General features: G+C 39.4%; 1 protein-coding gene and 1 pseudogene across 1 annotated transcript; both read right to left on the bottom strand.

Annotated features, from left to right (window-relative positions):
* Positions 1-19,276: 19,276 nt before the first annotated feature.
* LOC110543343 (vomeronasal type-1 receptor 4-like) lies at positions 19,277-20,203 on the bottom strand. The gene has a single exon (XM_021629698.1). The coding sequence runs from the start codon at positions 20,192-20,194 to the stop codon at positions 19,277-19,279; it is 918 nt and encodes a 305-aa protein (XP_021485373.1). The 5' UTR covers positions 20,195-20,203.
* A 40,920-nt stretch (positions 20,204-61,123) lies between these two features.
* LOC110541360 (vomeronasal type-1 receptor 4-like) lies at positions 61,124-62,058 on the bottom strand (annotated as a pseudogene).
* Positions 62,059-72,089: the final 10,031 nt, after the last annotated feature.

Genomic DNA, 72,089 nt, shown 5'->3' with positions numbered 1-72,089 from the left:
TTATAGCCACATATTTTTGTCCCTGATTATAGTGCCAGGCATGGGCACCATCTTCGCCTTCGACCTTCAGTTCAATAATGATCCCACATATTATCCCATGATGTTCATGACACTATTACAACAGGCTCATTGCTATTATAGCCCTCAGGGCTCACACCAGGGTAAAATTTATGATTAAGTCTGGGAAAATAAAACGGATTCAAAAGAGATGAAGCTCCTGCGTAATTTCTCCATGCTCTTTTACTTAAGTGTTATGTCATCATCAGCAATAGGAACTTACCATATAGAGACTCCTAACATTACAGGCTATTCATATTTTTCTTGGTTGTCCTATTCATTTGACCCTGCAGGCCCAAATCTGAGAGCAGAGAACAGGTGGAACCCCTGTGCTTTCTGATTAGACCTGCTATTGAGTGAGTGCACCTTCAAGTGAGTGCATGAAGAGCCCCAGATCCTGTGTCCATCTAGGCTAGCAGCCAGACATTAGCTCCCTCACACCCACACAGGCACTGTGCGCAACATAGGGATTCTTGGGACAGCATTCTCAACAATGAAGCCCCTGCTCTGTGGGTCTACCAGGGGAGTCCAGGAAAACAATTCCTGAAGCTCAGGCAGATCTGAATACCAGGAGGACAGTATGACAGGCCTGTAGGCCACTGAGGTATTCAGGGCACCTGTGTATGCACATTGTGCCTGTGAACAGTGGCAGCACCCGCACCCCCTCCTGCACTTAAGCCCCACATGCCAGGCAGCTATACACTCTAGCACCCTGTCCTTCAGGGTGCACTTCCATGCACATGCCCACGCTTGCTCGCCTGCACTTGGTACACATTAAATCGGCTCGAAATAAAAGTGGGGAATACCCTAGAACTCATTGGTACAGGGGAAAACTTCCTGAACAGAACTCCAACAGCACAGGCTCTAAGAGCAACAATCAATAAATGGGACCTCATGAAACTGAAAACCTTCTGTAAAGCAAAGGACACCGTCATCAAAACAAAGCGACCTCCTACAGATTGGGAAAGAATCTTCACCAACCCTTTATCTGACAGAGGACTCATATCAAGTTTATATAAAGAACTAAAGAAGCTGAAAAGCAGCAAACCAAGTAACCCACTTAAAAAATGGGGAACAGAGCTAAACAGAGAATTCTCTGTAGAGGAATACCGAATGGTAGAGAAGCACTTAAAGAAATGCTCAACCTCACTAGCCATTAGGGAAATGCAAATAAAAACAACCCTGAGATTTCACCTTACACCCATGAGAATGGCCAAGATCAAAAACTCAAGTGACAACACATGCTGGAGAGGTTGTGGAGAAAGGGGAACCCTTCTCCACTGCTGGTGGGAATGTAAACTGGTACAACCACTCTGGAAATCAATCTGGCGTTTTCTCAGACAACTAGGAATAGTGCTTCCCCAAGATCCAGCCATACCACTCCTAGGCATATATCCAAAAGAGGCTCAAGCACACAAAAAGGAAATTTGCTCAACCATGTTTGTAGCAGCTTTATTTGTAATAGCCAGAAGCTGGAAACAGCCCTGATGCCCCTCAACTGAAGAATGGATGCAGAAATTGTGGTACATCTATACAATGGAGTATTACTCAGCAATGAAAAATAAGGAAATCATGAAATTTGCAGGTAAATGGTGGGACATGGAAAGGATCATCCTGAGTGAGTTATCCCAGAAGCAAAAAGACACACACGGTATATACTCACTCATATAGACATACAACATAGGACAAACCCACTAAAATCTGTGCATCTAAAGAAACTAAGCAAGAGAGAGGACCCTAACTAAAATGTCCAATCCCCATCCAGAAAGGCAAAGTGGATGGACATCAGAAGAAGAAGAAAACAGGAAACAACCTAGTAACCTACCACAGAGGGCCTCTGAAAGCCTCTGCCCTACAGACTATCAAAGCAGATGCTGAGCCTGATGACCAACTGACAGGAAGAGTGAATGGAATTTTATGTAAGAACTGGGAAATAGTAAGAGCTGGAGAGGACAGGGTTTCCACAAGGAGAGCAACAGAACAAGAAAATTTGAACACAGGGAACTTCCCAGAGACTCATACTCCAACCAAGGACTATTCATAGAGATAACCCAGAACCCCTGAACAGATGTAGCCCAGGGCAGTTCAGAGTCCAATTGGGTTACATAGTAATGTGAAGAGGGACTGCCTCTGACATGAACTGACTGGCCTGCTCTTTAGTCACCTCCTCCTGAGGGGGAGCAGCCTTACCAGGCCATAGTAGAGGACAATGCAGCCACTTTTGATGTGAACTGATGGACTAAGATCAGAAAGGAGAGGAGAACCTCCCCTATCAGTGGACTTGGGGAGTGGCATGCATGCAGAGGGAGGAGGGAGGGTGGGACTGGAAGGGGAGGGAGGGGCTTATGGGGGGATGCAGAATGAATAAAGTGTAATTGATGAAAAATTTAAGAAAAAAGGGGGGGGGAAATAATTTAAGAACCTTAAATGCCTTTCAAAAGTGGAGGAAAACATGGAGTTAGTCAATTTACATGGAGCACGTCTCGCCCCTGGGGGCAATGGTCTCCTGAACCTACTCAGACCTCGGACACCACCACTGCTAGTTCTAGAACTGACGCAGGATGTTCCAACGAGGGGGTTAAGGCTTCTCATAATATTTCCTATAAGCCCACACCTGTTTGTTTATATCCCCCATTTTTATTCATTATTAGCCAGATAGAGTCAAGTAATTGTGGTAATGATACTTGCTTTTTTGCCCAATGCTGTAATGCTAGTAAATTTACTAGCTGGTTACTTGCATGCCTCGCTGGGTGCCTGTGCCCGTTGATGCCCTCACACTATGACTCTCTTCAGACAGAAAAGGGATCTTGGAATTACAGCTGCCATTGTTACTGCCATCTCATTGGCGGCTGTTGGAGCTACCACCACGGCATTAGCCATGAGTCATCCTGGGCAGAATGCTCAGACCCTGAATAACCTTTTAGCCAATGTAGCTCATGCCTTAGATGTACAAAAATGAATTAATGCTCAACTAAAAGGAGGTTTGATGGTGTTCAATCAGAGGATTGACCTCGTGCAGGAGCAAATTGATACCCTATGGCAAATCGCTCAACTTGGCTGTCAATGAAAGTATGCTGGACTTTGAGTCACTAGCATACAACATGAGAATTTTCCCTGTGCTGCAAATCTGTCTAAACAATCGTCGAGGTATATTTTAGGTAATTGGACTGGAGAATTCGATACTACGATGGAGCAGCTGAGAGTGGCCATTGTCACAGTAAATTCTACCAGAGTGGACGCAGGACTAGCCACAGGATTATCATCATGGATAGTTGCAGCCATGAATCATCTGAAGGAATGGGCGGGCATGGGAGCGTTAGCAGGCCTTCTGGTGTTGGTCTCCTTGGTTTGCCTGTGGTATATATGCAAGATTAGAGTCTCACAACAGCGTAATGCAGCCATGACCATTCAGGCCTTTACAGCCATTGAAGCAGGACAGTCTCCCCAAGCATGGTTGGATACCATAAAAAGCTAAAATGATACGCTCAGGATGCGAGGCTAAGCACTGCACTCAGGGTCAGCCGATTTCGACCCAGAGAAGAGCAATTCTGATTGCATGAGGGTTCATGCCCCAGGTCCCGCCTCTGAGAAAAAGGTATTGGACTGGTCTGATGCTCTTTGGGTGGATGACACCTAAATAAACATCAGTACAAATCCCAATTTATTTCTAATATCAGAGATCAGACCTCTACTCTTGCCTGATGCATCCAAAACAAAAAGGGGGAACTGTAGAGAGCTGTGTAATGCCGCGCCTGAAAGATGGAGCTGGTTTCCGCCTTCCACCTTCCCGATGGTGAGTGCTCTCTGTCACAAACAACTCCACATTTGGCTAAGGCTGAGGATCTGGCTTGCTTCCATGTATGTGGACCTATCTGCATTGCCCACGTGGCATGCTGAGGTTGGCTACCCAGAGGCTATTTAAGCTGTGGGCTGGCTTTACCCAGGGTCAGATGATTGTTCAAGGTTCCTGAATAAACTGCATTGAAAAAAAAAAGAAATTAGGGAAACAACACCCTTCACAATAGGCACAAAGGACATAAAGTACCTTGGTGTAACCCTAAGCAAGCAAGTAAAAGACTTGTATGAAAAAAATTTCTAGTCTCTGAAGAAAGAATTAGAAGAAGATATCAGAAGATGGAAAGATCTCCCATGCTCATGGCTTAGCAAGATTAACATAGTAAAAATGGCCATCTTACCAAAAGCAATTTACAGATTCAATGCAATTCCCATCAAATTACCAACACAATTCATTACAGACCTTGAAAGAAAAAATCTCAACTTCATATGGATAACAAGAAACGCAGAATTGCTAAAACAATCCTCTACAATAAAAGATCTTCTGGAGGGTATCTCAATCTCTGATCTTAAGTTGTACTATAGAGCAACAATACTAAAAACTGCATGGTACTGGCATAGAAACAGAATGGTGGCTCAATATAACCAAACAGAAGACCCAGAAATAAACCCACATACTTATGGACACCTGATCTTTGACAAACATGTGAAAACCACACAATGGAAAAAAAGATAGCATCTTCAACAAATGGTGCTGGTCTAACTGGATGTCTACATGTGGAAAAATGCAAATAGATCCATACTTATCACTCTGCACAAAACTAAAGTCCAAGTGGATCAAAGACCTCAACATAAAACCAATTACATTAAGTTGGTTAGAAGAAAAAGTGGGGAAAACCCTAGAACTCATCGGTACAAGAGACAACTTCCCGAACAGAACACCATTAGCACAAACTCTAAGAGCAACAATCAATAAATTGTACCTCAGTAAACTCAAAAGCTTCTATAAAGCAAAGGACACCATCATCAAAACAAAACGAATGCCTACAGATTGGGAAAGAATCTTCACTAACCCTTTATCTGACAGAGGGCTAATATCCAGTATATATAAAGAACTAAAGAAGCTGAAAAGCAACAAATCAAGGAATCTAATTAAACATTGGGGATCAGAGCTAAACAGAGAATTCTGAATAGAGGAATATTGAATGGCAGAGAAACACTTAAAGAAATGCTCAACCTCATTAGCCATCAGGGAAATGCAAATCAAAATGACCCTGAGATTTCACCTTACACCCATCAGAATGGCCAAGATGAAAAACTCAAGTGACAACACATGCTGGAGAGGTTGTGGAGAGAGGGGAACCCTCCTCCACTGCTGGTGGGAATGTAAACTTGTATAACCACTCTGGAAATCAATCTGGCACTTTCTCAGACAACTAGGAAGAGCACTTCCTCAAGATCCAGCCACACCACTCCTAGGCATATATCCAAAAGAGGCTCAAATACACAAGAAGGACATTAGCTCAACCATGTTTGTAGCAGCTTTATTTGTAACAGTCAGAAGCTGGGAAACAACCCAGATGCCCCTCAACTGAAGAATGGATGCAGAAATTGTGGTACATCTACACAATGGAGCATTACTCAGCAATGAAAAATAAGGAAATCATGAAATTTGCAGGTAAATGGTGGGAACTGGAAAGAATCATCTTGAGTGAGCTATCCTAGAAGTAGTAAGACACACACAGTAAGTACTCACTCATATAGACATATAATATAGGATAAACCTACTAAAATCTGTACATCTAAAGAAACTAATCAAGAGGGAGGACCCTCACTAAAATGCTCAATCCCAATCCTGAAAGGAAAAGAGTATGGACATCAGAAGAAGAAGAAAACAGGAAACAACCTAGGAACCTGCCACAGAGGGCCTCTGAAAGGTTCTGCCCTGCTGACTATTAAATCAGATGCTGAGACTTATGGCCAACTGTTGGGCAGAGTGCATGGAATCTTATGAAAGAAGAAGGTAATAGTAAGATCTGGAGAGGACAGGAACTTCACAAAGAGAGCAACAGAACCAGAAATATTGAACAGGAATCTTTCCACAAACTCATACTCCAACCAAGTACCATGCATGGGGAGTACCTAGAACCCCTGCACAGATCTAGCCCATGGCAGTTCAGTGTCCAAATAGGTTCCATAGTAATGGGAATAGGGACTGCCTCAGACATAAACTGATTGGCCTGCTCTTTGATCACCTCCCCCTGAGGGGGGAGCAGCCTTTCGGGCCACAGAAGATGATAATGCAGCCACTCCTGATGAGATCTGATAGACTAGGATCACAAGGAAGGATAGGAGGATGTCCCCTATGGACTTAGGGAAGGACATGCATGTAGAAGGGGGAGGGAAGGTGGGATTACAATCAGAGGAGGGAGGGGTTTATGGGAGGATACCATGTGAACAAAGTGTAATTAATAAAAGTTAAAAAAAGAAAACCATAGAAGAAAATTTTCTAACTTAAAAAAAAAATAAATCTGGACACAGGGGTCTTTTCTGAGACTGATACTCCAAACAAGGATCATTCATGGAGATAACCTAGGACCTCTGCACAGATGTAGTCTGTGGCAGCTGAATCTTCAAATGGGCATCTGTAAGGGCAGCAGAGGGTGTCTCTGACATGAACTCAGTGGATGGTTCTTTGATTTCCTCACCCTGAGGGCATAGCTACTTGACCAGGACACTGAGGAAGACTATGAGAGACAGACCTGATGAGACCTGATAGGCTAGGGTCAGCTATTAGGGGAGGAAGTCCTCCACTATCAGTGGACTGGGGAAGCAGTATGGAAGGAGATGAGGGAGGGAGGGAAGGAGGGATGGGAAGGGAAGCAAGGTGGGGCTACTGCTGTGATATAAAGTGAATAAATTGTAATAAATAAAAAGTTATATTTAAAAAAAGAATAGACATGGGAAGAGGTTGAAGAGAGAGAACAGCATGACTCTACCCAGCAGGGGATCAAAATAGATGCTAGTACTGGCAGCCAAACTTTGGGCAGAATGCAGGGATACTTAGGAAAATGTAGGAGAATAGTAGGACTCAGAGCAGACAGGGGCTCCATAAGAAGACCAACAGAGCCAACAAATCTGGGTCCATGAGGGCCTACAGAGCCTGATGCTTCAACCAAGGACCAGGCATGAGGAGGACCTAGACCCCTACTCAGATAGCAAATAGGCAGCTCAGTTCTCTATGTGAGTCCTTCCCTACTAAGGGGAGCAGGAGCTTCCTCTGACATGGACTCTGCTGCTAGCTCTTTGATCACTTCCCCCTGGTGGGGGGCTATCGCCAGGCCACAGAGGAAGAAGATACAGGCAGTCCTAATGAGACTTGATAGGCTGGTGTCAGATGGTAGGGAAGGAGTTCTCCTTCTTTCTGAGAAATAGGGGAGGTGAATAGAGGGGAAGAGGGAGAAAGGGTAGGACAAGGAGGAGATGTGGGTGGAGGCTACAACCAGCATGTTAAGCAAATAAATTATAAGAAATAAACTTAAATAAATATAAATAAATAAAATTAAAAGGTGATCATAGAAGAAAATTTTCCCAACTAAAAGAAAGAGGTGTCCATAAATATAAAAGAGGCCTACTCAACACCAAATAATAGACTAGACCAGAAAAGATACTCCTCATATTACATATAGTCAAAACACTATATCTGCAGAACGAAGAAAAAAAATATTAAAAGCACCAAGGGGAAAAGGCCAAGTAACATGTAAAAGTAAACATATCAGAAGCACACCAGACTTCTCAACAGAAACTATCAAAGCCAGAAGGACCTGGGCAGATGTCATACAGACTCTAAGAGACCACAGATACCAACCCAGACTACAAAATCCAACAAAGCTTTCAATCAACATAGATGGAGAAAACATTCCATGACAAAACTAAATTTAAACAATACCTACACGGCAACCCAGTCCTACGGAAACTATAAGAAGAAAACATTATTAAAGCTGAAATCACACATCAATCCCAACACCTTAATAGTGGGAGTTTTCAACACTCCATTCTCACCAAGGGACAGATAATCTAGACAGAAGCTAAATAGGGAAATAATGACACTTTCAGAGGTCCTAAATCAAGTAGACATAATAGATACCTACAAAACTTTTCACCCAAAATCAAAAGAGCATAGCTTTTTTTCAGCACCTCATGGAACCTTCTCAAAAATTGACCATATATTTGGGCAAAGAGCAGGCCTCAACAGATACAAGAAGATAGAAATTATCCCATGTATTCTATCAAATCATCATGGCCTAAATAAATGAATTAGAAACTAAAAAAAAAATAAATAAATAAAGAATCAATGAAACCAAGAGCTGGTTCTTTGAGAAAATCAAGAAGATAGACAAACCCCTAGCCAAACTAACTAAAAAGAAGAGAGATACTACCCAAATCATCAAAATCAGAAAAGAAAATGGGTACATAAAACAGACACAGAAAAAATCTGAATAATCATTAGGACTTACTAAAAAAGACTAATTGCCACAAAATTTGAAAATCTAAATCAAATGCATAAATTTCTTGATAGATTACATTTACCAAAATTAAATCAAGATCAGGTAAACGGATTGAATAGTCCTATTCAAAGAAATAGAAGCAGTCATCAAAGTCTCCCATCCATAAAAAGTCCAGGGCCAGACTGTTTCAGTGCAGAATTTTACCATAACTTCAAAGAAGAGCTAACTCCAATTCTCTTCAAACTATTCCACAAAATAGAAAAAGAAGGAACATTACCAAACTCATTCTATGAAGCCACAGTCACCTTGGTACCTAAACCTCACAAAGACCTAACAAAAAAAGAGAATATCAGAACTATCTCTTTCATGGACACTGAGGCAAAAATACTCAATAAAATATTTGCAAACCAAATCTAAAAATACATAAAAGATATCATCCACCATGACCAAATAGGCTTCATCCCAGGCATGCAGGAGTGGTTCAACGTATGAAATCCATCAATGTAATCCACAATATAAACAAACAGAAGGATAAAAACCACATGATCATCTCTTTAGATGCTGAAAAGGCATTTGACAAAATCCAACACCCATTCATGTTTAAAGTCTTGGAGAGATCAGGGAAACAAGGCACACACCTAACCATAGTAAAGACAATATACAGCAAGCCTATAGCCAACATCAAGATAAATGGAGAAAAAACTTAAATCAATCCCACTGAAATCAGGGACAAGGCAATGCTGCCCACTAGCAATGTTTCTCTTTAACATAGTACTTGAAGTCCTAGCTAGAGCAATAAGACAACTAAAGGAGATCAAGGGGATACAAACAGAAAGGAAGTCAAAGTATCACTATTTGCAGATGATATGGTAGTTTACAAGAGCAACCCCAAAAATTCTACCAGGGAAAATCTTTAGCTGATAAACACCTTCAGCAAAGTTATTGGATACAAAAATAACTCCAAAAAGTCCAGTGGATTTATGGAGGGGCATAAGTGGAGAAGGAAGAAGAAGGGAGAGATTGGGAGAGTAGGAGGGAGGGAACTACAGGGGGGATACAAAGTAAATAAAGTGTAATTAATAACAAAATAAAATAAAATAAAATACCATCTGTGGCTATCTCCTTCTCTTATCTCAAGCTGTGCTACAAAGCAATAGTAATAAAAAAATGAATGGTACTGGCATAGAAACAGAATGGTGGATCAATGGAATTGGATAGAAGACCCAGAAATAAACCTACACACCTACAGATACCTGATTTTTGACAAAGAAGAAAAAAAAAACCTCATACAATGGAAAAAAGATAGCATTTTCAACAAATGGTGTTGGACTAACTGGATGTCTACATGTAGAAAAATGCCAATAGACCCATATTTATTACCCTGCACAAAATTAATGTCTAAGTGGATCAAAGACCTCAACATAAAATCAGATATACTAAATCTGTTAGAATAATAATTGGGCAAGAGCCTTGATCTCATTGGCACAAGAGACAACTTCCTGAAGAGACTACCAACAGCACAGGCTCTTAGATCATCAATCAATACATAGGACATATATAAAGAACTCAACAGACCAAGTAATGCAATTTATAAACAGAATACAGAGGTAAACTGAAAATTCTCAACAGAGGAATATTGAATGGCAGAGAAACACTTAAAGAAATGTTCAACATCTGTAGTCATCATGGAAATCCAAATCAAAACAACCTTGAGATTCTACCTCACACCAATTAAAATAGCTAAAATCAAAATCAAGGGATGACACATGCTAGAGAGTTTGTACAGAAGGGGGAACACTCATCTTTTGCTGGTAGGAATGTATGTTAGTACAACCACTTTTGAAATCAATCTGGCAATTAGGAATAGTACTTCCTCAAGATGTAGCTCCTAGGCATATATGCAAAAGATGCTCAAGTATACAACAAGGACATTTGCTCATCCATGTTCATAGCAGATTTATTCATAATAGCCACCATCTAGAAACAACCCAGATGTCCCTCAATTGATGAATGGATACAAAAATTGTGGTATACTTACACAATGGAATACTACTCAACAATTAAAAACAAGGAAATCATGGAATTTGCAGGCAAGTTGTAGGACCTAGAAAAGATCATCCTGAGTGAGGAATCCCATAAGCAGAAAGACACATATGGTATATACTCACTTACAAGTGAACATTAGACATATAATAGGGGATAAACATAGTAATATCTCTACACCTGAAGAAACTAAACAAGAAGGAGGACCCTGTGTAAGATGATAAATCATCCTCACTCAGAAAGGCAAATGGGATGGACATCAGAAGAGGGAGAAAACAAGGGGCAGGCCAGTAGCCTACCACAGAGGGCCTCTTTAAGACCTACTCAGCAAGGTATCAAAGCAGATGCTGAGACTCAGCCAAACTTTGTACATAGTGCAGGGAATCTTATGAAAATAGGGGAAGATAGTAAGTCTGAGAGAAGAGAGGAGCTCCACAAAGAGAGCAACAAAACAAAACAAAACAAAAAATCTGGCAATAGGCATCTTTTCTGAAACTGATACCCAACAAAGGACCATGAATGGAGATAACCCACACACACTGCACAGAAGTAGCCCATGGCATCTCAGTGTTCACGAGGGATCCCTAGTAAGAGGGAACAGCCTTACATGGCCACAGAGGAAGACAATACAGCCAGTACTGATGAGACCTGATAGTCTAGGGTAGGAGGGAAGGGGAGGAGGAACTCCCCTATCAGTGGACTTGGGGAGGGTCATGGGAAGATACGAAGGAGAGAGGGTTTGATTCGGAGGGTAACAGGGAGGGGCTACAGGTGGGATACAAAGTGGATAAACCTTAATTAATAAAAAATAATTTAAAAATAAAATTTAAAAAGAATGGTGGGAAGGATAGAAGGTCAGAGAAGACAGGAGCTCCATAAGAAGACCAACAGAGCCAACTAACCAGGGCTCCGGGATTCTGTGGAGACTAAATCACCAACCAAGAACCATGAACAGACTGGATCTAGGCCCCTATACAGATGTATCTGATGGCCAGCTGAGTTCTCATATGAGTTCCCACGTAAGAGGAGCAGAGGCTGTCTCTGAAGTGGACTCTATTGCCTGTTTTATGATCACTTCTCTCTTGTGGGGTTGCCTGGCCAGCCACAGGGGAAGAGAATATGCTCTGTCCTGATGCAACTTGATATGCTGGTATGGGTGGGCACCGGGAGCTCCTCTTCTCTGAGGAGTAGGGGAGAGAGGATAGGAGGAACAGGGATGGAGGGTGGGGTCAGGAGGAGAGTAGGGAGAGGCTACAATCAGGATATAAAGTGGACAAATAAATAAAAATTAAACATTAAAAAAAACAAGAAAAACATGAAATTTGCAGGCACATGAATGGAACTAGAAAAGATCATCCTGAATGAGGTAACCCAGAAGCAGACAGACATGTAGGGTATATACTCATTTGTGAGTGGATTTTAGCCATAAAATATAGGATAAATCTACTAAAATCTATATTCATAAGAAGCTAAATAACAAGGAGTATCCTAGAGAAGAAGCTTATCCCTCATTCAGAAGGGCAAACAAGATAGACATTAGAAGTAGGAGAAAATGTTGGGTGGGGTCTTTTATGTATAGAAAAGAATTAATCATACTATCTGTAAATAGATAGTTTTACTTCCTATTTGCATCCCTTTCTTTCATTCTCTTGTTTAATTTCCTTAGCTTAATACTTTCACTCAAAACACTTTATTGAGTAGCAGTGGAGTGAGTACAAACTCTTGTCTTTTTCCTCATTGTAGTGAAATACTTTGATTTCTTCTCATAGTCGGTATTATGTGTGCTCTAAGTTTGACACATGTATCCTTTAATATGTAAGAGAATAACTCTTCATCATTTTCTCCATGACTTTTATGATGAATTTATGATAGCAAGTATCAAAGGCTTTTTCTGCATCTAATGAGATAATGATAAGCTTTAGTCTTTGAGTCCATCAATGCAATGAAGTAAATTTGTTTGTATATATATATGAAGTATATTTGTTTCAGTATATCACTGAAACATTATTCTGTCTCTGAGATGAGGCAGATTTATTATGGTGAATACTTTTTTAAAAATAAAATCATTTGTTTGTGAAGAACTGACCAAAAAATCACATGATGAGGTTAAAGTAGTCATTCAGACAAAATTGGCTAATCCCAAATTCTATACACCTCAGTGAAGGTCTATTGTAATTCAACTACTCAGTGAGTTTCAAGTCCCACCTTGAGACATCCTTGGTACTTCTCAGGGTCTGTGAAATGCAGCACAGCTATCCTTTACTTTATTACTGATATCCATTGATAAGTGAGTACATACCATGTTTGTCAATTTAGGTCTGTGTTACATGACTCAGAATGATAATTTCCACTTCTGTCCATTCGTCTGCAAATTTTATGTCATTGTTTTTAATAGCTGAGTAAGATTCCACACACACATCTGTCTTTAAGCCAGGAAATTTTACTTCTGTGATTGTGTTGAAAACATTTTCTGGGCCTTTGAGCTGGGATATCTTCTTCCTCTAATCTTATTATTATGCTTAGTCTTTTTATAGTGTGCCATATTTTCTGGATGTTTTGTGTCAAAAATTTTAATTAGGTTTCACATTTTGGGGGGATGATTCCATTTTCTTCTATAGTATCTTCAAAACCTGAAATTCTTTCTTCCATCTCTTCTATTCTGTTGGTGAAACTTCCCCTTGTAGTTTCTTCTCAAATTGCCAAATTTTTCATTTCTAAAATTCCCTCAGTTTCAGTTTTCTTTACTGATTGTACTTCAATTTTCAGATCTTGAACAAGTTGTTTGCTTGCATTTTCTTGGCTTTTTGAATGGTATTTCTTCGTTTCCACTTTAAGAACATATGTCATCTTTTCCAGTTGTTTTAAGGTTTTCTTTTTTCCTTATATTTCGGCTATGGTGGTATATTTGGGTCCGGATGAGGCAGGAAATTTGGGTTACGGTGGAGGCACACTACCATGTCTGAAACTGACTGTACTTATTCACTACAATCTAGATATCTAGTTTGGCAATAATTTGAGGTCTCTTTGCTAATTTAGAGATTTGTCTTTGTTGTGTGAGTGTTTTGTTACCAGGTTTCTGTTTCCTCTCCAGATTATTGGAGAGTGTGATAGCTTAATGTTGACTGTTTTCCTACTCTGCTGAGCTGTGCTTTTCACAGTGAATATATGCTGGTGTTGGGGGTTGGCATGAGGTAGGGAAGAAAGGTTAAAAGAGAATGTATTTGTGATCTGTTGCTGATGCTGTCAGAAAAGAAAGGAAACCTGCAGCATATTTCCTGCAATGGATGTCTAGATAGATGAGACTGGGGTATTTCAGTGTCTGAAGGAATAGGAGAGCCATTGTTCTGCCTTCAGAATCCTGTCCCTATGGAAAAAGTGGTCTGTGTGTTTAACAGTGGTAACCTCTTTGGGTTATGGATTAAGATAATGCAACAGGTTTGGGGGGAGGTTAAGAAAAAGAAGGCCCATGGTATCCATATGAGCTGTGAGCAGGAAAGCCAAAAAGACTGCTGCAGGAGGTTTGCTGCAGTGCTTAGGATAAGTTTGGGATGGTGGATCTTGGGGAACAGACAGTAGAAAATATTTGTATGCAAAATACCTAGTTTGTGGTAGAAATGGCCTGTGGATTACTTGGTGTGCCTACATCGGTTGGGGGATCTGATAAAGTGGGGAAAATCTAAATGAAATGGACAATTTTCTTGATGGATTCCACATACCAAAGCTGAATCAAGACCATGTAAATCAATTAAATAATCCTATATCCCCTAAGGAAATAGAAGCGGTAATCAAAAGTCTCCCATCCAAAAAAAAACCCAGAGCCAAATGGTTTCTACCAGTCCTTCAAAGAAGAGCTAACTCCAATTCTCTTCAAACTTCCACAAAATAAAAATAGAAAGAACATAACAAAACTCATTGTATGAAGTCACAGTCACCTTGGTACCTAAACCTCACAAAGATCCAACAAAGAAAGAGAATTTCAAACCAACCTCCTTATGAACTTTGATGCAAATATATTCAACAAAATATTTTTAAACCAAAGCCAAGAACACATCAAAGATATCATCCACCATGACCAAATAGGCTACATCACAAGCATGCAAGGGTGTTTCAATATACGGAAATCCATCAATGTGATCCATCATATAAACAAAGTGAAAGAAAAAAAAACCCACATGATAATCACCTTAGATGCTGAAAAGGCACTTGAAAAATCCAACACCCATTCATGTTTAAAGTATTGGAGAGATCAGGGATACAAGGCACATATCTAAACATAGTAAAGGTAATATACAGCAAGCCTAAGCCAACATCAAACTAAATGGAGAAATATTTTAATCAATACCACTTAAATCAGGGACAAGGCAAGGCTGTTCATTCTCTCCATATCTCTTCAACATAGTTTTTGAAGTCCTTGCTGGAACAATAATACAATTAAAAGAGATCAAGGGGATACAAATTGGAAAGGAAGAAGTCAAAGTAACACCTATTTGCAGATGGTATGATATTATACCTGAGTGACCTCAAAAATTCTACCTGGGAACTCCTACAGCTTATAAACACCTTCAGCAAAGTGGCTGGATACAAAAATAACTCAAAAAAAATCAGTAACTCTCCTGTATACAAAAGACAAAAGGGCTGAGAAAGAAATTACGGAAACAACACCCTTCACAAGAGCCACAAAGGACATAAAGTACCTTGGTATGAACCTAACCAAGCAAGTCAAAGACTTGTATGAAAAAAATTTCTAGTCTCTGAAGAAAGAATTAGAAGATATCAGAAGATGGAAAGATCTCCCATGCTCATGGCTTGGTAGGATTAACATAGTAAAAATGGCCATCTTACCAAACGCAATCTACACATTCAATGAAATTCCCATCAAATTACCAACACAATTCTTTATAGACCTTGAAAGAAAAATTCTCAACTTCATATAGAATAACAAGGAACCCAGAATTGCTAAAACAATCCTCTACAATAAAAGATCTTCTGGAGGGTATCTCCATCCCTGATCTCAAGCTGTACTATCGAGCAACAGTAATAAAAACTGCATGGTACTGGCATAGAAACAGAATGGTGGCTCAATGGAACCAAACAGAAGACCCAGAAATAAACCCACACACTTATGGACACCTGATTTTTGACAAACATGCCAAAACCATACAATGGAAAAAAGATAATATCTTCAACAAATGGTGCTGGTCTAACTGGATGTCTACATGTGGAAAAATGGAAATATATTCATATTTATCACCTGCACAAAACTAAAGTCCAAGAGGATCAAAGACCTCAATACAAAACCAGACACACTAAACCTGTTAGAAGAAAAAGTGGAAAAGAGCCTGCAATTCATTGGCACAGGAGACAACTTCCTGAACAGAACACCAACAGCACAGGCTCTAAGAGAAACAGTCAATAAATAAGACCTAATGAAACTGAAAATCTTCTGTAAAGCAAATGACACTGTCATCAAAACAGAATGAATGCCTACAGATTGGGAAAGAATCTTTACCAACCTTATATCTGGCAGAGGGTTAATATCCAGTATATATAAAGAACTCAAAAAATTAAACAGCAACAAATCAAATAATCCAATTAAAAATGGGGTACAGAGCTAAACAGAGAATTCCTAATAGAGTAATATCGAATGGCAGAGAAACACTTACTGAAATGCTCAATGTATTTAGCCATCAGGGAAATGCATATCCCACCAACACTGTGATTTCACCTTACACCCATCTGAATGGCCAAGATAAAAAAAAACTCAAGTGACAATACATGCTGGAGATGATGTGGAGAAAGGGGAACTCTACCCTTTTCTGGCACTTTCTCAGACAATTAGGAATACCTCTTCCTCAAAATCCAGCTATACCACTCCTAGGCACATATCCAAAAGATGCTCAAGTATACAACAAGGACATCTGCTCAACCATGTTTTTAGCAGCTTTATTTGTAATAGCCAGAAGCTGGAAATAGCCCAGATGCCCCTCACTTGAGGAATAGATACAGAAATTGTGGTATATCTACACAATGGAATGTTACTCAGTGATAAAAAAGGGGGGGGGAATCTTGAAATTTGCAGGTAAATGGTGGAACTGGAAAAGATCATCCTGAGTGAGAGGTATTCCAGAGGTAGAAAGACACAAAGGGTATATACTCACTCATAAGTGGATATTAGATACATGATATAGGCTAATCATACTAAAATCTGTACACCTAAGGAAGCTAATCAAGAAGGAAGACTATGGCTAAGATGCTCAATCTCCATTCAAAAAGGCAAAGAGGATGGATATTGGAAGAGAGAGAAAATGGGGAACAGGAAAGGAGACTATCACAGAGGGCCCTTTGAAGGCTCTACCCTTCAGAGTATCGAGGCAGATGCTGAGACTCATAGCCAAAGAGGGCTGAGTGCAGGGAAACTTATATAAGAAGTGGGAGATAGTAAGACCTGGAGAGGTCAGGTACTCCACAAGGACAGAAACAGATCATCCACAAATCCTGGGCACAAGGTGTCTTTTCTGAGACTGATACTCTAGCCAAGAACCACTCATGGAGATGGCCTGGAACCCATGCACAGAGTTAGCCCATGGCAATTCAGTGTCCAAGTGGATTCATAGGAACGGGGACAGGGACTGTCTCTGACTGTTTGGCCTGCTCTTTGATCACCTTCCCCTGAATGGGGAGCAGCCTTAGCAGGCCACAGAGGAAGACAATGCAGCCACTCCTGCTGAGACCTGATAGACTATGATCAGATGGAAGGGGAGGAGGACCTCCATTATCAGTGGACTGAGAGAGGGGCGCAGGTGGGGAAGAAGGAGAGAGGGTGGGGCATGGAGGGGATGATGGAAGGAGCTACAAGGGGGATACAAATTGAATTAAATGTAATTGATAAAAATAAAAATAATTAAATATATTAAAATAGAAAAGATTTGTATGCAAAATACCTAGTGTGGTAGAAATGGCTTGTAATTACCAGGTGTGCCTGCTTCAGTTGGGGGATTGGATAAAGTGGTGAATAATGGGAGGGAGGGTAGGAGTAGAGGGTTTGTAAAATTCAAACAACATGTAGGAAGTTCAGCAAAATGGCTGCATCTGGTGTTCTATTGCAGCACTGAGGTGAGACTGAGCAATGGGATTTAGAGGAAACTGGGAATGGTGAAGATACTCAGTAATCTCAAATTTTCCTCTGAATTCTGTTCAGCTGATATGTTGCCAAAGAATGTCTGCTGCTTTTGGAGGCAGGAATATTGGCATGAATTGAGGGAAGGAAAGTTGGGGAAGAAGATCTTTGAGAACAATTGGGGATGGAGATAGAAAATGGAGGCCACAGCTGCTTTCTTCAAAGAGAGCTCAGTATGAGACTGGGTGTACTGGTTCTATGAAGTTATAGGAGCAGGTGTCTGATTCTTATGCCTTCTGTGGAACTACTTTCTTTCTTTTCTTCAACTCTGATATGTTACTCTTTATATAACTTACTGTTTGTCATTATTATCCCTTAGAAACTTGTATTATTCTGATGAGAGACAGAAAGATAGCATATCCAGTAGGAAGGAGAGGTGGCAAGGAACTCTAGGGATTGGGAAGATGGAAAACAATATTCAAGAGACATTAAGAGAGAAAGAAAATCTCTTTTTAATGAAAGAAAAAATTCAAAATACCTACATATTTAATGCAATGCCTTTCAAAATTCTGTTGCCATAATTCACAAATAAAAAGAAAAAAACTAGAATTAGTATGACATCACAAAACACTACAGATAGCTATGGCAATCCTAGGGAATAAGAACAAACCTGGAAGAGGAGAAAGCTTGACTTCAATGTACACTACAGAATCATGATGATAACAACAACTCTGCATTGGCACAAAAAAGTCAAACCCATCTAGGAAAACAGAGTACCATTACATAAATAGACAAAATTATGACAACCTAATTTATTATACAACCTGAAGCAGTAACTTAAAAAAAATTCACCTAAAAAGCAATTGTGTCGAGATGAATTCAAAGCAGAATGCTGCTGAACATTCTACAAACTAATTCCAATAATACTCAAATCCGTGAGAAAAAAAGAAATACATCTTACATTATTTTTGATGAAACCAAGACAACCCAGATGTTTAAAAACAAGAAAATACACAACAAAAAGAGAAAACTATAGAGCAATCTTCCTGTCGTATGTAGATATAAAATTCTCTATAAAATATTAGCACAGAAAATTTAAGATGACATCAAAACAATTATTGATTTGAAATTGATTTTTTGTGCAAGGTTCAAAACCTAAGAATGGTGTTGTTTTGGTTTTGGTTTTGTTTTTTCTTGGTGGATAGGGAATGTTCTTGGTTTTATTGGTAAAAGTTGAAAGAACTATTCCTAAATATTCAGAGCAAACCAACAGGAATTTCTATGAAATAACTCCAAGCATTCTACCGGAGAGGCTATGGGCAAAGGAGATTTCTGGAATGCATGTAGGATTAGGCGGTGGTCATTAGACCAGTAACTCATGAAGCACAAGTTCATGGCCAGCTCTGGTTTCAGTCTTCCTTGTACTTAAAGTTCAGGACTTTCAGTGTCTCAGTGAAATAACCAAGCAGTCAAGATGCCCTGATAGGATGAAAGCCAAGTAGGCAGCAAATCTAATTATTAGCTCCTTTACACATTAGACAAGTAAGAGGAAAACTCTAGGAGAAAGAATTTTCTGTACAATGAACCATCTACACTATGAGCAGCTCAGGTACGCTGCTAATTCAACCAGTTGACGAAAGTCCAATAGTCTTATTTTTTTAATCTTAGAAAGACAAGGTGCTACCTTTTTAAATTTCTGTATTCACCTTTTAAGGTTCTGGATACCATAGAAAACATATCATTTCAATAAATAAGATTAAATATATTTAATTTCTGATCTAGACCTTATAAGCCTGGGCAAAATTGAACAAGGATTCATAAGTACAAAGTGTCCAAAAGATGGAAAACACAGAGAAATGATGGGATTGATTTTCTCCAGCCACCAGTGATTATGAAAAAGAGCAATGCAACCTCGTAAGATGGAAGAGAGAGTATAAAAAGCCAGAAAGGTGGAAACTAGGAGCAGGATGTTCTGGGTGGCCCTGGAGTCAGGGGAGGTTCTGCTGGAACCATGAGTGCTGCGGATGTGTTGAACCCTCTGCTTGTGTCTGTACAGGATGATAATCATAGACATGCTGGACCAGGCAATAAGCAGAGAAAGAAAGACTTCAGGGCACATCACTAATATTGCATACAGCAAGTCACTGATTTCATTACGGACAACAATAGTGCAGTATCCATAATCTCGTTTTCTTGTCACATTTTTACTATTCGTACTGACAAATGAGTGCATATTGGAAATAAAATTTATCAACATAAAGAAGACCCAGAGGATGGAAATGGAGGAGCCAATATACTTGGCAGCTCTGTGTTTATAATCCTTCCAACAGGATTCCCTGGGACTAATAGTCATGGCCTGGAAGACACTCAAAAGGCAGGTGGAGCCAATGGACACACTCCTGCTAAATCCTTGAATGTACAACAGGAATCTGCATGCAAAATCATTCAAGAACTGCTTCAACCCAAAAGCTGCCATTGTCTGAGGCACTGCAACAGAGAGATTGATCAAGGCATTGGCTACCATTATGTGCAGGAGAATCAAATCTGTGGGCTTTAATGTGCATTGTGTATAGTAAAGGAAAAGGTAGTAGAAAATAAGAGAGAAATTTCCCAGAATTCCAATTGTAGTTTGTAATAGAAAAATGATTCTGAGGGCCAGATTCCAGAAGTCCATTCTGTGATTCTACACGATTTCCTTGAGGTAATGGCTATGGGTATTTCTCTGGTCAAAATAAGTAAAAAATAGTATAGTTTGTGGAAGAAGAGTATACTTTGTATCCATGAAGCTGCTGACAGGGTAAAACAGAGTCAGTTCTTAAAGGCCAGCCTACACCTCATAAAAAATGTCATCCCACACATTTTGACAACAGTAGTCAATTTCCATGTATGTTACTATGATATTGCTGAATAACTCAGTATGGATATATTGATGAAAGTAGTTCCACCAAGTTTCATAGAAAATGCAACACTTAGGATCATGTAATGTTGGCCTGTGAAAAACAATGAAAAGGTGACATCACATACAAACAGAATTCTAGAACATACTAATATTTGCTAGATATAATATAAAAGTGGATATTTTCATAATGACAAAATTTTAATTATATTGATTATTACGGTGTATCTTATCCATAACTACAATGTAAATAGTAAGAAAGTTATAATACTATTCAAAGTATGTCTGTGGTCTCCGAGAGCGTGGGGGTTCCTCCATGTTACTTCAGCTGGAGGCATCTTTTGTTTTACCTGAAACTGAGACCACCCGCACGTTTTTATCCCCGTTTGTGAAAAGTCCCATGGGAAAGTACACAGCCCTGTTCTTCAAACTCAGCTGCAAACTATATTCTGTTTAGCTGCTGGCTGACTTTACTCCTCCCTGCAACTGTCACCCAGCAGGTATGTTTCTGGGATCTCTGACTTTTATTTAACATAATATATTTATTGAAATCACACTCACTTCCTATCACACTCACTTTCCAGCCCTTCCAGTGATCACAGCTCCCTGCCCTGTGCTCTCCTTCTCCCAGTTGGAGAAACAGTTACAGCATCAGAGGCAGTGACTCCATGCTGAGGACTGCAGTGTGGGGCCTAGGGACAGTTCTGTTCAGTATTTGATCTGTTTCTGTGAAAGCCCCATGCATTTTCTTGTCTCCTTCTGTGAGTGTACACAGCCCCATTTTTCATCAGATTAGACCTTTGTAGTGGAGGCCTGATGGCGGCAAAGGAGCAAGACAGCTACAAATTGCTCATTGTCAGCTGCACTGAGCTCTATTTGGCCACCTTATTTCCTAATCTCATGAGTTCATTTTAAAAATCATATTCTCATAAGACTTACCATTTTGTTTTCTTAGTTGTTCCAGAGATACTGTGTCCTCAGCAGATTTCTTTTCTTCTAATGAGTTATCTTTAATAATTCATAGGTCTTTGAGATTCCACAAAGTCTGCTGCAATCCAGGTGGCTAACAGGATCTGTTTTTTCTGTTTGTTTTTCATTAAAGTTTCCTGTAATATGCATTCTATGCATCTCTTCTCAGTCTGTGTAATGTCTTTTGTATAAACATGATTTAAGGTTTCAAAATATGAAATTGTATAACCAGTTTTAGCCTCTTCCCTAAGAAATAATATTTTTCTCCTTCTCCCAGCAAGCTTTACTGTAGTGCTCAACACTCAGGAAAAAAATTCTCTTTGCAAAATAAAGTCATTAGAAAAAATCCCACCTGACAAAAATTCAGAAACAAGTGCTTGTGTGGTGCAAAGCCCCAGCTGCTCCATCCACTATTCAACTCCTGCACATGAGGCTCAGAGAACATTGTGATAGAAGAGGCAGATCGTAAGAGCCAGAGGAACAGATATCTGCTGTAAGATCTCATCTCCTAAAAATGTCAGGGAAGCTATGTTCATAAAGTATGGCTGTCTAAACAAACCTGAAAAAAGGATACCAACACACAGCTAACATGGAAGGAAAAATTGCTCTGGGCCCCAGTAATCCTAATTTTAAGAATACCACACAAATAAGTTGATCTTTTACATCATCTAGTAACAATCTTGGGAGTTTGACCTGCAGATCACCTACACATGCCCAGTGGCAGCCCATGATCAATTAATTGTCACACACAAGACACAAATATACCTACCAGGTCCAGCCTCCTAAGAGCACATGGCCTCATGCTGGAGGTACATGGGTGGTTGCTGCTGGCCACCTGGGTGGGCATGTGCTGAGGTTAGTATTCACCAGAAGCTAAGCAGCCACAAAGCTAACAGTTGTGTTTATGGTTACACAGCATGAACTAAGTGTTGGGAGATTTTCCTCTGCTGGAGGACTGCACAGATGCTCACAGCATGTAAAATTGGGAGGGTGAACAGTATTTGGCATCAAACATTCAGCAAAAGTGGTTGGATCAGCTTCATCGTCAGGTAGCTAAGCAACTCTAAGAGGAAGATCTAAAATCCAAACTCACAGCCAGAAGTTCTATAAGATCTTGAACCAAAACACAGAAAAACTGCTCAGAAAATCAGATGTGTGTTCACCCAAATGTATTAACCAGTATTCTCCCTGTTTAATACATCATCTCATTTTCTGAAGAGGTCATTCTATAACAGAAAATATACTTTTTAAAAAGATCATTTTATTTTTATTGTATGTATAGCAAAGTGTACCATTCAAATCCTTTGACATTTCTACATATAGTGTCTCATACTATGGATCAGTATTGCACCAAGAGACCAATACCAGTGCTGAGATCCCACTAATTTTTTGCTTTTCTTAATGCTACAATGAACACAGTCTCATCCCACTCAATGAACTAGAGAACAAAAGCTGCATCTCATGTGTCTAGGTTCTTCAATCATGCCTGACTGTCTCCTATGATCTTTCAGACCCTTATACTGACTGAAACATCAGCCAGAGACAACATGTCTGTAGTAATTGAAAGACCCAGAGAGTCAGGAACTTTTTCATCTGCTATTGAGAGATATGTGCACTCTTTGTTTCAAGAAGCGGTAAGTAGTATTGTTCATTAAATCACATCAGATCAATTTTTATTGACCTCATGAGCCAGGTAATGAGAGATGGCTTCCTTACTTGTTCTGAAGACTCTTCAATGTAGTCAGTTCCAATACGGAGTGCCCCTTAATTTTCATAGAATCCTGTACTGAGCCATGATAAAGACCCCATCTCCATACTCCATTTTAAATCTTTCCTTTCCTGTGGATTATAGGTTGAATTTTAGAGTAGCTTTCTACTGTTTCTTTTGCACTCACTCCTCTTGTGTCCAGAATGTTATAAGGAAAGCAGGTACAATTTTTATAATTACAAATCTAAATGGCAGACTGCAAGAATAATTTATGAGTCACTAGTATCCACTGAATTTGACACTTATTTCTTTTAATTACTCTCTGATTTGGACCGTAGATTTTTTTCTGATGTCAAGACTGGAAATTTAAACCCAAAATCTCTTGGTGTCAGAATGGATACAGGAAAATCTTCAACACAGGTAGTTTGGAACAAACTAAGTCTCTGATCACAAAGCCATGACATCCCTTCTCAAGCACACTCTAGTCTCAAGGGCAGTTTGTAATCCCCACTTGACAGTATGTTCACTTTGTTGATATTTATTTCATGACTTTAGTTGCAAAAGTTTTCATATTGGAGAAATAGAAAGAAATCTCAGTGGAAGGAACACTTGATGTTGTTGGAGAGAAGCTAGTTTGATTATCAGAACCTACATGGAAACTAATAACTGCCTGTGACTCTATGTATAGAGGTTGTGACACCCTAGTCTAACATCTTGAGTCACTGCATTCTCATAGTGCATGTATGTATATATTTACATATGTATGTGCATGTAAATAAATATTCATATACATATATATGTATATGTAAATATATATTCAGGCAAACATAAGGCACACAAAATAAAATAGATAAATATTTGTAAAAATATTTTCTGGTATTGAAAGAAAGGTTTATTTCATAGGCAAATGTGTAGTGCCAATAAGGCTTCTGAGGTTTTACTGAAATGAAGTATTTTAAATATGATCGGTTGTGACAGAAAACTGTCCTACCTCCCTGTTTCATCTCACAAGCACAAGATGGAACTGATGCTTAGAATGCCACCAGAAATATGCATTTCCTCATTGCATGGATAAAGCCTGAATGGATAACTACAAATTAATTACTAATGGCATTAATCTGGAAAATATGCAACATGAACCCTAAATGTATGGTGAAAAAAGCACAAAAAGAATGTTAACTTAGTAAAACATCTCCTTTAACATTCTGAATATACTTAGTACTTATTATATTGATGAACATATTATAAATAAAACTTATAACACATTCAAATTGCAGTGATGAATATGAGATATGAAAAAAAGGAATCAGGAAATTGGATACACATTAACACTGTCCAAATTGAGGTGTGAGGCAAATATACCTGAGTGGTAGACCCCTGCCCTGCACAAAGCCTTGTTTTCAATCAACTGCAATAAACTGTGTCTCAAAGGCATTGCATCAGTTTGCTTTTAACGGTAGAACATGGTGGAGCCAGGAGAGATAACTCAAGATACGTTTGGTCTTGGCTGTCATTGCTGATACCTTTCCAAGTATAAGAGGAACTTTTCAAGTCACTCCTTTTACCACTTGTCATTCATACAAACCTGGTTACAGTATCTATAACTAGTAAGTGTAGGGATACATAAAAATATCTTTTACTCCAGAAACATTCATGTCCTATCACCTCCAATTTTTTGGTGCTTATCTCTTTCCATTGAAATGTTTCCTATGATGGTGAAACTATGGTATGATCAACTATAATAATCATACTGCAATGTTAGACTGCACATCAGGTTAGGTAAGGTGAATTACCATGTTGACATACTACTACAGTCCTTCAGCACCTTCACAGATGGAATGTATCCCCTGGTGATAGGCACCATTACCTTCAGTCAGGAACTTACATTACCCGAGTAATGTAAGGGACTGGCACAAGGTTAGGTGTGCTTATCTTCTATCACTAACATCTTAGCTATGGAATTATTCTGTGCATTCTCTCTCTGTTCCACAGATCTGTCTATTCCTCAGATTTCTAATACTAGAAATAAACAACTATGCAGGCCTAATCTTTGCTGCCTCTGCAGCTCAGACTGAAATTGAACATACTCACCTGGCTTCTTGCCTCTGCAGGATGGTGGTTTCACTGGGCACATCCCAGACTCACTAATAAGCAGTGCTGTAGGTGTCAACTGAAGCCTGAGGTCTGTGACTCTGTGACCTCACCTCCCTCCAGAGCTGTAATTTTCATTTTACCGTCAGTGGCAATGACAGTGCTGGCTCTGGGATTCACAATATTTCATGGATCTTTTTAAGTTAGTAAATAACAAACATCATTGTGAGTTGCTTTTGGACATCTCCAAAGAGAAAAAGTGTTTTGAGAAGACGTTGAATTTTCATTTTCATGACCACTGAAGTTTGAGAAGGCTCCTCTAAAAGATGCTAGCAACTTTGGCGCACTTTGAGGAGAATGTTAGAGAAGTCTCCATGTTTTACTTTTACCATGTTTTACTCTTTTACTTCAATGACTTTTATGAATAAATTAAGCTAAATTCCTATTTTAAAAAACAAGTTAGAATACTTAGTACCTAAATATTTCTTTGAGTACTGTATGCTTTTATGTGTATTTTATTCAAGTTCATCCACCATTATCTCCTTTCCAATCTCTTTCCTAAACGGCCCACCACAATTCTCTCCAAACTGCATGTGTTCCAAAGAGACAAACAAACACCCCACTTATGTCCACTTAGTGAACTGGTATGTGCCTGGTGTTGAGGCATAAACAAAAGCATGGATAACCTCTAAAATTCAAAACCCTTAAAGAAATATATGTCCTTTACCTTGAAGCCCTCTGTGGCCAATATCTCTTCAGCTATATGTGGGGTTCTCTGATCTCCTCCTCCTCTCTGCTCGTATTCTGTCCACTTGGTCTTCTGGAATTTTCATGCATACTGTCATAACAAGGGAATTCACATGTGAAAGTGTCATGTTCTGTCTGAACAAAACCTGTTTCCTTGGAATTATCTACTATCTCTGGTTGTAAACACTTTCTGCCTCTTCTGCCATGATGAATTAAGCCTCTTTCCTAGAGTCCATCTTGTTGTTTAGCTTCTTTAAGTCTGTAGATTTTAGTAACTTTTCCCAATATTAGATGGCTAATATCCACTTACATGTGAGTATATACAGTATGTTTCTTTCTGTTTCTGCCTACAAAAGTTATGATTTCCTTGTTTGTAATAGCTGAGTAGTATTTCACTGTGTAAATATACCACAATTTCTTTATCTATTCTTTGGGTTAGGGATATCTAGATTGTTTCCAGATTCTGGCTACTATAAATAAAGCTGCTATGAACATAGTTAAGCAAATGTCTTTAATGTATGATTTAGTTACTTTCTGATATATGCCCAGGAATGGCATATCTGGATCTTGAGTTCCTACTTTTCTGAGAAAGCAACAGTTTGAGTTCCAAAGTGGTTGTAAAAACTTAAGTTCCCTCCACCTTGGAGGAGGATTCCCTTTCTCCACATCCTCTGCAGCATGTGTTATCACTGGAGTTTTTAATATTAGCTATTCTGAAGGGTGTAAGAGGGAATCTCAGAGTCAGGTTTTTTGCATTTCCATGAAATAAGGATGTTGATCATTTCTTTAAGTCTTTTTCCAACATTCAGTGTTCCTCTTTTGAGAATTCTTTGTTTAGCACTTTGCATCATTTTAAAATGGATTATTTAGTTTGTTGGTGTTTAATTTGTGTTCCTTATATAATCTGGGTATTGACCCTCTGTAGGATATAGGATTGGTGAAAATACTGTCCCATTTGGTAGGCTGTCATTTGTTCTGTTGATAGTGTCCGTTGCTTTACTGAAGTTTTCAGTTTCATGAGGTCCCATTCTTTAATTGGAAATCTTAGATCCTGAGCTATTGGTGTTCTGTTTGGGAAGTTGTTTCCTGTACCAATACATTCAAGTCTCTGCTCCACTTGTTCTTCTAACATCTTTGGTGTGTCTGGTTTTACATTGAGGTCTTTGTTCCACTTGGACTTTACTTTTCTTCTGGGTGATAAGAATGGATCTATCTGCATTTCTCAAATACAAGCATCCCGTTATACCACCAACTTTTATTGAAGATGCTGTCTTTTATTGACTATATGTTTTTAGCTTTTTGTCAAAAATCAGGTGCTAAGTGTGTGGGTTTATTTTTGGAACTTTGTTTTAATTCCATTGGTCCACCAGTTTGTTTCTATTCCTGTACCATGCCATTTTTATTACTATTGTTCTATAGTACAGCATGAGATCAGGTATGGAGATACCTCCAGAATATCTGTTAATGTACAGGATGGTTTAACCTATTCTCAGTTTTTGTTTGTCTGTATGAATTTGAGAATTGTTCCTTCAAGATCTATAAAGAATTGTGTTGGTATTTTGATGAGAATTTCATTGAATATGTAGATTGCTTTTGGTAGGTCGGCCACTTTTGCTATGTTAATCCAACAAATTCATGTAAATGGGGATCTTTCCATCTTCTGATATCTTAGTCAATTTCTTTCTTCAGAGAACTGAAGATTTTTGTTTGTTTGTTTGTTTGTTTGTTTGTTTTAGGTTTTTGTCACATAATGCTTTGTCTTGGTATTTAATTTTTGATCATAATATTTTTTTATTTTTATAAATTTGAGTTTATTCAATTTGATTCCTCCTTTAAGTCCCCTCCATCATCCCATCCCAATCCCACCCTCCCTCCCTCATCTCCTCAATGCCCTTCCCCAAGTCCACTGATAGGGGGTTCCTTCTCCCATTTCCTCTGACCTAGGGTCTTATCAGGACTGGCTGCACTGTTTTCCTCTGTGGCCTGGTAAGGCTGCTTCCCCATCAGGGGGAGGTGATGAAAGAGCCAGACACTGAGTTCATGTCAGAAGTAGTTTCTGTTCCCATTAGTAGGGAACCCCATTTGAACACTGAGCTGCCATAGGCTCTATCTGTGTAGTGGTTCTAGGGGTTCTAGGTTATCTCCATGCATGGCCCTTGGCTGGCGTATCAGTCTCAGAAAAGAGCCCTGGGCCCAGAATTTTTTGATCAATTGCTTTCCTTGTAGAGCTCCTGTCCCCTCCAGATCTTCCTATTTCCCCATTCTTCTTTTTTTTATTGACAGTTTCTCATTTATATTATTATTTTTATTTTTATAAATTATAGTTTATTCACTTTGTATCCTGCCTGTAGTTCCTTCACTCCTCCCCTCCCAATCTTATCCTCCCTCTTTTCTGTCCCTTTCCCAGTCCAATGATAAGGGAGGTCCTCCTTCCCTTCCCTCTGATCCTAGTCTATCAGGTCTCATCAGAAGTGGCTGCATTGTCTTCTTCTGTGGTCTTCTTCTGGGGCTGCTCCCCCCTCAAGGGGAGGTGATCAAAGAGCAGGCCAATCAGTTTCTGTCAGAGACAGACTCTGTCCCCATTACTATGGAGGCCACTTGGACACTGAACTATCATAGGCTACCTCCGTGCAAGGGTTCAGGGCATCCCCATGAATATTCCTTAGCTGGAGTATCAGTCTCAGAAAAGACCCTTGTGTCCAGACTTTTTGGATCTGTTGCTGTCCTGTGGAGCATCTGTCTTCTCCAGGTCTTTCTATCTCCCACTTCTTTGGTAAGATTCCCTGCACTCTGCCCAAAGTTTGGCTATGAGTCTCAGCATCTGCCTCGATACCCTGCAGGGTAAAGCCTTTCAGAGGCCCTCTATGGTAAGCTCCTATCCCTTTCCCTGTTTTCTCCCTCCTCCAATGTCCATCCTCTTTGCCTTTCTGAATGGGGATTGAGCATCTTAGCCAGAGTCCTCCTTCTTGATTAGCTTCCTTGGGTGTACAGATTTTGGTATGTTTATTCTATTTGACAGAAGGATAATATCCAGTATATATAAAGAACTCAAGAAGTAAAACAGCAACAAATCAAGTAATCCAATTAAAAAATGGGGTACAGAGCTAAATAGAGAATTCTCAATAGAGGAATATCAAATGGCAGAGAAACACTTAAGGAAATGTTCAGTGTCTTTAGTCATCAGGGAAATGCAAATCAAAACGACCCTGAGATTTCATCTTACACCCATCAGAATGGCTAAGATGAATAACCCAAGTAACAACACATGCTGGGGAGGATGTTGAGAAAGGATTCCTCTACTTCTGGTGGGAATGTAAACTTGTACAACCACTTTGGAAATCAATAAGGCTCTATCTCAGACAATTAGGAATAATGCTTCCTCAAGATCCAGCTATACCACTCCTAGGCATATATCCCAAAGATGCTCAAGTATACAACAAGGACATCTGCTTAACCATTTTTGTAGCAGCTTTTTTTTTTTTTTTGTAATAGCCAGAGGCTGAAAACAGCCCAGTTGCCCCTCAGTTGAGGTATGGATACAGAAATTATGGTACATCTATACAATGGAATATTACTCAACGATAAAAAAACAAAAACAAAAAAACCAAGAAAATTGTGAAATTTTCAGGTAAATGGTGGGAACTGGAAAAGATCATCCTGAGTGAGGTATCTCAGAAGCAGAAAGACACACAGGGTATACACTCACTCCCCATTCTTTCATAAGTGTTGGTATAATGTTCTTTTGGAATGTATACACCTTACCCTTGTTCATTCAAATACTGATTTCTCTCCCCTACTCTCTGGTTTCAACCTGGACATCGCACTGTGATACTTATTCTAAGCATCACCTGTCTCAACTTTGTGTAAACATGCCAAAATAAAACAACCCACAATGTTGAGCAATGAAAAGAAAGGAGTATGAGGGAAAGGGGAAGAGCCAGAGGACAGGAAGGAGTAGGAGGCAGAAGAGGAGTAGGCTGAGAGAAAGAAGCTGGAGGAGAGGTCTTGGAACACCTTGGAGAAATGAACCAGACCTAAGCTATCACTAACAGCAAGTATAATGTGGGGAATCTGAATGGAAGGAAACTATGAGGGCTTGGAGGCGTAAGGATGGAGTAACTATTGCCCAGCATTGTGTCTAGGTTAACAAAATAAATCATAGTCTCTGGGTGATTTGGTTATACAACTGTTTAGGAGTAACAGCAGCATTGCTAAAAGATAGATCAATAGTAAATATTAATCAAAAATACAACACATATGATTCTCTGCACTGTGCTCAACGTTTGGCTATGAGTCTCAGCATCTCCTTTGATAACTTGCTGGGTAAACTATTACAAATGCCCTCTGTGGTAGGCTCCTATCCTGTTCCCTGTTTTCTCCCTCTTTTAATATCTATCCCATTTGCCTTTCTGTGTGAGGAATGATCATCTTACCCAGGGTCCTCCTTCTTGCATAGTTTCTTTAGGTGTACAGATTTTAGTATGTTTATCCTATATTATATGTCTAAAATCCACTTATAAGTGCATATATACAATGTGTGTCATTCTACTTCTAGGATACTTCACTCAGGATGATCTTTTCTAGTTCCCACCATTTGCCTGCAAATTTCATGATTTCTTTGTTTTTAACTGCCAAGTAGTATTCCATTGTGTAAATTTTTGTATCCATTCCTCAGTTGAGGGGCATCTGGGTTGTTTCCAGATATAACAAATAAAGCTGCTACAAATATGGATGAGCAAATGTCCTTGTTGCATACTTGATCATATTTTGGCTATATGCCTAGGAGTGCTATACTTGGATCTTGAGCTAGCACTGTTCCTAATTGTCTGAGAAAGTGCCAGATTGATTTCCAATCAATTGTACAAATTTACATTCCCAGCAGCAATGGAGGAGGGTCCCCTTTCTCCCCATCCTTTCCATCATGTTCTTGTCACTTGAGTTTTTTATCTTAGCTATTGTGATATATGTAAAGTGAAATCTTAGGGGCATTTTGATTTGCATTTCCCTGATGACAAAGGATGCTGAGCATTTAAGTGTTTCTCTGATATTTGATAGTCTTCTATTGAGAATTCTCTGTTTAGCTCTGTACCCCATTTTTTAATTGGGTTACTGTATTTTTTTGCTGTAAAAATTCTTGAGTTCTTTATATGACCTGGATATTAGCCCTCTGTCAGATATAGGATTGGTGAAGATCCTTTCCCAATCTGTAGGCTATCTTTTGCTCTGACGACAGTGTCCTTTGCTTTACAGAAGCCTTTCAGTTTCATTAGGTCCCATTTATTGACTGTTGATCTTAGAGCCTCTGCTGTTGTTGTTGTGTTCAGGAAGTTGTCTTCTGTGCCAATGAGATCAAGGCTTTTCCTCATTTTTTCTTCTAAGAGACTTAGTCTGTCTGGACTTATGTTGAGGTTTTTGATCCACTTGGACTTTAGTTTTGTGCAGGGTGTTGAATATCTGTTTGCATTTTTCTACATGTAGACATCCAGTTAGACCGGCATTTAACTTTCTCTCCATTTAGTTTGATGTTGGCTATAGGCTTGCTGTATATTGTCTTTATTTTTAAGTATGTGCCTTGTATCTCTGATCTCTCCAAGACTTTAAATATGAATGGGTGTTGGATTTTGTCAAATGCTTTTTCGGCATCTAAGGAGATAATCAAGTGGTTTTTCTTCAGTTTGTTTATATGGTGAATTAAGATTCTCATGTAGGAAGAACTATGGTTTTTTACTTGTAACCATACTTTGTTAATGTTTTGATATTTTTGTTGCACTATTCAATATCTTCTTTAAAGAAATAAAAATGTCCAATCAATAGACTTTTCAGATGAGCAATTTCACATTCTCCTGCAGCGCAGGACATTGACTGTTATCTCCATGGACCTGAGAGTCTCTGGACACCTAAGTCTTCCATGTGCAGAGTGACATGAATGATGAAAACCCATAACCTAACAGTTTTCAGACCTATCTTAAGGAGCTCTGTTAATGGTTTAACTTCACACTCCTCTTTCCCATGCTGACCCAACTTTTGTGCTAATTCACTCCAAATTTGCCTTTCACATGATTCTCATTCTTTTTCTTTATCTCTTCTGGGTTTACTTCTCAGTGTGGTCCTGATCCCACCACATCTTAAAATGGCCATGTTCACTATGTTAACCCTGCCGATCCATGAGCATGGGAGTTCTTTCCATCTTTTGATAGCTTCTTCAATATCTTTTTTCAGTGACTTAAAGTTTTTTTCAAACAGGTCGTTTACATGCTACTTTAGCTTGACACATAGTGTGATTCTTGCTCTAAAAGTTTGGCCAGTATGTGATGAATCACTTTGACCTTCAGGCATCTTGTTTTTCAGCATTCAGCCTCTATGAGCTCATACTCAGCGCTACCTCTGTCTTTGAGGTCACTGTTTCCTTCAGGCCAAAGTATAATATTTTTTTCTATTTATTTTGGTGTTCTGATAGTATTTTCTCATCATTTCTTTGACTTTAATATTACTGTGAAGATGTGTTATTATTTTATAATTCAAAAACACAAGATGTCATGATAACAAAAACAACTGTTCGTATTGTATCACTTGTCTCAAAAACAATGTAAAGAACTGTGTAACAGAAAAATCAAGCTGTTATGCTTATGTATAGGTGCTTTTCCTGGGGAAAATACTGGTTATTTAATATTGCATTATAGGATGTTTCTGTGTATGAAGTCTAGATGTACATTTCCTTTTAACCTTCTGGAAATTCTCGGATTATTTTCCTCATTTGCTTCTCTTTTAACATTAATGTTTCTTTACTTGTTAAATTTTTAATTTTGAGCACCTCTCTAAAAGGCCTGAACATGGCAAACACATGGCCAAGCATGGGAAACTTGGCAGTGATAGATTATCCATTTTACCCTTTTCTCACCCTTTCTGAAAACATTCTTAAAGCTAGCCCCCATGGACCATTCCCTTATTTGGCCACTGAATCATTCCTAGGGAAAAACAGCATGTTCCATTAATAAAAAAAAATTATTATTTAGCTAATATGTCAAATTAGGACTTACCAACTCACTCTTGATCAACTACTTTGTTATTTTTAAAAATCTCACTCCTTGGGGGAAACAGCTGTCACCATTGCTGCTGGCTGTATCACGTTGCCTGATCTAGAAGTAGGCACTGCCATTCCTACTTGCCTCTCCAGTGTAATAAATCTCCTTTCTGCTTAGAAGTTTGTGTCTGGGTATGTCCTGTACCACCTCTGAGAGACTAGACCCTTTACAAAATTATTTGAAGTATCTCTGCAGTCTCCTGTTTGCCCTTTCATCTCCATGCAGGAACCATGGATCCCTATCAAAAAAGACACACAACATTGTAACCTACCTCAAAATATTTTATCCCATAGCCTTCTTTTCAAATAAAGACATCAGCCTTTTGCTTCCAAGTCCAGCTATCCATAAAGTGTGACCTCCCGCTGTGTTTCTCCAGTTAAGACTATAGGCTGGCACACCAGTTCTCTAACTTTCTGTGGCCCACCAGATAGTCATTGCTCTTAAGAAACCTATATACCCAACATCAACACTTCTGACCTAGTGAAAAAGGAAAAACCCTGAGAACATAATCCAGCCTCCTGGGTACAAGGTGTGAAATTTTTTTAGTTCTATATAAAGTTTGCTCCGGAACTTAGGAACATAAGTCGGCCTCATATTGGCCCAAACTACTTCAAATACCACTTGCAAACATCAAAAATGAGTTAGCTGTCCTAATTATGGACCATAAGCCCCATTCAGCTTACAATCTGTCAAGTCAGATGTCAGAGTAACAAGGACCCAATCAACAAAGGGGCTTAAGATTTCCATACCAGGAAGAGCTACTCACAACCTAACTCCAGATGCCTAGATCCCATAGCAAACCCAGAAGGATTACCAATAACCACGCCAAAACTTCTATGCCTAAAACTATTACTTCCATATTAGCATTCTAATATTCCATATTAGAAAATCCATTTGGATATGTAAAGGAAAATAACTTCAAAATAACAATAATAAATATGACCAAGAAAATTCAGAGGATATGAATTAATTGCCAAATGAGGAATATGAAACACAAACACTTGAAGGAATAATGGGAAAACACAGGATGTGAAAACAGAATTTAATAAAGGCAAAGAATTTTTGAAAAAAAAGTAAAATGAAATAAAACTTGAAATGGTAAAATCAGGATTTGAAGAAAACACAGAAAAACATCATCAATATGTGAGATCCAGTGGAATAGAGAACGTTAGGCTCAAAGAAAACATTATGTCTAAAAAAACCAAAAAAGTAGCAAAAGGAAATAAAATACCTAGAAAATCTGGGGACACTATGCAAAAGATAAAACCTCCTTATACTAGGCCTAGGGAACAGATAAACCCAGTTCACATGCATAAAATTATTTTAAATCATTATTTCAAAGAAATAAAATAAATGAAAAATTAAAACACCATAGAACAAATCTAATCAAGAAAAAAAAAAAGACTGTGCATGGAGACATTTCAGGCACTTGGAGAAAGGAAATGATGTATATACCAGAAGATTAAGATACCTTTCAGTTTCATGGACTGGTAATATTAATATTGTAAAAATGGCCAACATAACAAAGCCACCTAAAGGTTCAATGCAATCCTTATCAAAATTGTGCTGCACTCTTGGCAAATGTTGCAATAACATCCTTAAAATTTATACAGAGACAGTAATCAAGCCCAATAGGCAAATCCATCCAGAACAGTAAAAGCACTTCTGCAGGTATCACCGTAATTAGAATCATGCTACCTTGTAGAGCAATGTTGTTAAAAGCAGCAGGACATTGTTCTTTTAAAATGCACACTGGTCAATGAAATAGTTGAGGATAGCCATATAACCCTATAATTTGGGAGATGTTCCCACCACTCACAGATGAGGTAGCGAGAGCCCTCTTAGGCTCAGCTTCCCCGGAGGCATTCCCACCGCAAGCAGCAGGGTGTCTTTTCATCAGTAATTTGACGTTGCTCCCCTTTACCAGTGTAGGAGCTAGTAATATCATAAAGGAATTACAAGCATCAATCTGAAAGTACATCTAACCATCCCCATATCCAATATAATCCTGAGAACTGTCTTTGGATACACTAGGCTCCAATAGGCAACAAAGCCAAGAGGAAACACAGATACAGTGTGTCACTGGGCACCTGTAAACATCAACCTTATTCTTGGTGCTCTGAAGAAAAGTATTTGGCTAACATAGTGATACACATCTTTAATCGCAGCATTGGAGCGACAGAGACAGGAAAGTCTTTGTGAGTTCAAGGTTAGTCTGGTCTACACAGAGATTCAGTAGAGCCTGGGCTGCAGAGTGACACCCATCTCAAATACAAAATTAAACTAAACTAAAAATTAATGGTTAAAATCTATTTATTTATTGATTTTTATATACATTTTGTTATTTTTTTACGTTTTATTTCTATTTTTTATATTAATTACAGTTTATTTACTTTGTATCCCAGGCCCTCTTTCTCATTCCTTCTCCCTCCCTCATCTCCTCCCTGCCCCTCTCTAAGTCCACTTATAGGGGAGGTCCTCCTCCCCTTCCATCTGACCCTAGCTTATCAGGTCTCACAAGGACTGGCTGCAGTGTCCTCATTTGTGGCCTAACTAGGCTTCTGGGAGGTCAAAGAGCTAGCCATAGAGTTCATGCCAGAGACAGTCCCTGTTCCCCTTACTACCCACTTGGATACTGAGCTGCCATGGGCTACATCCAAGCAGGGGTTCTAGGTTATAGCCATGCATGGTCCCTGGTGGGAGAATGAGTCTCAGACAAGTCCCTGTGCCCAGATATGTTTGATCCTTGTGGAACTCCTGTTCTCTCCAGGTTTAACTAACTCTCTCTTATTTCATATGATTCCCTGCACTCTGCCCAAAGTTTGCCCTGCAGATGCCATGAGTCTCAGCATCTGCTTTGATATACTGCTATGTAGAGTCTTTCAGAGGCCATCTGTTGTAGGCTCCTATCCTGCTCCTCATTTTCTCCTACTTCCAATATGCATCCTATTTATCTTTCTAAATAAGGATTGATCTTCTTAGCATGGGTCCTACTTCTTGTTTAGCTTCTTTAGGTGTACAGATATTTGTATGTTTATCCTATCTTATAGTCTAGTAGCCACTTATAAATGACCTTGTGTGTCTTTCTGCTCCTGGGATACCTCACTCAGGATGATCCTTTCCAGGTCCCATTTGCCTGCAAAGTTCATGATTTCCTTGCTTTTAGTTGCTGAGTAGTATTCCATTGTGTAAATGCATCCCAATTTCCTGTATCTATTCCTCTATTGATGGACATCTGGGTTGTTTCCAGGTTCTGGCTATTACAAATAAGGCTGCTAAAAACTTGGTTGAACAAATGTCCTTGTTGTATACTTGACCATGTTTTGGATATATGCCTCAGAGTGGGATAGCTGGATCTTAAGGAAGCAATATTCCTAATTGTCTGAGATAGTGCCAGATTGATTTGCAAAGTGGTTGTAAAAGTTTATATTCCCACCAGCAATGAAGGTGGGTTCCCCTTTCTCCACAACCTCTCCAGCATGTGTTGTCACTTTAGTTTTTGATCTTAGCCATTCTGATGGGTGTAAGATGAAATCTCAGAGTCATTTTGCTTTGCATCTCCCTGATGGCTAAGGACACTGAGCATTTCTTTAAGAGTTTTTCTGCCATTCTACAATCCTCTACAGAGAATTCTCTGTTTAGCTCTGTACCCCATTTTTTAATTAGATTACTTGATTTGATGCTTTTTAACTTCTTTATTTTTTTATATATACTGGATATTAGCCCTCTGTCAGATAAATGGTTGGTGAAGATTCTTTCCCAATCTGTAAGCATTCATTTTGATTTGATGACAATGTCTTTGGCTTTATAGAAGCTCTTCAGTTTCATGAGGTCCCATTTATTTTTTGTTTATCTTAGAGCTTTTGCTGTTGGTGTTCTGTTCAGGAAGTAGTCTCTTGTGCCAATGAGTTCTAGCCTCTTCCCCATTTTTTCTTCTAACCGATTGAATGTGTCTGGTTTTATGTTGAGGTTTTGATCCACTTGGACTTTGTTGTTGTGCAGGGTGACAATTATGGATCTATTTTCATTTTTCTGCTTATAGACATCCAGTTGAACTAGCACCATTTGATGAGGATGCTGTCTTTTTCAACTGAATGGTTTTGGATTTTCTATAAAAAATCAAGTACAAATAGATGTGTGGGTTTATTTCTGGGTCTTCTATTCGGTTCCATTGATCCACCATTCTGTTTCTATACCAGTACAATGCAGTTTTTGTTACTATTGCTCTGTAGTACTGCTTAAGATGAGGAATGGTGTTACCTGCAGATGATTTGTTGTTGTACAGGATTGTTTTGGAGATTCTGGGTTTTTTGTTTCTCCATATGAAGTTGAGAATTTTTCTTTCAAGGTCTGTAAATAATTGTTTTGGTATTTTGATGGGAATTGCATTGAATCTATAGATTGCTTTTTGCAGAATGGCCATTTTCTCTATGTTAATTCTACCAATCCATGAACACGAGAGATCTTTCCATCTTCTGCTATTGTCTTCAATTTCTTTCTTCAGAGACTTAAAGTTTTTCTCAAACAGTTCTTTCACTAGTTTGGTTATAGTGACACCAATGTACTTTATATTATTATTGGCTATTGTGAAGGATGTTGTTTCGATAATTTCTTTCTCAGCCTTTTTGTCTTTGGTATACAGAAGATACATGCAATAGGAGCAGACAGCTGGAAATAATCAAACTCAGGGCTGAAATCAATGAATTAGAAACAAAACTATTCAAAGATTCAATGAAACCAAGAAATGGTTCTTTGAGAAAAATCAACAAGATAGACAAACCCTTAGCCAAACTAACTAAAAGGCAGAGAGAAACTATCCAAACCAGCAAAATCAGAAATGAAAAGGGGGACAAAACTACAGACACTGAGGAAATCCAAACAATCTTCAGGTCATACTACAAAAGCCTATATGCCACAAAATTTGAAAATCTAAAGGAAATGGACAATTTTCTTGATAGATTCCATCTACCTAAATTAAGTCAAGATAACATAGAAAGATTTAATAGTCCCATATCCCCCAAGGAAATAGAAGCAGTGCATCTGTCCAGGCTCTTCTGTCTTTTAGAATCTTTACTGAGGGAGGGATCTAAGATTGTGGGGAGCCAGTGTGCACCGTATCTGAGAGGCAGAGGATTTGAAACTCCTAAATTGGTGAGTAGAGGGACAACTGAAGCCAGAAATTCAACATTGGGGCTACCTGAATGAGAGGGGACATCACATGAGTGGAGAATAATTAGATTCAGGTCACCAGAGGACTTCTCTGGGGATGGAGATGGGCAAACATTTGAAAATGTTTCACTTCCCTTTTTTGAGCCTCCCTCTTTCTCAGAGGAGCTGGCCCACATCGAGAGAGACTCAGCACAGAACTCACTGCTTGGGGACTGGGACAGCAGAAGCTGGGCTCCTAGCTGGCTGGTTGCCAGCTGAACTAGCCTTCTGAGTCCCAGATCCACAGTACCATCCTTCCCAGTCCTGGGACTGTGAGAGCCTGTAGAGACCTCGCAGGGCCTCCCAGCCAGTGATGGTAAGGGTGGCCCAATCTCTCTGTGATGGACAACTGGCCATCACAGTGATGTACAGCCACCAAAGCCCCCAGTCCCACAAAACCACCCAGGCACATCAGGCACCAGGCCACCTAGGTCTGTGGACCACTGTTGTGGCTCCCAGGACTCCCCAGCAGGCACCTGCACCAGTTTTCCAGTGGCTGCAGCTGGACTCCCTAGTTCAGTGACTGCAGCACCACTGAGCTGATGGAGCTTGTCCTCCCGCATTTGACTCAGCAGGTCAAAACCTGAGAATAAAGAACAAGGGGGACCCCTATGCTTTCCGATTTGACCTAGTAGAGAGTGAGTGCACCCTTAAGTGCCTACAGAGGCCCAGATCCAGGGTGCTTCTAAGCTAGCAGCCAGATATCAGATGACTGTAGGAAACAGAGGGATTCATGGGACATTGAAGCCCCTGCTCTGTGGGTCTACCAGTGGAGTTCAGACAAATAACTCCTTGAGCTAAGTCAGAAATGAATACAGTTGCCTGTAGGCCACTGAGGTATTCTGGGAATTTGAGCCCATGATCATCACCAGCACCTGTGATACCTTCAGTGCCTGCAAACCTTTGGTGTCTGCAAGGAGACCCTCTCTTACACTGAAGACCTCTACATAATCTAGCACCCTGTCCCACTTCCATGCACATGCATGCACACAAGCTTGCCCGCACTTTTCTTTCTGCACCTGCAAAGTTTCCTCCCACAGGTACAGCTGAAACACTAACACACAAACTGAAAACACTGGACCTCTCTCATCTTCCTGAAGAATTTTCCAGACACCAGAGAAAGACAGTACCAGTCTGAACTGCAGAATCCAGGAACAAACAGTGAAGCAAATGGCCACAGATCAGTGAAAGAACATATCCCATATCCAACAAAAATCAGGACATTGCCAGCAACCCCCAAAATCAATGGACAATCCAATTCATCAGAAACACAGAAAAATGACTTTAAAGCTATCCTTATCCAGTGACTAGAAGCACATAAAGAGGAAACAAACGAATCTCTCAAAGAAATTGCCACACTAATGGAAGCAAATAAAGAGGAAATGAACAAAGCTCTCAAAGAAACACAGGCAAATATTGCCAAACAAATAGAGGCGCAAATAGAGATACAATTAGTGGCATATACAGAGGAAACAAACAAAAAAAATGGAACCGTCATAGAGAGACATGAATCCACATTCAACCAGATGAAGGAAATGGTACAAGGCATAAAAACAGAATTAGAATCAAGAAAGAAAACCCAAACAGAGAAAATGCTGGAGCTGGAGAACTTGGAGAAAAGATCAGGAACCACAAAGGTAAGCATCACCAACACAATACAAGAGATGGAAGAGAGAATCTTTGGTGCTGAAGATACATGTGCGGAAATTGATACATCTCTCAAAGAAAAAATAAAATTGGAGACATCACAAACACAAAATGTCCAAGAAACCAAGGGTGCCATGAAAAGGCAAAATCTAAGAAAAATAGAAATTGATGAAAAAGATTCCAGGCTCCACAGTCCAGAAGATGTTTTCAAAAAAATCAAAGAAGAAAATTTTCCCAACTTAAAGAAAGAGATGTCCATAAATATACAAGAGGCCTACAGAACACCAAATAGACTAGACTAGAAAAGAAACTCCTCACTTCACATCATAGGCAAAACACTAAATGTACAGAACAAAGAAAAGATATTAAAAGCAGCAAGGGAAAAAGGCCAAGTAACATATAAAGGTAGACCTAGCAGAATCACACCAGACTTCTCATCAGAAACTATGAAAGCCAGAAGGGCCTGGGCAGGTGTCATGCAGACTCTAAGAAACCACAAATGCCAACCCAGACTACTATACCCAGAAAAGCTTTCAATCAACATAGATGGAGAAAACAAAACATTCCATGACGAAACTAAACTTATGCAATATCTACACAGCAAACCATCCCTACAGAAGATACTAGAAGGAAAACTACAATCCAAAGAAAACAACTACACTCAAAAAAACATAGGATACAGATAATATCCCAACAAAGATTAAAAGAAAACAAGCAATGAATCACAGTTAGACCACCAACTCCACAATAAAAGGAACTAACGTTCATTGGTCACTATTATCTATCAATATCAATGGACTCAATTCTCCAATTAAAAGACACAGACTAACAGAATGGTTGCAGAAACAGGATCCAACATTCTGCTGCATCCAAGAAACGCACCTCTGCAACAAGGATAAACACTACCTCAGAGTAAAGGGCGAGAAAAATGTTTTTCAAGCAAATGGACTCAGAAAACAAGCCGGGGTACTTATCCTAATATCTAATAAAATAGACTTTCAACCAAAATTAATCAAAAAAGATGAGGAAGGGCACTTCATTCTCATCAAAGGAAAAACCACCAGGAGGACACCACAATTTTGAACCTCTATGCTCCAAATACGAGACCACCTACATTCATAAATGAAACATTAGTAAAGCTGAAATCACATAAATTGATCCCAACTGCTACACTAACTCCAGAAATCATCTGTGTAGCATAAAAATGTGCTATATGCAAACAGACAGGGAGACACTTTTCCTATGGGAATTAGCTCTCTGGAAGTCCCTAGCAAAAATACCCTATTGGAATAAGACACGCTCTTATAATCCTGCTTTCTCAGATGCACGACTGGAATTGATGAGCCTTTTTTTTTTTTTTGTTCTTGTTGTTTCTCTATGATTCTTGAAACAGTACAATTAACTATTCAAGGAAACATTTCTAATAGATCACTAAAAGCTTTAGCAAATAAGAATAGAAGAAAAATAAAATTTTAGGAGAGGTAATAAATCATATTCAGCATCAGGAATTGCTTGTGGAAAAACCAAACATTGTAGGTAGTAAAAGGACAACAGTTTTAGAGCTTTCTTTTTTTTTTTTTTTAACCGTGTTCATAGCAGCTTTATTAGTAATAGCCAGAACCTGGAAAGAACACTAATGTCCCTCAGTGGAGGAATGGATACAGAAATTGTGGTACATTTATACAATGGCAATTAAAAACAAAGATATCATGAAATTTGCAGGCAAATGGTGGGATCTAGAAATGATCATCCTAAGTGAGGTATCCCAGAAGCAGAAAGACACACATGGTGTATACTCACATATAAGTGGATATTAGACATATAATATAGGATGAGCCTACTAAAATCTGTACACCTAAGGAAGCTAATCAAGAAGGAGAACCCTGGTAAGATGCTCAATCTTCATTCAGAAGGGCAAATGAGATGGCTATCAGAAGAGGAAGAAAATGGAACAGGGCAGGAGCCTATCACAGAGGGCCCCTGAAAGACTACCCACCAGGGTATCAAAACATATGCTGAGATTAGCCAAACTTTGGGCAGAGTGCAGGGAATCTTATGAAAGAAGGGGGAGATGAAAGACCTGGAGGGAACAGGAGCTCCACAAGGAGAACAACAGAACAAAAATTCTAGGCACAGGGGTCTTTTCTGACCCTGATATTCTAAACAGGGACCATGCATGGAGATAACTTAGAACTCCTGCACAGAAATAGCCCATGACAGCTCACTGTCCAAGAGGGTTCCCCAATAATAGGAACAGGGACTGTCTCTGACATGAACTCATGGGCTGGTTCTTGGATCGCCTCCACCTGAGTGGGGAGCAGCCTTACCAGTCTCCAGAGGAAGACAAAGAAGCCAGTCCTGATGAGACCTGATAGACTAGAGTCAGATGGAAAGGGAGGTAGATTTCCCCTATTATTAGACTGGGAGAGTGGCATAGGAGAAGAAGGAGGGTGGAATTGGGAGGGGACAAGAAAGGGGTCTACAGCTGGGATATAAAGTGAATAAACTGTAAGTAATAAAAAGAAAAGAAAAATAAAAAAGGTAAAACTAAAACAAAAAACAAAAGATTCTTGGAGGTGTTATAGTGCCTGTAAGGTAAAACCTAAATCTTCAATGCATTTTACAACATCCTGGTAACATTCAGATGTTAACTCACCCTTTCTCCCAGCACAATGCATGGACTGCATGGGCTGCATGGGCTGCATGGGCTGCATGGGCTGCATGGGCTGCATGGACTGTGGTGCTGTGACTGAGAGGGGTCTCTGTGAAACTCCCAGTAACTGCATGTGCTGACCACAGCAGTAGAGTATACCTCCCTTCGATGTGTCCTCATTCACTCACTTACCTCTTGGATGCTACAGTATTTTGTTGTTTTTGTTTTAAGCCTTTTGAAATAAGGTCTTTACTATATAGCCTAAGCAGGCTTCGAATTGTGATCCTGTTATCTTGGCCTCCAACGTGCTGTTGTTACTGTTCTCTATCTTCACCATGCCCAGCGCTCTCTTGGATGTTATGTCTTATCTGTTTCCTTCCTTCCTTCCTTCCTTCCTTCCTTCCTTCCTTCCTTTCTTTCTTTCTTTCTTTCTTCCTTCCTTCCTTTCTCTCTCTCTCTCTCTCTCTTTCTTTCGACAGGGTCTTTAGTTCAGGCTGACCTCAAACATCCTGTGTGAGAAGGATGACCTTGAACTCTGATCCTTTGCCTTCTGGAGCACTTAAACATCATTACACCTGGTCTATGATCTTTGCAGTGCTGGGGTGGGTCCCAGGGCAAGGGGGGGGAATGCCCTATGGATGCATTTCTTGATTGAATAATTCCCCTTTGTTAAATAATGTGTGACCATATGAAGAGAAAAACAGCCACAGCTGGACTAGAGGTTTTTCAAGGACACTTTCTCCCAAAGAAAGCAACATCTGGGTTGTTGTAGCTCAGTTAGTAGATGTTTGCTTAATAGTTTTAGAGCTTTCTAAAGAAAATGTTTAATCAGGATCTGTTAGGATAAATGCTCTGGATATTCCCACTGCAGTAAAACTACTACAAAACCATTACCTAACACATATGTTTATGATGAGGCAAAAGGAAGATAGGCAAACATAGAAGGTCAGAGAGTTTTGTATTATACTATAAGTTTTACAGACAGGCTAGCTCAAGCATCTTATCTCTAAGGAAATATTGTAAATCCTTAGCAAGCCAAACAGGAGAAATTCCCCTCAATCCTTAACTCCAGGGGGGTTGTAAAATCTTTAGCCGACTTGGTTCAAAGGGCAATGACAGTCCCTGGCCTTCCACTCAATAATTAGTAGCAGTAAACTGTGTAAACACCACTAGTTCTGTGTTTGCTCTGCTTAAGAAGCTGTTAGGCCAAAATTTTTTGTAGACACTGCTTCTACCAGGTTACGCTTTCAGTTAAAATGTAAACTTTGTATTGTTGGTAAAAGGTTTGAATGCTCTGGGAAATATGTCAACTTCAGGTGCTTCTTTATGTAATCACTATATAAGTGCTAGCTTGACTTCAGTAAATTGCAGAAGATCCAAACCAACTAGCTGGTGTGGTCTCTCTCATTTCGCCTATCTGTGCCTTCCTGATATCTGAATTCCCTGATTCTCCCGCGAATGCAGGACACCCGACGGGGCCGGTCCACAGCACCCAACACCTTAAGAGTGGGAGACTTCAATACCCCACTTTCACCAAGGGACAGACCATTCAGACAGAAGCTAAATAGGGAAATAATGGCACTTACAGAGGCCCTAATGCACCTCATAGATATCTACAGAACTTTTCACCCAAATTTAAAAGAGTATAACTTTTTTTCCGCACCTCATGGAATCTTCTCCAAAATAGAACAAATATTTGGTCACAAAGCAAGCCTCAGCAGATACAAGGAGAGTGTAATAATCCCTTCTATCCTAGCTGATCACCATGGCTTAAAGCTGGGCCTCAACAACAGAAATAGCAAATACCTACACACATATTGAAACTGAAGAACTCGCTCCTCCATGACAACTGGGTTGGGAAAGAAATAAAGGAAGAAATTAAAGTCTTCCTAGAATTCAATGAAAATGAAGGCACAACATACCCAAACTCATGGGACACAAAGAAAGCAGTGCTAATAGGAAAGTTTATAGTGCTAAGTGCCTTCAGGAAGAAATTCAAAACATTGCATACAAGCTACTTAATAGCTTACCTGAAAGCCCTAGGAAAAAAAGAAGCAGACACACCCAAAAGCAGTAGATGGCTGGAAATATTCAAACTCATGGCAGAAATCAATAAATTTGAAACAAAACAATTCAAATAATCCATGAAACAAAGAGCAGGTTCTTTGAGAAAATCAACAAGATAGGCAAGCTCTTAGCCAATCTAACTAAAAGGCAGAGAGAAACTGTCCAAATCAGCAAAATCAGAAATGAAAAAGGAGACATAACAAGAGACACTGAGGAAATCAATCATTAGGTCTTACTACAAAAGCCTATATGCCACAAAATTTGAAAATCAAATGAAATGGACAATTTTCTTGATAGATTCCACTTACAAAATTAAATCAAGATCAGGTAGAAAGATTGAATGGTCCTATATCCCCCAAGGAAATAGAAGCAGTCATCAAAAGTCTCCCTTCTAAAAAAAGCCCAAGGCCAGATGTTTTGAGTGCAGAATTCTACCAGACTTTCAGAGAAGTGCTAACTCCAATTTTCTTCAAACTATTCCACAAAATAGAAACAGAAGGAACCCTACCAAAATCATTCTATGAAGCCACAGGCACCTTCATACCTAAATCACAGATAAAACCAACAAAAAAGAAAACTTCAGCTCTATCTCTCTTATGAACATTGATGCAAAAATACTCAATAAAATACTGGCAAACCAAATTCAAGAACACATCAAAGATATCATCCACCATGACCAAGTAGGCTTCATCCCAGGATGCAAGGGTGGTTCAACATACAGAAATTCATCAATGTAATACACGATAGAAACAAACAGAAGAAGAAAAACTACACGACCATCTCCTGAGATGATGAAAAAGCATTCATCAAAATCCAATATCCATTCATGTTTAAAGTCTTGGAGAGATCAGGGATAAAAAAAAGCACATACCTAAACATAGTAAGGGCAATATACAGCAAGCCTACAGCCAACATCAAACTCAAGGTAGAGAAACTTAAATCAATCCCACTAAAATCAGGGACAAGGCAAGGCTGCCCAATCTCTCCATAGCTCAACATAGTATCTGCAGTCCTAGCTAGATCAATAAGACAACTTAAGGAAATAAAGGGGGATACTTCACTAACCCTTTATCTGACAGAGGACTAATATCCAGGATATACAAAGAACTAAAGAAGCTGAAAAGCAGCAATCCAAGTAATCCAATTAAAAAATGGGGAACAGAGCTAAACAGAGAATTCTCGACAGAGGAATATCGAATGGCAGAAAAACACTTAAAGAAATGCTCATCCTCATTAGCCATCAGGGAAATGCAAATCAAAACGACCCTGAGATATCACCTTACACCCATCAGAATGGCCAAGATGAAAAACTCAAGCGATAACACTTGCTGGAGAGGTTGTGGAGAAAGGGGAACCCTCCTCCACTGCTGGTGGGAATGTAAACTGGTACAACCACTCTGGAAAGCTATCTGGCGCTTTCTAAGACAAATAGGAATAGTGCTTCCTCCAGACCCAGCTATACCACTGCTAGGTATATACCCAAAGTTTGTTCAAGTACACAAAAAGGACACTTGCTCAACCATGTTTATAGCAGCTCTATTTGTAATAGCCAGAACCTGGAAACAACCCAGATGTCCATTAACGGTGGAATGGGTACAGAAATTGTGGTATTTTTATACAATGGAATACTACTCAGCAATCAAAAAGGAGGAAATCATGAAATTTGCAGGCAAATGGTGGGATCTAGAAAAGATCATTCTGAGTGAAATATCCCAGAAGGAGAAAGACAAACATGGGATATACTCACTTATATAGACCTATAAGATATGATAAACATAATGAAATCTATACACCTAAAAAAGATAATCAATTGAGCGGACATGGGGTAAGATGATCAATCCTCATTTAGAAAGACAGATGGGATGTGCATTGAACGTATGACAGGAGTCTACTGAGCGCATCTGAAAGACTCTAACTAGCAGTGTTTTCAAAGCAAAGACTCATGACCAAACCTTTGGCAGAATACAGGGAATCATAAGAAAGAAGGGGAGTTAGTCTGATGGGGAAAAGATAGGAGCTCCACAAGGACCAAATATATCTGGGCACAGGGTCTTTTCTGAGACTGACATTCAACCAAGGACCGTGTATGGATATAACCTAGAACCTCCACTCAGATGTAGCCTGTGGTAGCTCAGTAACCAATTGGTTTCCCAAAGTGAGGGGAACAGGGACCATTTCTAACAGGAACTCAATGACTGGCTCTTTGGTCTCCCCACCCCCGAAGGGAGGAGCAGTCCTGTTAGGCCACAGAGGAGGGCTTTGCAGCCAGTCCTGAAGATACCTGCTAAAACAGGATCAGATGAATGGGGAGGAGGTCCCCCCTATCAGTGGACTTGGAAAGGGGCACAGTGGAGATGAGGGAGGGAGGGAGGGACTGGGAGGGAATGAGGGATCAGGACACGGCTGGGATACAGAGTTAATAAAATGCAACTTATAAAAAAAATGGAAAGGAAGAAGTCAAAGTATTACTATTTGAGGATGAGATGATAGTATACATGAACAACACCAAAAACTCAACCAGAGAACTCTTTCAGCTGATAAACACCTTCAGCAAAGTGGCTGGATACAAAATAAACTAAAAAAAAAATCAGTAGTCCTCCTGTATACCAAAAACAAAAGGTCTGAGAAAGAAATTAGGGAAACAACGCCCTTCACAATAGCCACTAATAACATCAAGCACATTGCTGTGATTCTAACCAAGGAAGTGAAAGAGCTGATCAAAAAATAAATAAATAAAAAATAAAAAACACTTCAGGTCTCTGAAGAAAGAATTTGAAGAAAATATCAGAAGATGGAAAGGTCTCCCATCCTCATGGATCAGTAGGATTAACATAGAGAAAATAGGCATCCTGCGAAAAGCAATCTACAGATTCAGTGCAATTCACATCAAAATACCAACAGAATTCTTTACAGACCTTGAAAGACAAATTCTAAACTTCATATGAAAAACGAGTGGGATTGGGAGGGAAGAAGAGAGGAATGTACAGGGGGGAAACAAAGTGAATAAACTGTAATTAATGATAAAATAAATTAAAAAAAGAGGCAGAAAGTAAGTTTTTTAGGCATATAAACTAAGAGAAAAAATATGCTAGAGCATTATATAAGTGCTTATAAATGTAAAATGTAGCCATTTAAAAGTATCTAGACACTTCCAGTTTGATTTTTATCTCTGCCTTTGGTTATGATTCTTGGCACATATTAGTGTGTAAGGATTGTGACTCTTGTAAACTTGGAGGCTCTTTTGTTTTCAAGATAGTCTGTCCTCACATTAGATGAAGATGAGGTTCATCCCAGAGCTCAGTCTCCTGGATCCCAAATGAGGTCACAGAACTGAATGTGGAGGCATGAAAGAAATGGCAGCCACATAAGGCTTCTGAAAGTTTGATAACCAAAAATTAATTAAAAATAAACCACAGAAGGGATCCGAGGCCTGTAAGGTATCACTTGCTAGTTACATGCCAGGTACATGCTACGTAGCTTCTCTGTAGCCTTGATTACGAGTGTACACCTTGCCTGTCAACATCAGTGAAAGTGAGACTTAGACTATTATGTCTTGTAAACTAAAAAACAAAGGCCTTTAATACTTTGCAGCATGCCTTGACATTCAAGTATCAAGTTAGCATAGCTTTGAAGCCCTAGAATGTTTCATTTTTAGTTCTGCTGTTTAAGTTGTTGATTTAGCTTTCACATCATTAATGCGTTTTGCTTTTAGTTTAGAATGAAATTTCCAATTATCTCTGAAATGACTCTAAACATATTTCTGCCATTCTGCTTTTTAATGTAAACTTGTGCTTTCAATATTAAGATTATAAAATTAAAAAAAAACTTTATCAATTGAAAAAAAAAAGAAAAACGAAAAACACAGAATTGCCAAAACTATCCTGTATAACAACAGATTATCTAGAGGTATCTCTCTCCCTGATCTCAAGCAGTACTACAGAGAAATAGTAATAACAGCTGCATGGTATTGGCATAGAAACAGAAAGGAGGATCAAAGGACGGGAATAGAAGATCCAGAAGTAAACATACACTACAGATACTTGATTTTTGCCAAAGAAGCCAAAACCATTCAATGGAAAGACAGCATCTTCAACAAATGTTGCTGGTCTAACTGGATGTCTACATGTAGAAAAATGGAAATAAACCCATATTTATCACCCTACACAAAACTAAAGTCCAAGTGGTTCAAAGGCCTCAACATAAAACCAGAAACACTAAATCAGTTAGAAGAAAAATTGGGGAAGAGCCTAGAACTCATTGGCACAGGAGACTACTTCCTATACAGAACACCAACAGCACATGCTCAAAGAGCAACAATCAATAAATGGGACCTCATAAAACTAAAAAAAACTTCTGCAAATCAAAGGACACTGTCATCAGAACAAAACAACAGCCTACAGACTGGGAAAGGATCTTCACCAACCCTATATCTTACAGAGGGCTGATATCCAGCATATATAAAGAACTAAAGAAGTTAAAAAGCAATAAATCCAATTAAAAATGGAGTATGGAACTAAACAGAACATTCTCTGTAGAGGAATATAGAATGGCAGAGAAACACTTAAAGAACTGTTCAGTGTCCTTAGCCATCAGGGAGATGGAAATCAAAATGGCCCTGAGATTTCACCTTCCACCCATCAGAATGGCCAAGATCAAAATCTCAGGTGACAACACATGCTGGAGAGGATGTGGAGAAAGGGGAACCCTCCTCCACTGCTGGTGGAAATGTAAACTTGTACAACCATTTAGAAATCAATCTGGTGCTTTCTCAGACAATTAGGAATATTGCTTGTTCAAGACCCAGCTATACCACTCCTAAGCATACATCCAAAAGATGCTCAAGTACACAACAAGGGCATTTGTTCAATCATATTTGTAGCAGCTTTATTTGTAATAGCCAGAACTTGAATACAACCCAGATGTTCCTCAACGGAGGAATGGATACAGAAACTGTGGTACATTTACACAGTGAAATACTACTCAGCAATTAAAAACAAGGAAATCCCTTGTTTTTACCTTCTTTCATAAGATTCCATCCACTCTGCCCAACATTTGGCCATAAGTCTGCATGTGCTTTCATAGTCTACAGGGTAGAGCCTTTCAGAGGCCCTCTGTGGCAGGTTCCTAACTTGTTTCTTGTTTTCTTCTTCTGATGTCCATCCTCTTTGCCTTTCTGGATGGGGATTGAGCATTTTAGACAGAGTCCTCCCTCTTGATTGGTTTCTTTAGGTGTACAGATTTTAGTAGGTTTATCCCATATTTATATGTCTATATGAGTGAGTATATACCGTGTATGTCTTTCTGCTTCTGGGATAGCTCACTCGGGATGATCTTTTCCAGTTCCCACCATTTACTTGAAAATTTCATGATTTCCTTGTTTGGTTTTTTTTGTTTTTGTTTTTGTTTTTGTTTTTGTTTTCTTAAATTTCTGATTAGTATTCCGTTGTGTAGATGTACCATATTTTCTGTATCCATTCCTCAGCTGAGGGATGTCTTGGTTGTTTCCAGATTCTGGCTATTAAATATAAAGCTGCTACAAACATGGTTGAGCAAATATCCTTATTTTGTACTTGAGCCTCTTTTGGATATATGCCTAGGAATGGTATGGCTGGATCTTGATGAAGCACAACTCCTAGTTGTATGAGAAAGCCCAGATTGATTTCCAGAGTGGTTGTACAAGTTAAGATCTGGAGAGGACAGGAGCTCCACAAGGAGAGCAACAAAACCAAAAAATCTGAGCACAAGAGTGTTTCCTGAGACTCATACTCCAACCAAGTACCATGCATGGAGATAAGCTAGAACCCTTGCACAGATGTAGTCCATGGCAGTTCAGTGTACAAGTGGGTTCCATAGTAATGGGAACACGGACTGCCTCTTCCATGAACTGAGTGGCCTGATCTTTGATCACCGCACCCTGATGGGGGAGCAGCCTTACCAGGCCACAGAGGAAGACAATGCAGCCACTCCTGATGAGATCTGATATACTAGGATCAGAAGGAAGGAGAAGAAGCCTTCCCCTATCATAAGACTTTGAGAGGGGCATGTGTGGAGAAGGGGGAAGGAAGGTGAGATTGGGAGGGGAGGAGGGAAGGGTTTATGGGAGGGATACAAAGTTAATAAAGTGTAATTAATAAAAATTAAAATATTAAATTTTAAAGAAAATAATGAAATCAGTGGCTATCATGAAGGCTGTTGTTTTCCTAATTTCTTTCTTGACCCTTTTCTCTTTTGTATACATGAGGGCTTCTGATTTTTTGAGTTGATTTTGTATCTGCCACTTTGCTGAAGGTGTTTATCAGCTGAAGAAGTTCTCTAGTTGAATTTTTGGGGTAGCTCATGTATACTATCCTATCGTCTCCGAAATAGTGAAACTTTGACTGCTTCCTTTCCAATTTGTATCTCCTTGATCTCCCTTAGTTGTCTTATTGCTTTAGGTAGGACTTCAAGTACACAATAAGGACATTTGCTCAACCATGTTTGTAGCAGCTTTATACGTAATAGCCAAAACCTGGAAACAACCCAAATGTCCATCAATGCAGGAATGGATACAGAAATTGTGGTATATTTACACAATGGAATACTACTCAGCAATTAAAAGCAAGGAAATCATGAACTTTGCAGGCATATGGTGAGATCTAGAAAAGATCATTCTGAGTGAGATATCCCAGAAGGAGAAAGACACACATGGTATATACTCACTTATAAGTGGGTACTAGACCTATAGGATGAACATACTGAAATCTGCACCTAAAGAAGATAAACAAGAAAGCAGACCTGGGGTAAGATGATCAAACCTCACTTAGAAAGACAAATGGGGGGAGGGTGGATCCAAGATGGCGACTAGCTTCTGAGCTGTAGAAGAGCTGAACACCTGAGTTGGTGAGTGGAAAAACATCTGAAGCCAGGAAAATGACAGTGAGGCTTTCTAAACGACAGGGAACATCGCATAAGGTGAGTACTTTGGTCTCGGGTCAGCCCCCCACCCCACCGAGGACGTGTTTGGGGAAGGAGAGAAATGATCCTTTGATCTCCCAGCATTCCCCTTTTTCAGACAACCCTTCTCCTTGGCACAGCTCACCGAGATTCTCAGCTCAGAGCTAACTGCCTGGGGTCTGTAGTGGCTGAGGCAGAGCTCCTAGCCTCTTAGCAGCAACTCCCATCGGTACTGATCTTGGAGTCTCAGACCAGCAGCACCATCCTCCCAGGGTCCCAGGTCTGCTAGCCACCATACTGGCTCTGCAGGGTTGTTCAGCCACTGACTGTACAACCCGCCCAATCCCTTAGTGACAGATAATACTCTATATACCCACCAAAGACAAGCAGAAACACCATACAAGCTAGGCACACCAGGTGCTGGGGCTCCCTGCCTTGGAGAGCACAGTGGAGGACCCACAAGACTTCCCAGAAGGCATCTGGACTGGCATCCCAGTCTCTAGCTGCATTTGGACTTCCTGACCTGGTGGCTGCAGCAGCACTGAACTGGCAGAGCATGTCATTCATCCTGCATAAGACCAAGCAGGGCTGAACCAGAGAGCAGAGAGCCCAGATACCATGATCCCTGCCAATGTGACCTGCTTGAGAGTGAGTGCGCCTTTGAGTGTCTGCAGAGCTCCAGATTCAGGGTCCCTCTAAAATAGAAGCCAGATATAAGACCCTTCCCACCCACGTACCCACTGTGGGAAAAAGAGGGTCACTTGCGATATTGAAGCCCCTGCTTTGAAGGTCCCACTAAGGAGTTAAGGCAGTTAACTCCGGATATTGCACTGTGACCATCACCAGTGCCTGCTACATACAAATAAAGCCTAGAAGCCTACAAGGCAGAGCCACTTCCACACACTAAAGGGTTCAAAATTCTCTATCACTCTGTCCCTCAAGACACACATCCACACACACCTACACACCCCCACACACATGCAAAACACACCTGCATTTGCCCTTTTGTGCACAAGTACTTTCCTCCCACAGGTACAGCTAGTGCACTAACACACACGCTGAGGCCACAGGACCTCTCTCAGCTTCCTGAAGAACTCTTCAGATGCCAGAGAGTCAGTACTAGTCTGAAATGCAGAATCCAGAAACAAACAAGGAAGGTTTCAGATAAGCCAATGGCCAGGGGTAGGTGAAAGAACATATCCAACATAAATCAGGACATCATGACTTCATCAGCAACCCCCAAAATTGATGGATACTCCAATTCATCAGAAGCACAGGAAAATGACTTTCAAGCTATACTCACCCAATTAGTTGAGGCTCATAAAGAGGAAACAAACAATACGCTCAGAGCAATAGCCATCCAAATTCAGAGGCTATGAACAAATCTATCAAAGATTTGGCCAGTCAATTGGAGGTAAAGAAAGAGGAAATAGACAAAATTCTTAAGGAAACATGGGCAAATATGGCCAAACAAATAGAGGCACAAGTAGAGATACAATTAGTGGCATATACAGACGAAATGAACAAAAGAATAGAGACCATCGTAGAGAGACAGGAATCCACATTCAAACAGATGAAGAAAATGGTGCAAGGCATGAAAACAGAATTAGAATAAATAAAGAAAACACAAACTGAGAAACTCTGGAGCTGGAGAACTTGGAGAAAAGATCAGGAAGCACAAAGGTAAAAATCACCAACAGAATACAAGAGATGGAAGAGAGAATCTCTGGAGCTGAAGATACACTCACAGAAACTGATACGTCTCTCAAAGAAAAAGTAAAATCAGAAAAGTTCCAAACACAAAATATCCTAGAAATCAAGGATGCCATGAAAAGACGAAAACTAAGAATAATAGGAATTGATGAAAAAGAAGACTCCGGGCTCCAAGGCCCAGAAAATATTTTCGATAAAATCATAGAAGAAAATTTTCCCAACTTAAAGAAAGAGATAGTCCTTGGTTGGAGTATGAGTCTCTGGGAAGTTCCCTATGTTCAAATTTTCTTGTTCTGTTGCTCTCCTTGTGGAGACCCTGTCCTCTCCAGCTCTTACTATTTCCCAGTTCTTACCTAAAATTCCGTTCACTCTGCCCAACAGTTGCCCATCAGGCTCAGCATCTGCTTTGATAGTCTGAAGGGCAGAGGCTTTCAGAGGCCCTCTGTGGTAGGTTCCTAGGTTGTTTCCTGTTTTCTTCTTCTTCTGATGTCCATCCTCTTTGCCTTTCTGGATGGGGTTTGGACGTTTTAGTTAGGGTCCTCTCTCTTGCTTAGTTTCTTTAGATGCACAGGTTTTAGTGGGTTTGTCCTATGTTGTATGTCTATATGAGTGAGTATATACCATGTGTGTCTTTTTGCCGCCAGAGATAGAAACGGCGGGTCTGATCTCAGAGCACTCAGCTCACCCCCAACCTGAAAAGGTCCCCGGAAAATTACCCAGCTTAGGGAGCCACTCAGACTCCCAAAAGCCACAAAGGCAGACACAGGCAGTTTCTGCGCACCAGACAGCTGGCAGAGACTGAGCCGCCATCACACAGCTGTGCTCCAGGCACAGGCAAATTTCTGTGGCCAGCCAGCTGGCGGACACTGAGCAGTGTGCACCAGGGCAAAAAAAGACATTAGGAGTCCGTGTCTTCAGAGAATCCACGGGGAAGGAAGGAAACTGTACTGATCTAAATCACCCAATCCTTCCCTAGAAAAAGTCTAGTAGTCTAGTGGGGCCGAGGTGCCAGCACTCAGCTGTGCTCCAGACACAAGCACAAACAGTTGAGGCGCGCCTGATGTCCAACTGGGTCACAGCAGCTGATCATTAAATTTGCAACAAGAAACCCAGAAACAGGGCAGCTGCCCTCAGGACTTCCCTGGGTGAGAGGAGAACCCTCTGGACATTCTCCCCAAGCATGGTTGGATACCATAAAAAGCTAAAATGATACGCTCAGGATGCGAGGCTAAGCACTGCACTCAGGGTCAGCCGCTTTGGACCCAGAGAAGAGCATGTCTGATTGCATGCGGGTTGATGCCCCAGGTCCCGCCTCTGAGAAAAAGGTATCGGACGGTCTGATGCTCTTTGGGTGGATGACACCTAAATGAACATCTGTACAAAGTCCCAATTTATTTCTAATATCAGAGATCAGACCTCTACTCTTGCCTGATGCGTCTAAAACAAAAAGGGGGAACTGTAGAGAGCTGCGGAATGCTATGCCTTAAAGATGGAGCTGGTTTCCGCCTTCCACCTTCCCGATGGTGAGTGCTCTCTGTCACGAACAACTCCACATTTGGCTAAGGCCGAGGATCTGGCTTGCTTCCATGTATGTGGACCTATCTGCATTGCCCCCATGGCACGCCTGGGTTGGCTACCCAGAGGCTATTTAAGCTGTGGGCTGGCTTTCCCCGGGGTCTGAGGATTGTTCAATGTTCCTGAATAAACTGCATTGAAAAAAAAAAAAAAAAAGAGGGATGGAGCTACAACCAGGATGCAAAGTGAATATAAAATAAATAAATTTTAAAAAGCAAAAAAAAAAAAAAGAAAGAGATGTCCATGAATATAGAAGAGGCCTACAGAAAACCAAATAGACTAGACCAGAAAAGAAACACATCACATCATTGTCAAAACACTAAGTCTATAGAACAAAGATTAAATATTAAAAGCAGCAAGGGGAAAAGGCCAAGTAACATATAAAGGTAGACCTAGCAGAATCACACCAGACTTCTCATCAGAAACTATGAAAGCCAGAAGAGCCTGGGCAGGTGTCATGCAGACTCTAAGAAACCACAGATGCCAACCCAGACTACTATACCCAGCAAAGCTTTCAATCAACATAGATGAAGAAAACAAAATATTCCATGACAAAACTAAATTTATGCAATATCTACACAGCAAACCAGCCCTACAAAAGATACTAGAAGGAAAACTCCAATCCAATGAAAACAACTTCACCCAAGAAAACATAGCATACAGATAATATCCCAACAAAAATTAAAAGAAAACAAGCAATGAATCACAGTTAGACCAGCAACTCAAATATAAAAGGAACTAACGTTCATTGGTCACTATTATCTATCAATATCAATGGACTCAACTCTCCAATAAAAAAACACAGACTAACAGAATGGGTACAGAAACAGGATCCAACATTCTGCTGTATCCAAGAAATGCACCTCTGCAACAAAGATAAACATTACCTCAGAGTGAAGGGCTGGAAAAATGTCGTTCAAGCAAATGGACTCAGAAAACAAGCTGGGGTAGCTATCTTAATATCTAATTAAATAGATTTTCAACCAAAATTAATCAAAAAAGATGCAGAGGGGCACTACATTCTCATCAAAGGAAAAATCCACCAAGAAGTCATCATAATTCTGAACATCTATGCTCCAAATACAAGAGTGCCTACATCCATAAAGGAAACAATATTAAAACTCAAATCAAACATCGATCCCAACACCTTAATAGTGGAAGATTTCAACATCCCACTTTCACAAAGGGACAGTTCATCTAGACAGAAACCAAACAGGGAAATAAAGGCACTTACAGAGGTCCTAAATCAAATGGACCTAATAGATGTCTATAGAACTTTCCACCCAAACTCAAAAGAGTATACCTTCTTTACAGCACCTCATGGAACCTTCTCCAAAAGAGACCATATAGTTGGTCACAAAGCAAGCCTCAACAAGTACAAGAAGATTGAAATAATCCCCTGTATTCTATCTGACCACCATGGACTAAAGCTGCACCTCAATAACAATGGAATTAGAAAAAAGCCTAATAGCACATGGAAACTGAACAACTTGCTGCATAATGACAGCTGGGGTAAGGAAGAAAGAAAGAAATTAAAAACATCCTAGAATTCAATGAAAATGAAGGTACAACATACCCTAATTTATGGGACAAAATGAAAGCAGTGTTCAGAGGAAAATTCATAGCACTAAGTGCCTTCAAGAAGAAATTTGTGACATCTCATACAAACAACTTAATGGCCCAACTGAAAGACCTAGAAGAAAAAAAAAAGGGAAGCACATACACCCAAGAGGAGTAGATGGCTGGAAATAATCAAACTCAGAGCTGAAATCAATCTATTAGAAAAAAATAAAACTATTCAAAGAATCAATGAAACCAAGAGCTGGTTCTTTGAGAAAATCAACAAGATAGACAAACCCTTAGCCAAACTAACTAAAAAGCGGAGAGAAAAATTTTCCAAATCAACTAAATCAGAAATGAAAAGGAGGACATAACTATAGACAGTGAGGAAATCCAAATAATTATTAGGTCTTACTACAAAAGTCTATATGCCACAAAATTCAAAAATCTACAAAAAAATGGACAATTTTCTAGATAGAGTCCATCTACCAAAATAAAGTCAAGCTCATGTAGAAAGATTGAATAGTCCTATATTCCGCAAGGAAATAGAAGCAATCATCAACAGTCTCCCTTCCAAAAAAAGACCTGAGCCAGATGGATTCAGTGCAGAATTCTACCAGACCATCAAAGAAGTGCTAACTCCAATTCTTTCCAAACTATTCAACAAAATAGAAACAGAAGGAACATTACCAAACTCATTCAACGAAGCCACAGTCACCTTCATACCTAAACCACACAAAGACCCAACAAAAGAAGAGAACTTCAGCCCTATCTCTCTTATGAACATTGATGCGAAAATACTCAATAAAATACTTGCAAACCGAATCCAAGAAGACAACAAAGATATCATCCACCATGACCAAATAAGCTTCATCCCAGGCATGCAAGGGTGGTTCAACATACGGAAATCCATCAATGTAATCCACCACATAAAAAAAACTGAAGAAGAAAAACCACATGATCATCTCCTTAGATGCCAAAAAAGCAATTGACAAAGTCCAACACCCATTCATGTTTAAAGCCTTGGAGAGATCAGGGATACAAGGCACATACCTAAACATAGTAAAGGCAATATACAGCAAGCCTATAGCCAACATCAAACTCAATGGAGAGATATTTAAAACAATCCCACTAAAATCAGGGACAAGACAAGGATGTTCACTCCCTCCATATCTCTTCAACATAGTACTTGAAGTCCTAGCTAAAGCAATAAGACATCTAAAGGAGATCAAAGGGATACAAATTGGAAAGGAAGATGTCAAAGTGTCACAATTTGCAGATGGTATGATAGTATACATGAGCAACTCCAAAACTTCAACCAGAGAACTCCTTCAGCTGGGTGGCATGATACAAAATCAACTCAAAAAAATCAGAAGCCTTCCTGTATACCAAAATCAAAAGGGCTGAAAAAGAAATCAGGGAAACAACACCCTTCACAATAGAAACTAATAACATAAAGTATCTTGGAGTGACACTAACCAAGCATGTGAATACCTGTTTGAAAAAAAAAATTTAAGTCTCTGAAGAAAGAATTTGAAGAAGATATCAGAAGATGGAAAGATCTCCCGTGCTCATGGATTGGTAGGATTAACATTGTCAAAATGGCCATCCTGCCAAAAGCAATCTACAGATTCAATGCAATTCCAATCAAAATACCAACTCAGTTCTTCACAGACCTTGAAAAAAAGATTCTCAGCTTCAAATGGAGAAACAAAAAACCCAGAATCTCCAAAACGATCCTGTACAACAACAGATCATCTGGAGGTATCTCCATCCCCAATCTCAAGGTTTACTACAGAGCAGTAGTAATAAAAACTGCATGGTATTGGCATAGAAACAGACAGGAGGATCAACAGAACTGAATAGAAGACCCAGAAATAAACCCACAAACCTATGAATACTTGATTTTTGACAAAGAAGCCAAAACCATTCAATGGAAAAAAAAGACAGCATCTTCAACAAATGGTGCTGGTCCAACGGGATGTTTACATGCAGAAAAATGAAAATAGATCCATACTTATCACCCTGCACAAAACTAAAATCCAAGTGGATCAAAGACCTCAACATAAAACCAGATACTCTAAATAGGTTAGAAGAAAAAGTAGGGAAGAGCCTTGAACTCATTGGCACAGGAGACAACTTCCTGCATAGAACACCAACAGCACTGGCTCTAAGATCAACAACAATCAATAAATGGGACCTCATGAAACTGTAAAGCTTCTGTAAAGCAAAACACACTGTCATCAGAACAAAACAACAGCGTACAGACTGGGAAAGGATCTTCACCAACTCTATGTCTGACAGAGGACTGATGTCTAGCATATATAAAGAACTAAAGAAGTTAAAAAGCAATAAATCAAGTAATCCAATTAAAAATGGGGTACAGAGCTAAACAGAGAATTCTCTGTAGAGTAATATGGAATGGCAGAGAAACTCTTAAAGAGATGTTCAACATCCTTGATCATCAGGGAGACGCAAATCAAAACAACCCCGAGATTTCACCTTACACCCATCAGAATAGCTAAGATGAATAACTCAAGTGGCAACACATGCTAGAGAGATTGTGAAGAAAGGGGAACCCTCCTCCATTGCTGTTGAGAATGTAAACTGGTACAACCACTTTGGAAGTCAATCTGGTGCTTTCTTAGACAATTAGGAATAGTGTTTCCTCAAGATCCAGCTATACCACTCCTAGGCATATACCCAAAATTTGCTCAAGTACACAACAAGGACATTTGCTCAGCCATGTTTGTAGCAGCTTTATTTTTATAACCAGAACCTGGAAACAACCCAGATGTCCCTCAACAGAGGAATGGATACAGAAATTGTGGGATTTTTACACAATGGAATACTACTCAGCAATCAAAAATGAGGAAATCATGAAATTTGCAGGCAAATGGGGAGATCTAGAAAAGATCATTCTGAGTGAGGTATCCAGAAGGAGAAAGACACGTGTGATATATACTCACTTATATAGTCCTATAAGATATGATACACATAATGAAATCTATACACCTAAAGAAAATAAACAAGAAAGCGGACCCGGGGTAAGATGATCAATCCTCACTTAGAAAGACAAATGGGATGTGCATTGGATGTAGGAGAAAACAAAGTAACAGGACAGGAGCCTACTGCAGAAGGCCCCTGAAAGACTCTACCTAGCAGTATATCAAAGGAGATACTAAGACTCATAACCAAACCTTTGGCAGAGTGCAGGGAATCAGATGAAAGAAGGAGGAGTTAGTATGACTTGGAGAGGATAGGAGCTCTACAAGGACCAAACATATCTGGGCACAGGGGTTTTTTCTGAGACTGACACTCCACCAAGGACCATGTATGGATATAACCTAGAACCTCTGCTCTGATGAAGCCCGTGGTAGCTCAGTAATCAATTGGTTTCTCATAGTAAGGGGTACAGGGACTATCTCTGACAGGAACTCAATGGCAGGTTCTTTGACCTCCCCACCCCCTAAGGGAGGAGCAGTCCTGCTAGGCCACAGAGGAGGACTTTTCAGCCAGTCCTGAATAAAAGAGTGTCAGATGAAAGAGGAGGAGGTCCTCTCCAAGCAGTGGACTTGGAAATGTGCAGGGAGGAGATGAGAGAGGGAGGGAGGGTATGAGAGGGAATGAGAGAGCAGGATACAGAGTTAATAAAATGTAACTAATAATAAAAAAAATTATAAAAAAAACTAACCTGGAAAATAACATTGCTTTATCTCAAAGTACACCACAGAAACATGATGATAACAACTTTATACTGGCAGAAAAACAGTCAAACCCATAGAGCAAAACACAGTGCCTGACATAAATTGACAAAATTATGGCATCCAAATTTATAACAAAGGGTGAAGCAGTGATTTTTTAAATGTTTCACTTATAAAGCAATGTGTCATGATGGAGTCACAGCAGAAGTGTGCTGGATATTCTAAACACTAATACCAATAATTCTTAAATCAATGAGGAATAAAAGGCATCTTACAAACTTTTCAATGAAACCAAAACTATCCAGATATTTATGATAGGAAAATACACAACAAAGGAGGAAATTATAGGCCAAGCTCCCTATAGAATATAAATGTAACATTCTCATTGAAAGGATAGCACAGAAATTTTAAGATAAGATCAAAAACAATCCCTGATTTAAAATTGATTTTTTACAATGTACAAAACATTAAAAATGATATGGTTTTGTCTTGCTGTGAGGATAGGGAATGTGCTTTTCTTCTTGTCAAATGTTAGAGAGAATTGCTGCCAAAGGTTTAGGGCCATCCAACAGAGATTTCTGTAAAATAACTCCAAGCAGTCTACTGGAGAAGTCATGGGCAAAGAACTTTTCTGGAATGTGTGCAGGATGAAGCAGTGGTGACTGGACCAGGGTCTCAGGAAGCATGAGTTCCTGGCCAGCTACGGTTTCAGTCTTCTTTGCAGTTAGAGTTCAGGACATTCAGGGTCCAGTGAAATAATAAACAGTTAAGATGCCCTGATAGGATGAAAGCCAACCAGGCAGGGGACTTAATAATTGGCTCCTTTACACATCAGATGGGCAAGAGGGAAGACTCAAAGAGAAAGCTTTGAATGTACAGTGAGCCATGCACAGAATGATCAGTTCGTGTAGGCTGCTAATTCCACCAGCTTATAAAATTCAAATACACATTTACTTAATCTTAGAAAGACAAAGTGCTACCTGCTTAACTTTCTGTATTGACTTTTTAAGGTAAAGGGTAAGAGAAAAAGTGGATATCAAACAAAATATATCATTTCAACAAAATAAGATTAAATATTTTTTTGTTTCTGATCCAGACCATATAAGTCTGGACAAAAACGAACAAGGATTCCTAAGAACAAAGTGTCCAAATGATGGAAAACACAGAGAAATGATGGGATTGATGTTCATCAGCCACCAATTGTGATTACGCAAAAGAGCAATACAACCTCTTAAGACAGAGGAGAGAGTATAAAAAGCCAGAAAGGTAGACCCTAGGAGCAGGATGTTCTGGGTGGCCCTGGAGTCAGGGGAGGTTCTGCTGGAACCAGGAGTGCTGTGGATGTGTTGAACCCTCTGCTTGTGTCTGTACAGGATGATAATCATAGACATGCTGGACCAGGCAATAAGCAGAGAAAGAAAGACTTCAGGGCACACCACCAATACTGCATAGAGTAAGTCATTGATTTCAATACGGACAATAGTGCAGTATCCATAATCTTGTTTTCTTGTCACATTTTTACTATTTCTACTGATAAATGAGTTCATAAAGAGAATTAAATTTATCAACATAGGAAAGGTCCAGAGGAAAGAAATGGAGGAGACAATATACTTGGCAGCTCTGTGTTTATTCTTCCAACAGGATTCCCTGGGACTGATTGTCATGGCCTGGAAGACACTCAAAAGGCAGGTGGTGCCAATGGACATACTCCTGCTAAATTGTTGAATGTACATCAAGAAAACACATGCAAAATCATTCAAGAACTGCTTCAATCTAAAAGCTGTCATTGTGTGAGGCACTCCAAAGGAAAGAATGATCAAGGCATTGGCTGCCATTATGTGCAGGAGAATCAAATCTGTGGACTTTAATGTGCCCTGAGTGTAGTCAAGAATGAGGAAGTAGAAAATAAGAGAGAAATTTCCCAGAATTCCAATTGTAGTTTGTAATAGGAAAATGATTCTGAGGGCCATATTCCAGAAGTCCATTCTGTGATTCTGCACAATTTTCTTGAGGTTATGGCTATGGATATTTCTCTGGTCAAAATGAGTAAAAAGAAATCCTGTAGTTTGTGGAAAAAGAGGACACTTTCAATCCATGAAACCACTGACAGTGTGAAACAGTCCATTAACCTCTGTTGTTAAAGGCCAACATATACCTCATAAAAATGTCATCCCACAAATTTTTACTAATTTCCTTGAATGTTACTGTGATATTGCTCAATACCTTAGTATGGATACATTGATGGAAGGAAGAAGAGTCACCAGTTTCATAGAAAATACAACATTCGGGACAATACACTGTAGGCCTGTGAAAAACAGTGAAAATGAAACATCACATACAAAGAGAATTCCAGAACATACTCATATTTGCTAGATATAATGCAAAAGAGCATAATTTTAATAATGACAAAGATTTTAATTTTATTGATCGTTAAGGTATGTCTTTTCTAAGATTAAAACATAACAGGTAAGAATGTTATAATACTATTCAAAATATATCTATGCTCTTACGACAGGGTAAAGTTTCCTCCATCTTTTCTCAATTGGAGGCATCTTTTGTTTAACCTGATACTGATACCCAACTTCGCCCTTTTAGCCTCTTTCATAAAAAGTCCCATGGGAGGGTACAGAGCCCTGCTCTACAAACTCAGCAGCAAATTGTATTCTGGTAAACTGCTCACTTTCCTAATGCAACTGTCAACCATCATGTATGTTTCTGGGATCTCTTACTTTTATTTAACATAATGTTTTATTAATATTTTGGGGAATTTCATGTCAAGAACTCCTGTCATACACACTTCCCAGCCCTCAGAGAGCCACACTGCCCTGTGCTCTCGTTCTCGCAGCAGGGAAAACATTACAGGCCTCATAGGCATTGGCTCGGTGCTGAAGCCTGGCTTGTGGGGCCTAGGGTCATAATTTGAACTGTTCTGTGAGAGCACCATGTCTTTGCCTACCTCCTTGTTGTGAGTGTACACAGCCCCATGGTTCATCAGATAAGATCTTTGTGCTAGAGGCCGGCTGGTAGACTGAGCAAATGGACTGTACTTTCCTAATTGTCAGCTGTACTCAGCTGTTTGGCCACATTTCCTACCAATTTCATCAGTTCACTTCTTAAAAACATTTTCTCATAAGACTTACCATTTTTTTCTTATTTGTTTCAGAGGTACTGTGGACTCAGCAGATTTCTTTTCTGTCAGTGCATTACCTTTCATAAGCCTCATGAGTCTTTGAATCTCCTCGAGCTCTGCTCCAATCCTGGTGGTTAACAAGATCTGTTTTGTTGTTGTTTTGTTTTGTTTTGTTTTGTTTTGTTTTTTTCCATGTTTGCCTTTACAGCTCCCTGTAATATGCATTCTAGGTATCTCTGCTCTGTCTGTATAATGTCCTTTGTATGTTCATGATTTCAGTGTTTACCATTTAAAACTGGATAACCAATTGTAGCCTCTTGCCTAAGACTGTATTTGCCTCCTCTCAGCAAACCTTGCTGTAGTTCTAAATGCTCAGGAAAAAAATCTCCTTGTCAAATATGGTCATTAGTAAAAAAACTGAGATGACAGGAATTCAGAAAACAAGTGATTGTGTGGTGTCAGGCCCCAATTGATTCATCTACTATTCAACTCCTGCACAGGAGGTTCATGGAACATTGTTACAGAAGAGGCAGGTGAATTGTAAGAACCAGAGGAACAGGTATCAGCTGTGTGATTTCATCTCCTAGAAATGCCAAGGAAGCTACTTCATAATGCATGGCTGTCTAAACAAACCTGGAAAAGGACACCAACAGACAGACTAACATGGAATGGGAAATTGCTCTGGGATCCAGTAATCCCAATTATAAGAATAACCATGCAAATAAATTGACCTTTTACATAATCTAGTAGCAATCATGGGAGCTTTGACCTGCAGATCACCTACTCATGCCCATTAGCACACCATGATCAATTAATTTGTCACACAAGATAGGATACCTTCCAATTCCAGCCTCTGAAGATCTTCTGGCAACATTCCTGGAGGTGCATGGGTGGCTACTGCGGGCCACCAGGGTGGGCATGTGCTGAGGTCACGATGCACCAGAAGCCAAGCAGCCATCAAGCCAACATTTGCCTTTATGGTTCAAAAGCATGAACTATTTGTGTGCAGTTTTTCTCTGCTAGGTTACTGCAACATTGCTCACAGCCTATATAAACAGAAGACTGAGTAACATTTAGCTTCAAACATTGAGCAGAACAAGTTGGATCAGGATCATATGCAGGTGGCTAAGCAACTCCAAGAGGAAGATCTAAAACTCCAAACTACAGTCAGAAGTTCTGTAAGAGTTTGAACAAAGACACCAAAAACCTGCTAAGGAAATGAGGTGTGTGTTCACTGAAGGGTATTAACCAGTGTTCTACCAGTTATACCCACATCATCTTATTTTCAGGAGTTCAATTTAAAATAAGATATATAATTTTAAAGGGATTAGCTTATTTTTATGGTATGTATAGCAAAGTATATCATTCAAAACCTTCAGATCTTCTACCTATTATGTCTCCTACTGTGGATCAACATTGCACCTAAAGGCCAATACCACTGCTGAGATCCCACCTTTCTCAACACTACTGTGAATACAATGATATCCCACTCAGTGAACAAAAGGACAAAAGCTATATCTCATGTGTCTAGTTCCCTCAATCATGCCTGACCATTTTCTTTCATGATCTTTCAGACCCTTATACTGACAGAGATAAAATGTCTGCAGAAAATGGAAATTTCCAGTGAGTCAGTGACTTATTTATCTGCTATTGAGAAATATACACATGCTTTGTTTCAAGAAGATGTAAATTGCATTGTTAATTTAATCACATCAAATCAATTTTCAGTGACTTCATAAACCAGATTATGACAGATGACTTTCTTACTTGTTCAGAAAACTCTCTAATCTAAACAGTTCCAATACAGAGTGCTCCTCAATGTTCATAGAATCCTGTACAGAGCCATGACAAAAAACCCATGTCCATACTCGACCTTAGATCTTTCCTTTTCTGTGGATTACAGGCTATATTTCATAGTGGCTTTCTACTTCTTCTTCTGTACTCAATCCTCCTGAATCCTCAATATTATAAGAAATGGCAGATGCAGTTTTTTATGATTAAATGGCAAGCAGCAATAACAATTTGTAGGTTACTAGTATCCAGTGTATCTGAAACCTTCCTTGATTTTAATAACAATCTGATATGGACAGTAGATTTATTTCCAATGTCAAAACCAGAACTTAGAAACACAAAAGGTAAGTGAGTTATAAATCCTTGTCAGAGTGCATACTGGACAGTCTTAAACAGAGGCATTTTGGAACAAGCACAGTCACTTCTGGCCCTGGTCACATTGATATGAGATCCGGTCTCAAACACACTCCAGTTTTATATGCAGTTTTTATTCCCCACTTGACACTCTGTTCACTTTGTTGACATTTATTTCTTGTTACTGTTTGCAAAAACTCTTTAGATTGAAGAATTAGAAAAATAGCTCAGTGGTGAGGAAGAGGAGAGACTTGGGTTGTTTTCCAGAATCAACACAGACGCCCATAACTACCTGTAGCTCTATTTCCAGAGATTCTGACATTCTCTTCTATTCTCTTCTAACACTGTATTCCAATAGTGCACGCACACACACACACACACACACTCACACTCACACACACACACACAAACACTCACAAACACACACACACACTCACACACACACACGTAATTTTATATATTCTGGGAAACATTAGGCACAAAAAAAACTGATAAATATTTCTAAAATTAAGGTCAGGTTTATCTTATAGGCAAATGTGAAGTACCAGTAAGGCTTTTGAGATTTTACTAAAATGAAGTCATCTAAATATGGTTTGTTGTGACAGAAAACTGTCCTATCTCACAGTTTCATCTCACAAACACAAGATTGACCTAGTGTTTATAAAGCCACCAGAACTAAGCATTGTATCCGCTGCAGGGTAAAGGCTGTATTGGTAATGACAAATTAATTACTAATGTCATTATTCTGCAAAATATGCAACACAAAGCACAAATGTCTGCTGAAATCCCAAGAAAAGAGAATAAGATAGTGAAACACTTCCTTTAATATTCTGCATATAATTAGTACTTACTATATTGATGAATATAAGTAAAACTTATAAAACACTCAAAAACATATGATGAATGAGATATACATAAAAAGTTATCAGGAAATTGTGTACACTTTAACATTGTCTGAACAGAAACAATCAACTAAATGTCAGACAAATAGACCTGAACTGTAGATCCCAGCCTACACAAAGACTTGTTTTCAATCAACAGCAACAAGAAATAGAAAGGGAAGGCATTGCATCAGTTTGCTCTCAACAGTAGAGCATTACTGAACCAGGAGAGATAACCCAAGACACATTTGGTCCTGGCTGCCATTGCTGATACTCCTACTGTACTTTCCCTTTATGTTACTTCCCAAGTACAGAGAGATTTCAAGCCAGGTCTTTTAGCACTATTCCAACAATACCCAGCTACTGCATCTATAACTAGTAAATATAGGTTTATATAGAATACCTTTCATTCCAGGAACAGCCACAGATCATATAACTTCCAGGTTTGTGTGCTTATGTATGTCCATGCAAATGTTTTCTACGGAGGTGAAACTATGCTATGTTCAACTATAATAATACTGCAAAGATAGTTTATACTTCATGTTAGGTAAGGTGAATTATCACATTGACTTATTTCCACAGTCCTTGAGCAACTTCACAGATGAACTGCATTCCCTGGTGATAAGCACAGTTACCCTCAGTCAGGGACTTACATTACTGGAGGAAACAGCAGGACTAGAAAACCATTAAGTGTGCTTATCCTTTATCACTAACATCTCAGCTGTGGAATTATTCTGTGCATTCTCTGTCTGTTCCACAGATCTGTTTACTCCCCAGATTTCTAGTACTAGAAATGAACAACTATTCATCCCTAACTTCTTTGCTGCCTCTGCAGCTCAGACTGAAATTGAACATACTCACCTGGCTTCTTGCCTCTGCAGGATGGTGTGCTCATTGGGTACATCCCAGACTCACTAATAAAAGCATCAACTGAAGCCTGAGGTCTGTGACTCTGTGACCTCACCTCCCTCCAGAGCTGTAATTTTCATTTCACCATCAGTGGCAAAGACACTGCTGGCTTTGGGATTCAAAACCATTCATGGATCTTTTCAAGTTGCTAAATAACAAACTTAATTAAAAGTTGCTTTTGAACATCTCCAAAGAGAAAGGGTGTTTTGAGAAGACATTGCATTTCCATTTTCATGATTGTTCTTCATGTTTGTTGACAAGCCTCCTGTGAAAGATGCTAGAATCTTTGAGGCAGATTAAAGCGAAAGTTAGAGAAGTTTGTTTTACTTTTATCAGGAGTTAATGAAGAATATGAACAAAAACAATTAATTATTTTTATAAAAACATTTAGAATATTTACTACCTCAATATTTCTTTGAGTTTTAAATACTATTATGTGAATTTTACTGAATTTCAACCACCATTATCTCCTTTCCAATCTCTTTCCTAACCTGCCTTTCTCATTCTCTCTAAATTACATGTGTTCCAAACACAAATAGATCCAAAATATCAAAAGGGTTATAGATCAATTTTGCTTAAGGACTTAGATACAGAAATTTTCAATACCATATTTTCAAACAGAATCAGGAACACATCAAACAAATCATCCCCCTCTTCAAGCAGGCTTCATTCACGAGGTGCCATGACAGTTCAGCACTCATAGTTGATAAATATCCACTATATAAACAAAGTGAAAGACAAAAATCAAATGATCACCTCTTCATATGAGGAAAGACTTATGACAAAATCTAATACACATTCATAATGTAAGACCTGAAAAGACTAAGAAAGTAGGATGTCAACATCCTGAGGGCAGCTTACAGCAAACACATAGGCAACGCCAAGTTAAGTGTAGAGAAATTAAAAGTAATTCCGCCAAAATCAAGAACAATAAAAGGTTGCCTCCTTTCTCTTTACTAATTCAAAATAGTTGGTATATATTGAAGCCTTAGACAAAGTTATAAGACTTATATAGGAGATCAACAGGATTAAAAGAAAAAGAAAAAAGTTAACATACCGTTACTTGCAGTTAGTATTTTAGTATACAAAGCCGATCCTAAAATTTACAATAAGAAACACTTAGAGTTCACAAACATTTTCAGCAAAGGATCTAGATACAAAATTTAGTCAGAGAAATCAGTCACCCTCCTATATACATGTGACAAATAGTTTGAGAAAGAATTCAGGGAAACAACATACATGACAGTAGCCTGAAATAATATAAACTGTTTTTCTCGGGAGCCATGCAGGAGCAACAGCAAACAACACTAGAACTCATGCAATGTGGTCCAACAGTTAGCAAAGCCATGGTGGATGTGTCTTGGCAGACCCCAGGACCAAGAACTGTGTCCTGAGACCTTCATGCTGTTACAGACCGCAGCTCTGCTTGTTATCCTTGAGAGGCCAAACCCCTCCTACCTGTGAATTGTGCGAAAACTCGAAGGGGTCTCTCAGTCCCTGACTGGGGGTAGATCTGGCACCTACAAATATCAATGCTTTGTCTCATTCAGGCATTGCTGCTGGAACAGATAAATGATTTATATATATATATTTAATGACCACCCCTAAAAGGAACCTACAGATATTGATTGGTAGCAATGACCTACTTTTGAAAGAATTTGGAAACATAGGTTGTTTAGCAAGGTTAGGTAAAAATGTTTTGCTAGTGACTCTGATGTAGAGAATCTTAGAAAACAAAGTTTGAAAAGGAGGTATATTCGTAACAGCAAAGCCAGGGACTTTTTACTATTGGTGAGCAAAGACAATAGCTGAGGCAGCACTGGCTGACATGACACTCTCAAGCTGGTCTAGTCACTGAGACAACAGATGATTTTCTTATACTTGCTTTTGCCCTCAGCTTCTTGATAGGATTTAACAACAAAAAAATAATAATAATGAGTTGATGAACAACTTACAGTTTTAAAATTTTTTTCCATATTTTTATTTTTATTAATTACACTTTATTCACTTTGTATCCCCCCATAAGCCCCTCTCTCCTCCCCTCCCAGTCCCACCCTCCCTCCCCCTTCTCCACGCATGCCCCACCACAATTCCACTGATAGGGGAGGTCCTCCTCTCCTTCCTTCGGATCTTAGTATATCAGATCACATCTGGAGTGGCTGCACTGTCATCTTCTGTGGCCTGGTAAGGCTGCTCCCACTCATGGGGAGGTGATCAAAGAGCAGGTCAATCAGATTATGACAGAGGCAGTCCCTCTTCCCATTACTATTGAACTCACTTGGACACTAAACTGCCATGGGCTACAGGGGTGCAGGGGTTCTAGGTGATCTCCATGCATGGTTCTTGGTTGAAGCATGAGTCTCTGGAAAGACCCCTGTGTTCAAATTTCTGGTTCTGTTGCTATCCTTGTGGAGTTCCTGTCCAATCCAGATCTTACTATTTTCCGCTTCTTACATAAGATTCCATGCACATTGCCCAGCAGTTGGCCATGAGTCTCAGCATCTGCTTTGATAGTCTGCAGGGCAGAGCCTTTCAGAGGCCCTCCGTGGCGAGTTTCTAGCTTGTTTTCTGTTTTCTTCTTCTTCTAATGTCCTTTCTCTTTGCCTTTTAGGATGGGGATTGAACATTTTAGTCAGGGTCCTCTCTCTTCATTAGTTTCTTTAGGTGTACAGATTTGATTTTAGTAGGTTTATCCTATGTTACATGTCTATATGAGTGAGTATATACCGTGTTTCTTTCTGTTTCTGGGACAGCTCACTCAGGATAATCCTTTCCAGGTCCCACCATTACCTGCAAATTTCATGATTTCCTTATTTTTCATTGCTGAGTAATATTTCATTGTGTAGATGTACCACAATTTCTGCATCCATTCTTCAGTTGAGGGGCATCAGGGTTGTTTCCAGCTTCTGGCTATTACAAATAAAGCTGCTACAAATATGATTGAGCAAATGTCCTTATTGTGTACTTGAGCCTCTTTCCTGATCTTTGACTAAGAGGCCAAAACCATACAATGGAAAAAAGATAACATCTTCAACAAATGGTGCTGTTCTAACTGGATGTCTACATGTAGAAAAATGCAAATAGATTCCTACTTATCACACTGAACAAAACTGAAGTCCAAGTGGATCAAAGACCTCAACATAAAACTAGACACATTAAATCGGTTAGAAGAAAAAGTGGGGAATACCTTAGAACTCATTGGTACAGGAGACAACTTCCTTAACAGAACACCAACAGCACAGGCTCTAAGAGCAACAATCAATAAATGGGACCTCATGAAACTGAAAACCTTCTGTAAAGCAAAGGACACCGTCATCAAAACAAAACGCCTGCCTACAGATTGGGAAAGAATCTTCACCAACCCTTTTTCTGACAGCGGGCTAATATCCTGTATATATATAAAGAACTAAAGAAGCTGAAAAGCAGCAAACCAAGTAACCAGATTAAAAAATAAAGAACAGAGCTAAATGGAGAGTTCTCTGTAGAGGAATATAGAATGGCAGAGAAACACTTAAAGAAATGCTCAGCCTCATTAGCCATCAGGGAAATGCAAATCAAAACGACCCTGAGATTTCATCTTACACCCATCAGAATGGCCAAGATGAAAAACTCGAGTGACAACACATGCTGGAAATGTTGTGGAGAAAGGGGAATCCTCCTCCACTGCTGGTGGTAATGTAAACTTGTACAACCACTCTGGAAATCAATCTGGTGCTTTCTCAGACAACTAGGAATAGCGCTTCCTCAAGATCCAGCCATATCACTCCTAGGCATATATCCAAAAGAGGCTCAAGTTTTAAAGTTTTTTAAATCACTGTTTTTTAATTGCTGATTGTTTTTATGTAAGAGTTTAGATTTATTATTGTTGCTCTATAGTACAGCTTGAGATGAGGAATGGATATACCTCCTGAAGATCTTTTACTATAGAGAATTGTTTTAGCAATTCTGGGTTTCTTGTTGTTCCATATGAAGGTGAGAATTTTTCTTTCAAGGTCTGTAAAGAATTGTGTTGGGAATTGCATTGAATCTGTAGATTGCTTTTTGGTAAGGTGGCCATTTTTATTATATTAATCTGGCCAAGCCATGAGCATAGGAGATCTTTCCATCTTCTGATATCTTCTTCTAATTCTTTCTTCGTAGTCTGGAAATTTTTTCATACAAGTCTTTGACTTGTTTGGTTAGGTTCACACCAAGGTACCTTGTGTCATTTGTGGCTCTTGTGAAGAGTGTTGTTTCCCTAATTTATTTCTCGGCCCTTTTGTCTTTTGTATACAGGAGGGCTACTGATTTTTTTGAGTCTCTCCTGAGACTGATACTCCAACCAAGGACTATGCATGGAGATAACCTAAGACCCCTGCACAGATGTAGCCCATGGCAGTTCAGTATCCAAGAGGGTTCCATTGTAATAGGAACAGGGGCTGCCTCTGACATGAACTGATTGGCCTGCTCTTTAATTACCTCCCTCTGAGGGGGAAGCAACATTACCAGGCCAAAGAAGAAGACACTGCAACCACTCCTGATGAGACCTAATTGACTAGGATCAGAAGGAAGGAAAAGAAGACCTCCGCTATCAGTGGAACTTGGGGAGGGGCATGCATGCAGAGGGTGGAGGAAGGGAGGGGTTGAGACTGGAGGAGGGAGGAAACCACGGGGGGGATACAAAGTGAATAAAGTGTAATTAATAAAGAATTTTTTAAAAAAGAAAAAAGAGTTTAGATTTATAATTCTTTTAAGATTTTTATCAGATTACTTTTTATGATAGTTGATTCTCTCCTTGTAATTACAGCCTGCCAGTAAAGAAAAGATGGCTGAGAAATTATCTTGCTTTCCCCCCTTGTTAATATTTTAAAAAGTTGTTTAGTTACTTGGGTTCTTGGGAATAACTTGTTTTTCATATTTGTTTTTCACCCATAATATATAAAATACTTGATCATGTGAAGGTATTGCTGAA

Source organism: Meriones unguiculatus, chromosome 1 (genome assembly GCF_030254825.1).
Source record: "Meriones unguiculatus strain TT.TT164.6M chromosome 1, Bangor_MerUng_6.1, whole genome shotgun sequence".
In the NCBI taxonomy this organism is placed as follows: domain Eukaryota; kingdom Metazoa; phylum Chordata; class Mammalia; order Rodentia; family Muridae; genus Meriones; species Meriones unguiculatus.
This window is presented reverse-complemented; position numbering and strand designations above follow the sequence as displayed.

Coding starts and splice junctions, on each gene's coding strand:
- LOC110543343 (XM_021629698.1), bottom strand. CDS start 20,194: ATGGACTTCTGGAATCTGGCCCTCAGAATCATTTTTCTATTACAAACT.